Raw genomic sequence first — 71732 nt, 5'->3', positions numbered from 1 at the left:
TTCTCACCGAGATCCAGAGTTGCTCGTCATTTCAGTATAAATTTGGTCAAGGGTCCCAGTTTAAGGCTCTTTCAAGTCCAAATGCTATGGCTTGAGAAGGAGAAAGAAAAGCCCCTTGATACCCCTGGATGCCATGCTGTCACCATCCTGAGTAATTAGCTCCCTTGAGCCTTCCAAGTTGCTTTCCCTGTTGAAAATTCTGACTAAAGATACACAAAACTTTCCCCGCTGCATTGGTCAATGTGGGAACCCTCTTGGGACATGACTGCTTTTTATGGTCCCTGCATGTGGATCGCCATGGATACCCATCCTTTAATTTAACCGTAATGGATTCCACTGGTTAAATACTTACTATGTGTTCTGCATTATTATAAGCACTTTATAGACATTGCATGGCTTCTTGTTTTGTGTTTAGGGCCTCAGATGAACTGAATGGATGGAATCAGGATTCTTGTTTTGAGGCTTCCATGCACAACCTGTTCAGTATTATTTTAATAAGTAAATGCCTGTAAGCCATAATGTAGCCCAAGTGTTGAGCATTATGAATAACTTAAATCCGCGTGCTTATTCGCTAGCCTATCCCATTGTCTGTCCTTGAACTCCAAGGAGTAACTTTATTTTAAAGTCTGTGTCTTTTATTGTTTTGATTTAGGATATTTTAAGATTGAATGCTGTTTCTTGACTTTCATGCCATTTTGATAGTTTTGTAAAAGGCCCCTACTTTTTTTTTTTTTTTCATTTTTAGGTTAGTTATCTTTTTTATTGATCTTAGAAGTCCTTTTTATATAATTTGGATTTTACCAGACACTGAATCCTTTGGTGCCTTCATCTTCGACTTTCCAGCCTTCAGATCTGTAAAATTTCTGTTATTTGTAACTTACCCTGTCTTACAGGGCAGGAAACTGAAGATATAAGCCTGGATGAGGAGAATAGGAGGCATGTGGGAAAAGCACAAACCCTCAAACAGACCCCCCTCTATTATGGAACAAAATAGTAAACAAAACAGGTGTCCAAGCATAGCAAAGCAGAAGCAGAGTCATAGGTCCAGAGAACAAACCCATGGTTGCCAGAGGGGAGAGGTGAGGAGGAGGAGGCAGGTGAGGGAGGTTGAGAACAAGCTTCCACTTCCTTGTTGTCTGTTAACATTTGCTTTATGTATTTAGGTGCTCCTCTGTCAGGTGCATATATGTTTATAATTTCATATCTTCTTGGATTGACCTCTTATCATTGTGTATTTTCCTTTTTTGTCTCTTATTACAGTCTTTAAAACATATTTTGTCTGATATAAACATTGCTATACACATTTTCCTTTGATTTCCATTTTCATAGAATATTTTTTTCCATTCCCTCACTTTCAGCCTGTGTGTCTTTAGATCTGAAGGGAATCTCCTATCAACAGCCTGTATATTCATCTTGCTTTTTCTATTTACTTAGCCATGTTATTATGCCTTTAGATGGAAACATTCAGTCCATTTATATTAAAGTAATTATTGATAGTTATGTACTTATTAACATTTTGTTAATTGTCTTGTGGTTGTTTTTATAGTTATTTTTCATTCCTTTTTCTTTCTTTTGTGCTCTTCTCTTATGATTTGATGACTATAGTGTTATGTTTGAATTATATTCTCTGTTTCAGTGTATGTCTATTGTAGATTTTTGGTTTGTGATTACCATGAGCTTATACATAATGGTATATATATATACCTAGTTGCTTCAGTCGTGTCTGACTCTTTGCAACTCTATGGACTGTAGCCCACCAGGCTCCTCTGTCCATGGGGATTCTCCAGGCAAGAATACTGGAGTGGGTTGCTGTGCCCTCCTCCAGTGGGTCTTCCCAACCCAGGGATTGAACCCAGGTTTCCTGCATTGCAGGTGGATTCTTTACTGTCTGAGCCACCAGGGAAGCCCAAGAATACTGGAGTGGGTAGCCTATCCCTTCTCTGGGGATCTTTCCTACCCAGGAATTGAACCAGGGTCTCCTGCATTGCAGGCAGATTCTTTACCAGCTGAACTACCAGAGAAGCCCCATATACACACTGCTGCTGCTGCTGCTGCTAAGTCGCTTCAGTCGTGTCCGACTCTGTGTGACCCCATAGACGGCAGCCCACCAGGCTCCCCCGTCCCTGGGATTCTCCAGGCAAGAACACTGGAGTGGGTTTCCATTTCCTTCTCCAACGCATGAAAGTGAAAAGTGAAAGTGAAGTCGCTCAGTTGTGTCCGACTCTAGCGACCCCATGGACTGCAGCCTACCAGGCTCCTCCGCCCATGGGATCCTCCAGGCAAGAGTACTGGAGTGGGGTGCCATCGCCTTCTCTGATATACACACTACTTTATATAAAATAGGTAACTGATAAGAACCTTGTTTATAGCACGGGGAACTCTACTCAATATTCCCATAGGCTAGATGAGAAAAGAACTGAAGAAACAAACAACCCTAAAACGAGTGGCTACATGTATATGTGCAACTCATTTACTTTGCTGTTGAAACTAACACAGCAATGTAAATCAACTATATTCCAATAAAAGTTTTAAAAAAAGAAGTGTCAATCTGTACACTTAAAAAAAAATAAAAAGAGAGAAAATTTGCCCTGTCGGACTGCTGTGACTATAAGAGATAAGGGTCACAAAATGTCTGGTATAGTGCCTGGTACCTGGTAGGTACTCAATAAATGGCAATTATTATTATTATTTTGATCATGATCATCATCTTTGCTTGTGTTGTATTTAAGTCTAAGTGACCTTGAAGCACAGGTTGTTAGAGTGAGAAGGGGCATGAAAGAAATCTAGTCCAATTCTGCCGTTTTATGTCTGTAGAACTGCAACCCATAGAGATGAAGGAACTTGCCTAAAGTGATCCAGTTTGTAGTCCCTTCCCCTGGGCTAGTCCTCTTTTCTCCCTGCAGACTCATACTCTCATGGTAGCTCAGAAAGTTGGGGCAAAAACTCTCCTGATGTCGTATTTTTAGTTTTTTTCTCGCAGAGCATAATTAATGGATGTTTGTGAACTTCTTGAAGTTCTCTAAATTAATTGACACACATTTTGAACTTTTTCTTAACTCTGTTTCTTGGAAAAGTTTCACGCTAGAGACAAAAAGCCATGGGGAAATTTGGTCCCTTGATCACAGCATGTGGCTCAATTTGTTTTAAATAGTTCAAGCATCTCCATATTGAAAAACCATCTTTGGTTTTCTAGAGAGCGAGTAGGTTTCCTAAACCAGCAGCAGGACCTAAAGCTTACTGGTTAGCTGTTTTTGGTAGCTATTTTCCTGTTTCTAAATGGTTGATCTAAAGACTGGCTAAGGGACCAATTTCCTAAATCTTTCCCTTTGTGATTTATCCTCATCACCATAGGCTGTTCATTTTCTAAAAGATCACAGGGCCTGTGGGGTTTTGTCATATGATAGCAAAATTGACACTGTTATTGGCAATAACCATCACAAAACCAAAATTTCTAGAGACAATCCCAGTATTTCAGAAACAGTGCCTCAGCAACTTGACCAAAAATTAGCTATCTGACTTTGAGAAGTCAGTTAAACTCTCTGGCCCTCAGTTGCTCCATGGGTAAATTGAGAAGGTTAACAGTCTACAGATTTCCTTTCAGCTCTAAAATTTCTTCAGTCGCACCTGGCGCCTTGGCTGAGATGAAGTGGATTAACTCACTAGGGGCCTTCAGTGCAGAGAAAGAAACCCAGTGGAAGGGTTTTGCTGTGAAGAGAGCCTTCTCTCCTCAGCCCAGGACATCTGTTTGAGTGAAGAGTTCTTGCAACAGAAGGAGAAATACTCCTTGCTCTAATACTGAACATTAACCGTACCAGGTAGGTAATGGCGTGCCTGGAGGTTTTCACAGGTTGACAGAATGCGAGAGGCTCCGAATCCCTGTGCGATCTGGGGTGAGTCACTCTTCTCTCTGGATCTTGGGTTCTCCTTCTATAAAAAGGAGAGGACTGGACAGGATGTTTCCTAAAGGCTTTTATTTTATTTTTTTGGCTTTCACATCATGGGATTCCATGAAATACCACTTGGAGGTCCAAAGTGGGAAGGAGGCTCTCGTGATGTGATTTGAGCTCATAGCAATAAGTCTTCAGCCTATCACTTTATTATCGTGTCCTTATTAGATTTCTCTCATTGGGACTCTATGCTCAGTCTTGTGTGTGTGTTCAGCCGTGTCCGACTCTTTGTGACCCCACAGCTGTGGCCAGCCAGGCTCCTCTGTCCATGGGATTATCCCGGCACGAATACTGCAGTGGGTTATAGGTTCCTTCTAGGGATCTTCCTGACACGGGGATCAAACCCAAGCCTCTGGTGTCTCCTGCATTGGCAGGCAGATTCTTTACCCCTGAGCCACCTGGAAAGCCTCGAAGTTAGAGGAGAAAATTCTAACTAGTTAGGGTCTAGACCATCATTTACCTATCTAGGTTTTTACATGCAACCCATGGATTATTTTGTAATACTTAATTCCACAGTAAGGGTTTTATTTGGAGAAGTGACAGAGGGAAGAAGAGGTAATTAGTCATGGACTGTCTTTCTCTTGGGCCAGGGGGAAAGAGAAACCAGAGAGATCTAAATAAATACCAGGAAGTCTGAGCTAATAATAGCTCCTATTAATTGAGAACTTCCTATTTGCCAGGCAACCCTCTTAAGTGCTTTATATATTTTATCTCATGTCTAATTCATGCAACAAATATGTCACATAGGAATTGTTACCCCATTCTAAGAGAATGAGAAAAGCTGTTCCCAAGGACACGTGATATGTGGTGACAGAGCTGAGAATTGGCTGCCAGCTGCAGTACTTGCTCTTGTGACCACTTCTCTAGATCGATCTGGGAGGAGAGTGTAAGTCCGCTCAACCAGATGTCCTTACTGTATTTTCTTTCCTTCTGTCCAGCGATCCATGAACCTGGAACTATTCCCTCCACCAAAAGATCACAATGGCATAAATCCTAGCTATCAAAATGGAAATATCAAGTCAAACCTTATAACAAGAAGCTGATCACTTTTAGCTCTAGTTTACTGACAGTTTTATCCTATGCCATGACATTACATGTCAGTCAGGACCCTAGAATGAGTCTGGACAGTCCCTACTGTGTCCTACATCCTGTGGTTGCAAAACACTGAGGAAATGGAAGAGTGATGGCGTCAGTGCCCAGGGAAAGAGTGGGAACCACGTAACCGTCTGCGGGAGGGACTCTGTAGCTTTTTTTTCCCTGTGGGAGCCAGGAAAGACTTTGGTAGGGATGTTGTTTTTCCTTTTTTGAGGATGTATGTGTGATACACAATCTGACTGATCTTTCAAGAGGGGTGGAAGCAGCAAGAGCAGTTAGGGGCATATGGTAGTAATCCAGCCATGAGATAGTGGTAGCTTGGACTAGGTTAAACAGACATACAAGGCACCTGGGAATGTGTCACTTTGTACAAAACCTGAGTGTTGCTTTTCTCTCTTAAAAGTTGGCTTTCTTTACTCCTGGGGGCAAGTAAGATGATTGATGTTGCTTATTTTACAATTTTTTGTCCATTGCCCATGAATCAGAGGCTCCAGGAACTCCCCCTGAGGCGTTAATATTGCCTTTCTATCTGTTCCTCCAACTTTGTTGAATACATGCCCCTTTTGACGACCTTGTTCTGTTTCAGAGCTCACTACACCAGACTCTGATGTCTAATCTGGACTCTAAGGTATATAGACATATTTCTTCACCTAAGGATCAGGTACTCCTGTAAGAATATTGTGGCATCAGAGACTGAACCAATAGCTAAGGGTATGCTTTTCTTTGAGCCACAAGAGGGAGGGTACTATAGTACTTTTATCTTCGCTAGAAAAGCGTCGTTCGTGTATTACGCTCTTTCCTTGTTAGCTCTCGTCCCTCAGGTTCATCCGTTGCCCATGGTGAAGGAGGCTCTTCCTCCCTCTTCTAGACTGACCTGGGTTTCAGCCTTGACTTGACCACTCATAAACTGTGTTTCTTTGGGTGAGTAACTTAACCTCTCTGAGTCACAGTTTCCTCACCTTTCCATTCACTACCTCAAAGTGGTAGGAAGATTTACACGAGGAGAGGATTGTAACATGTTTACCACAATCCAGCACACAGCAGAAGCTGAATAAAGGGCAATAGTATCTGATGCTTAGCTTGGCGATGAAAATGGTGAACATCCGGTAGCCACGTGGTTTAGTCTCCTTAAGGAACCAAACTATTTCACAGCCTCTTTGGGTTGTTTTTAACACCTTCCTTCTTTCTGTTTCCCTGAATCAGTAAGGGAGCCCCATCATTTTTTTAAATTTACTTTTTTATTTGGAGGGAAATTGCTTTACAATGTTGTGTTGGTTTCTGCCATATGACAACACGAATCAGCCATAATTATACATATATCCCCTCCCCTCCTCTCCTCCATCCCATCCTTCTACATCATTGCAGAGCCCCAGGCTTGACTAAGGGAACTCCATCTTGCTTCATCTCTCCTGCTCAGCTGTGTTTTCTCGGTGCTCCCCCCACCTTTTTTTTTACCCTTCAATGTCCCATTTCTTCCCCAGTTTTAGCCAAGTAACTTATTGAGGATTCTCTTAGCATATTTTCACTTTGTATATGTCTTCAAATTCTCATCAAGAGAAAAACTGGGGAGAAAGGAGGTGATTAATCTATTTCACTATGGATGCACAAGAGACGGAAGGAAAAAATAAGAGGAATGAGCTATTTCAAAGTAGTTTCAAAAGCAGAGGAATTTTGACGGTTTTCTCTGCCTCATTAATAAATGTGCCATTTAATTGCATGAAGTTGCAAGCTTCCTAAGAGTGAGAGCCATCTTCTTTCATACATCCTGGATCTCTGAGGCACATGGGAGGTCCTTAATAAAATATTTGGTCAAAGAATTGAATTAAAATAAATCCTTACCTCCTGCTGGCAAAAATGTTTCTCAATGGCAGGGAAACTGGAAGACAGAAAATAGCAAACTGGTGAATCTCCATGTGTTATATTTAAACTGTCTTTGATAGTGAGTTATATTCTCAACAGCTCCTAGAGTTTTACCTTGGTCTCCAGTGCCAAAAATTTCAAAAAATGTTGGTAAAAATTCATGAAGCTGTGGGATTGAGTGAAAGCATAGGTCTAAAATAATTCAGAAACTTGTCTAACTTATACAAAGAAAATATTAAAGGGATTCTTTAGAAAGGGAGGATTATCAATGGGATTGGCATTTTTGGGGAACAAAAGGAGAAAACAAGAGAGTAACTGATGAGAGTAACTAATAGCATCTATATATAGATGCTATTAATATATATTAATTAACATATATATTAATGACTAACAATTATCCCATTCTCAAATGTTGGAGATAGTAATTATTTTTTTCAGTGTGGTTTCCTTGAAATAACATGTTAGAATAAAACAATTTGGTTCTTGTTCTGAATCTATTTCTTACTGGAAGGCTTGGTTAATTTTCCACCTCTCTGAGCCTCAGTTTTCTCACTTAGGATATGGAGATTATAGTTTTTGTGAGATATATTGAATCACATCTTGCATAAACTGGGCTACTGGACAAACATTTACTATATTAGTGATCAAATAAATGAACCAGTCAGATATGTGTGAGAGTTCCATCAACAGGCAAGTGCTAAGTAAGCATGAACGACTGGGTGTTATGACTGTTTGTTTTATCACAGGTCTCTTCTCTTAAATCCATCTTCTTCGAGTGGATTCCATGGCGAGTACAAATAATGTGACTGAGTTAATTATCAGCGGTCTTTCCCAGGATCCAGAGGTGCAGAGAGGCCACGGTGGTGGGCAATGGCCTCATTGTTCTGATGGTCAGAGTCAGTAAGAGCCTGCGTTCCCCCATGTACTTCTTCCTTAGCCACCTGTCGCTGGTGGAGATCAGTTACTCCTCTACTGTTGTCCCTAAATTCATCACAGACTTACTTTCCAAGATTAAGACCATCTCCCTGGAGGGTTGTCTGGCTCAGATATTCCTCTTTCACTTCTTGGGGGTCGCTGAGATCCTCTTGCTCGTGGTGATGGCTTATGACCGCTATGTCGCCATCTGCAAACCTCTTCATTATATGAGCATTATGAACCGTCAGCTGTGTCACATACTAGTAGCTGGTTCCTGGTTTGGGGGCTTTCTTCACTCCATAATTCAGATTCTCATCACCATCCAATTGCCCTTCTGCGGTCCCAATGTGATTGATCACTACTTCTGTGACCTCCATCCCTTGTTCAAGCTTGCCTGCACTGACACCTCTGTGGAGGGGGTCGTTGTGTTGGCCAACAGTGGCTTAATTGCTCTGTGCTCCTTCCTCCTCTTGGTGTCCTCCTATATTGTCATCCTGGTCAACTTGAGGAACCATTCAGCAGAGGGGAGACGCAAAGCCCTCTCCACCTGTGCCTCTCACGTCACGGTGGTCATCTTGTTCTTTGGACCCGCCATCTTCCTCTACATGCGGCCCTCCTCCACCTTCACTGAGGACAAGCTGGTGGCAGTGTTCTACACGGTGGTCACCCCCATGCTGAACCCCATCATCTACACACTCAGAAATGCAGAGGTGAAACTTGCCATGAGGAGGTTGTGGGGCAAAAAGAAGAACTCAGGGCTGGAGTGAAAATGGGAAATTGATTTATAAAAGTGTGCCTCATTATTATCTTTTCTTGATATGGATTTTGATTTTATTTTATTTTTAACCATTTATCATTATTATTTTTTTTTACTTTACAATATTGTATTGGTTTTGCCATACATCAACATGAATCCGCCACAGGTGTACACGTGTTCCCCATCCTGAACCCCCCTCCCACCTCCCTTCCCATATCATCCCTCTGGGTCATCCCAGTGCACCAGCCCCAAGCATTCTGTATCCTGCATTGAACCTGGACTGGCGATTCATTTCTTATATGATATTATACATGTTTCAATGCCATTCTCCCAAATCATCCCACCCTCTCCCTCTCCCACAGAGTCCAAAAGACTGTTCTATACATCTGTGTCTCTTTTGCTCTCTCGCATACAGGATTTTGATTTTAGTGACGTACACAAATGGCAGAAACAAATGTAAGGACTTAATGTTACTGTGACTATGATTCTCCCTAAGTTAGCAAGAGCTTCCCTGATGGCTCAGCTGGTAAAGAATCCCCCTGCAATGTGGGAGACATGAGTTCAATCCCTGGGTTGGGAAGATCCCCTGGAGAAGGGAACAGCTACCCACTCCAGTAGTCTGGCCTGGAGAATTCCATGGGCTGTATAGTCCATGGGGTTGCAAGTAAGCAAAGATTCCCCACTAATCCAGTGTAATGATCAAAGGGCAGAGGTCAGATTGGCTTCATGATATCCAACAACATCACAAGATTAGAAAATATTAAGACTCAAACTAAGTGCAAATGCAAAGGAGAATAGTTTAACAAGTGTTTTAGGGGATAAATCACTTATTTTATGATCACCTTCCTTCTTTCTCTTCTTGCCTCCCTTCTTTCTTTCCTTCATTTTTTCCCACCCCTTCCTTCTTCATTGTCCCTTCTTGGTTCAACCTCCCTAGTGATGACAACCAACACTTAGTTAAATATGGACACCAAGTAGAAGAATTATCATGGGATATTTGGGGAGGAGAGTAAAAAATCTGATCTACTCTTCTGACATGGATGTCTGCTAAGTTACTCAATCGTGTCCAACTCCTTGTGACCCCATGGATTGTAGCCTGCCAGGCTCTTCTGTCCATGGGATTTTCCAGGCAAGCATGTTGGAGTGGGTTGCCATTTCCTCCTCCACGGGACCTTCCCAACCCAGGGACTGAACCCTTGACTCCTGCATCTTCTGCATTGGCAGGTGGATTCTTTACCTGCTGAGCCACCTGGGAAGCCCAACATGGATAAGCGTGTCTTTGAAAATTGCATGCAGGGATTTTTCTGTTCTTCTGGTTGTTTTAGCATCTTGAACCATAGATCATTACCAGACCACCTGACCTGCCTCTTGAATAACCTATATGCAGGTCAGGAAGCAACAGTTAGAACTGGACTTGGAACAACAGACTGGTTCCAAATAGGAAAAGGAGTACGTCAAGGCTGTATATTGTCACCCTGCTTATTGAACTTATATGCAGAGTACATCATGAGAAGCGCTGGGCTGGAAGAAGCACAAGCTGGAATCAAGATTGCTGGGAGAAATATCAATAACCTCAGATATGCGGATGACACCACCCTTATGGCAGAAAGTGAAGAGGAACTAAAAAGCCTCTTGATGAAAGTGAAAGAGGAGAGTAAAAAAGTTGGCTTAAAGCTCAACATTCAGAAAACTAAGATCATGGCATCTGGTCCCATCACTTCATGGGAAATAGATGGGGAAACAGTGGAAACAGTGTCAGACTTTATTTTTTGGGCTTCAAAGTCACTGCAGATGGTGATTGCAGCCGTGAAATTAAAAGACGCTTACTCCTTGGAAGGAAAGTTATGACCAACCTAGATAGCATATTGAAAAGCAGAGACATTACTTTGCCAACAAAGGTTCATATAGTCAAGGCTATGGTTTTTCCAGTGGTCATGTATGGGTGTGAGAGTTAGACTGTGAAGAAAGCTGAGCACTGAAGAATTGATACTTTTGAACTGTGGTGTTGAGAAGACTCTTGAGAGTCCCTTGGACTGCAAGGAGATCCAACCAGTCCATCCTAAAGGAGATCAGTCCTGGGTGTTCATTGGAAGGACTGACGCTGAAGCTGAAACTCCAATATTTTGGCCACCTCATGTGAAGAGTTGACTCATTGGAAAAGACCCTGATGCTGGGAGGGATTGGGAGCAGGAGGAGTAGGGGACGACAGAGGATGAGATGGCTGGATGGCGTCACCGACTTGATGGACGTGAGTTTGAGTGAACTCCGGGAGTTGGTGATGGACAGGGAGGCCTGGCATGCTGCGATTCATGGGGTCACAAAGAGTCGGACATGACTGAGAGACTGAACTGAACTGAACTGAACCATAGATCATTTGAGCAGAAGTATCAGAAAAGCCCCTGGAGAAATTTCAGTTCCTGTGACATGTTGACACAAAAGATAGCCCTTTAATCTCCTCTCACAATGTTTACCATCAATAAATTGAAAAAAATCAAAATGTCATAAATTCTAGCTATCAATAGGGACAGGTCAACTCAAACATTTAAACAAAGCTTTGTCCACAGTAAATAAATATAGAATGTAGAAATTTCTTATTAGTTCTAACTTGAAGAATAAATGAGAGGCAAGTAATGTCCACGTATGTTTCTACTCCATACTCTGTCCTTTATTCTGATTCTTGTGTTGCAGCTTCTTTGGGGTAAGCATCCTCTGTTGCCTAATTGCTTTAGGTGCCTAGCACAGTAACTGCACGTGGCAGACACTCAATAAATATTTGTTAGGTGGATGTTGACTGTCACGCGGCTTCCCCATTCATCTTTTATGTGAGTGCACTTCATTTAATGTGTATCTGAAAGCATCTGATCCAGAGCGAAAGTTAGTGCAACCCCCTTTCCCTTGATGCTTGGTTAGGAATGTAGGGTGCAGGCTGTGAGAGGAGCTTCTCACTCACGTGCAGCTTTAGTGTCCTCACTGGGAGCTACAGAAAATACCATCAGTGAATACCGCATGGGCAGATGGTATCTACTCCAAACGTGTTGCCATGATTCTCAGAGACTACCTCACCTATTGAGGGTTGAGACTTGGTGGGTCTGTTGAGAATTAATTACTCACTTTATTCTTGTCTCACTGGAAAAGCACAAGAAGCAAAGGAGAGCATTGTTTTCATTGTTTGAAGAGACAGAGAGCGTTGTGAAGTTTTACAGATGCCTACTCAATTCACAGAAGCAACAGTCTAATTGTACCATTTAGTGTCACTGATCATATAATTAGTCCTCAATTCTTGATGCTGTCTCAGCATTAAAAAATACTTTAAAGACAATAAATAAAAAAAATTTACTAAAGAAAATTTGCTTGGGGCTGGTGCACTGGGACGACCCAGAGGGATGGTACAGGGAGGCAGGAGGGAGGAGGGTTCAGGATGGGGAACACGTGTATACCTGTGGCGGATTCATGTTGATATATGGCAAAACCAATACAATATTGTAAAGTTAAAAAATAAAAAAATTAAAAAAAGAAAATTTGATAGCATGCTGCAAACCACTTTGCAAGTACTACATTTCCCCCATTTATTATTTGTGTTGTTTTTGGTATAGGTTTGACTACATATAATAGAAAGTAAGGGCAACTTATGAGATAGAACTACAGAAGTACAGAGGGAGAAAATCCAGCTTGATTGTGGCGGTCCAACAATATTATCAGAAATTGAGACTGAGTATTTATTCTGAATGTATTCAGCAGGTAGCTTCAGCCTGTGACCTCAGGGGACTGCTGAGATCCATATGTGTGCTGTTCAGTAGAACTCATGCTGTGCTGATGATGCCTTCTGTTCGTCCTGTCTAATATGATAGTAATTTCTTGCTTTTAAAAGGTATTTTTATTTACTTATTCGGCTGCACCAGGTCTTCACTGTGGCATGCAGGATCTAGTCCCTAGCTACAGACTGACCCTGGCAGTGACGGATTTTATTTTCTTGGGCTCCAGAGTCACTGTGGATGGTGACTGCAGCCACAAAATTAAAAGATCGTTTTCTCTTTTGGGAGACTTCCCAAAGTCCACACAGAAATTTTGCTTTCATCTTATTCCACTGACGTTAATCACATGGTGACCCTTAATTGCCAGGGAGCCTGGAAACTATAATCTTTTATTCTGTGTGGAACTGCTTTAGCTAAAATTAGCATTCTTTTCTAGTCTCAAAGAGGAAGAAGAGAATGGATACAAGGTTTAGCCCATATTCTCAGGCACTCAGTTACACATCAATTTCCCAAGCAATTAAAATTTTTTCATAAAAGTTATTTCTGATGGGTTGGTAATATCACAAAGTCTAATTGTAGCACAATTTACTTAATAGCCACTTCTTTCAGGGCTTTAGATTCATTTAAGAATTTATTCAACAAGACTTAAAGACCATGTACTACATGCCAGACATTGGTCTAAGTGCTGGAGGTGTATAACGAAACACAGGAGGGAGAAGGTCTTGCCTGCATGGAGCTTATGTCCTTGGAAAATATTTTGTTTTTTTTCTGAAGCAGCTGTGGTCTAGATCCATGTTCTATGAGAAGGCTCAGTGATGATGGAAATGTTCTAAACCTGTGCTCATGCATGGTAGCGCCTAGCCATGTGGTTAATCAGCATCTTAAATATGACTTTAATGATGGGAGAATTGAATTTTAAATTTTATTTAATTGTAGTGAACTAGAATTTAAATAGCTACATGTGGCTGGTGACTACCATGTTGCATACACAAGTCTACACACTTCAGAGCTTACTTTGCTACAAACTTGTACCTATTTTTCTGAATCAGGGCAAAATTGCTCCTTGGCCCACTACCCTGATAGGTGTGTGGTGACGCCTGGGAGCTTGCACCTTTTGACCCCCTCCATCCATTTGTGCCTCCTCCTCACCCTCAGCCTCAGGCAACTGCCAATCTGTTCTCTATATCTGTGAGCTCGGTTTTGTTTGTTTTGTTTGAGATTCCACATACATGTGAAAGCATGTGGTATTTATCATTTTCTGTCTGACTTATTTCACTCTGCTTGCTCTAGTCTAAACCCTTAGAGGTATCTGAGATTGCTCTACTTCTTTGCTTTTCTAAATCAAAACATTGGCATATCTTATGAGTTGTACCTTTGAAATATGTGCAGAATCCAAAAACTTCCTAAAACCTTTACTGCTACTGTCCTGGCCCGAAACACAAGCATCTTTGGCCAGGTTACTGTGATGTTCTCCTAACAGGTTTCCTTGGTTTTCCCACTCCTATATTCCCCACGCTTCTTCTCAAGATAGCAGACAGAGATCTTGGCAAGAGATAACCTTTCCTTACTACCTATAGTAATATAATAATAACCACTAGGTTTCCTATCATCAACCTGTTTTATTTTTCTTGATAGGACTTTGTTATTGCTGTTCAGTCACTCAGTCGTGTCTGACTCTTTGCGACCCCATGGACTGCAACGCTCCAGGCTTCCCTGTCCATCACCAACTCCTGGAGTGTGCTCAAACTCATGTCCATTGAGCCGGTGATACCATCCAACCATCTCACCCTCTGTCGTCCCCTTCTCCTCCTGCCTTCAATCTTCCCAGCATCAGGGTCTTTTCCAATGGGTTGGTTCTTCGCATCATGTAGTCAAAGTATTGGAGCTTCAGTTTCAGCATCAGTCTTTCCAATGAATATTCAGGATTGATTTCCTTTAGGATTGACTGGTTGGGTCTCTGCTGTCCAAGGGACTATCAGAAGTCTTTTCCAATACCACAGTTCAAAAGCATCAAATCTTTGGTGCTCAGCCTTCTTTATGGTTCAACTCTTACATCCATACATAACTACTGGAAAAATATTAGCTTTAACTAAATGGATCTTTGTTGGCAAAATAATGTCTCTGATTTTTAATATGCTATTTAGGTTTGTTATAGCTTTTCTGCCTATAAAAAGGAACACATGTCTTTTAATTTCATGGCTGCAATCCCAGACCACAGTGATTTTGGAGCCCCCTCAAATAAAGTCTGTCACTGTTTCCATTGTTTCCCCATCTATTTGCCATGAAGTGATGGGACCAGATGCCATGATCTTGGTTTTTTGAATGCTGAATTTTAACCCAGCTTTTCCAGTCTCCTCTTTCACCTTCATGAAGAGGCTCTTTAGTTCCTCTTTACTTTCTCCCATAAAAGTGGTGTCATCCGCATATCTGAGGTTATTGATATTTCTCCCAGCAGTCTTGCTTCTAGCTTGTACTTCATCCAGGCTGGCATTTAGCATGATGTGCTCTACATATAAGTTAAATAAGCAGGGTGAAAATATACAGCCTTGACGTACTCCTTTCCCAATTTGGAACCAGCCTGTTGTTCAATGTCCGGTCCTAACTGTTGTTTTGCCACCTGCATACAGGTTTCTCAAAAGGCAGGTGAGATGACCTGGTATCCCATCTCCTTTAGAATTTTCCACAGTTTGTTGTGATCCACACAGTCAAAGGCTTTAGTGTAGTCAATGAAGCAGAAGTAGATGTTTTTCTGGAATTCCCTTGCTTTTTCTATGTTCCAATGGATGTTGGCACTTTGATATCTGGTTCCTCTGCCTTTTCTAAATCCAACTCAAATATCTGTAAGTCCTCAGTTCATGTACTACTGAAGCCTAGCTTGGAGAATTTTGAGCATTACTTTGCTAGCATATGAAATGAGTGCAACTGTGTGGTAGTTTGAACATTCTTTGGCATTGCCTTTCTTTGGGATTGGAATGAAAACTGACCTTTTCCAGTTCTGTGGCCACTGCTGAGTTTTCCAAATTTGTTGGCATATTGAGTGCAGCACTTTCACAGCATCATCTTTTAGGACTTGAAATAGCTCAGCTAGAATTCTATCTCCTCCACTAGCTTTGTTCATAGTGATGCTTCCTAAGGCTCACTTGACTTTGCACTTCAGGATATCTGGCTCTAGGTGAGTAATCATGCCATCGTGGTTATCTGAGTCATTAACATTTTTTTTTTTTTGTATAGTTATTCTGTGTATTCTTGCTACCTCTTCTTAATAGCTTCTGCTTCTGTTAGGTCCATAACATTCTGCCCTTTATTGTACCGATCTTTGCATGAAATGTTCCCTTGGTATCTCTAATTTTCTTGAAGAGATCTTTAGTCTTTCCCATTCTGTTGTTTTCCTCTATTTCTTTGCATTGATCAATGAAGAAGGCTTTCTTATCTCTCCTTGCTATCCCTTGGAACTCTGCATTCAGATAGGTATCTTTTTTTTTCCTCCTTTGCCTTTCACTTCTCTTCTTTTCTCAGCTATTTGTAGGGCCTCCTCAGACAACCATTCTGTCTTTTTGCATTTCCTTTTCTTGGGGATAGTTTTGATAGGACTGCTGCTATCTAATTTTCATATCAAGTTTTATTTATTTATCATCTGTCTCTGTTTTCATTATGCCCTGATATGTATATGAAAGATATAACCTCAATGAAGGGGGCTTTCCTGGTGTCTCAGTGGTAAAGAATCTGCCTGCCAATGCAAGAGACAAAGATACAGTCCTTGGATCAGGAAGATCCACTGGAGTAGGAAATGGCAACCGACTCCAGTATTCTTGACTGGAAAATTCAATGGACAGAGGAGCCTGGTGTACAATCCATGGGATCTCAGAATTGGACACCACTTAGTGACTGAATAACAAAACCTCAATGAACCGAGAGACTTTGCTTTGTTACTAGCAAATTTCCAGCACCTAGAAGAGTGTTTAGCACATAATAAGACTAGATACTATTTGTTAAATAAATGGATGAATGAATGATGCATTTTTTCCTGAGGAAATTCTCACTATATTACATTATTATTAGTGCTATTTAATTGATGGGGAGGCTTAGCACAAGGAAACTAAGAAACTTAGACCTGAATCCATGAATGTTAGAATTAGGAGGTACAGTGGAGCTTGTCTAGCTCAATTTTGTCAATTTATATAGAAGTAGAAACAGGGGGGAGAAGGCAATGGCACCCCACTCCAGTACTTTTGCCTGGTAAATCCCGTGGACGGAGGAGCCTGGTGGGCTGCAGTTCATGGGGTCGCTAGAGTCGGACACGACTGAGCGACTTCACTTTCACTTTTCACTTTCATGCATTGGAGAAGGAAATGGCACCCCACTCCAGTGTTCTTGCCTGGAGAATCCCAGGGTCGGGAAGCCTGCTTGGCTGCCGTCTATGGGGTCGCACAGAGTCGGACACGACTGAAGCGACGCAGCAGCAGCAGCAGCAGAAACAGGGGAGAGTGAGAAGTGGAGGGGTGAGATGACATGGCTTAATTTAGGTAGTTAATTCCGGAACTGGAGCTAGTGCCCAGGTGTCTTGGCTCCGTGTCCAGTCCTCTTTCTTCTCTATTTATTCTCTTTTTCATTCTCAGCAGTCCAGTCTGGAAAAACATTGTTTTTATGATTTACTATCAAGCTCCCTTTAAAAAAAATTTTTATTGGCTTTACAATAAAAAGTTTTATTGGCTTTGAAAAAGCTTTGCAATGGTGTGCTGGTTTATACTGAACAATGAAGTGAATCAGCAATTCGTATACAAGTTTCTTCTCTTAATACCTTATTCTTGGGTACAAAAGTTTTCTAGAAACATCACCAAACTAACTGAAACAGATTCCAAACCCTTCCTCAGTCATAGTTTAATTGACAAAGTTTCACCCAAGAGAAAGGAAATTCCACTGGGAAGGTTTCCCCTTGATTATTGTGTATGGCTTAAATTATTTAAAATAGTCCAAAGATCTAACCATTTATTCAGAACTCTTGGACTTTCAGTGGTTGGGTAGTTTTTCTTTACAAAAAGAAGGATCTTAAAAATCTCTGAATCTGATGCTTTCTGTGGCATTTGTTCATTTCCTATATATTATAATACAATTATCAACCTGGATTCAGAGCCCCTGAATTTTCCTCTCTTTTTGATGATTCGTCTTAGACATCATTGAATTTGCTTTCTAAAAGCTCACAGGTATATTGGTGATTTGTTGTTGGAGAAGAGCCTAATCTTTAATTTGCAGAGAGAAGGCGGAAATGGACGGGAGAGGGTAGCAAAGAGAGGAATAATTACAGAAAAGGCATAGACTACAGAATAGGAAATGGTGGTTTTCCACAAAGAAACTATCAGGTATTCCTTCTCTGAGCAATAAAGACTGGAAATATTGGACTCTAAACAGTTCTGAGTGATCTCTCAGATTGGTCCTAGAATATTTAAATTTAACTTTTTAATGTATGTGTTATGTACCCAGAAATTGTAAAGGGTATTGGTTAGAGCATAGAATCTGTGCTCAGGTTTTGTTGGTGGTGGTGCTTTAGTTGCTCAGTCTTGTCTGACTCTTTGCAGTTCTACTGACTGTAGCCCGCCAGGCTCCTCTGAACATGGGATTTTTCAGGCAAGAATACTGGAGTGGGTTGCCATTTCCTTCTCCAGTGGTCAGACTAGTTGGGTTGAAATCCTGGCTTCACTGCTGTGTAGTCTTAGACTGGTTAATTCACTTACCTGTATTCGTTTTTCCTCATATGTAAAAAAGGAATGATAATCACGATACCTATATCACAGTTATGTTCTGAGAATTGATTGAAATAATGTGTAAGGATACCTATAAAGTGTTTGGTACGTGGTACTGTTGAAATGCTTACTATTATTATCAACCAGAATGTAATTAATAAGAATAAAGCTTTAAGAAAATTTTAAACAGATAATTTTGAATACAAAGAGTGTATTTCTAAGTAGAAGATATAGACATAGAGGCTACAGTTACAAAATATATTTTAATTGCTATAAAAGAAGTATGTAAAGTAAAATATATCATAAAGAAGAGAATTTATTATTGCGTTTCTCTCTCCTATAGAAACAAGGTTCTCCCGAAACCTAGGAAGAAGGATTAGTAAACGCAGAGAAGAGAGAAAGGACACTCTGGGTTAGCAAACAGCTGTATGAGGTTCATTCAGGGGATGAAAATAAGGTTGTGAAAATATGTAGTAGCCAATTCAAGAAGGACCTGGAATCCATGCTAAGAATGTTACAGTTTATGCCATGGGCAATGGGGCATGCGTGTATGATCAGTCATGTCTAACTCTTTGCGATCCCATGGATTGTAGCCCTCCAGGCTCCTCTATCCATGGAATTTCCCAGGCAAGAATATTGGAGTGGATTGTCATTTCCTTCTCTGGGCAGTGAAGAGGTGATGCTAGATTCTAGGTAGAGAAGGAACATGGTCAGATTTACATCTAAGGATAATCGCCAAAGGATTTGCAGTGCTCAGAGGAGATACATATAAGTTGGAGTGTTAATTGCAAGATTCATTGAACACACAGGACAGGAATTGGGGCTGGAAGGTTGGTAAGTTTGGGACGGACACGGAGAGGGTATTTCCGGTGAAGGGTGTCTCTGTGGTGGGAGTGAGCAGAGTGGGCTTGTGGGAGAGAGAGATGACCTTGAGTTAGCAGAGATGAGTTTAAGTTTAGTGGGTAAAGCGGTGACCTTTGAGATGACTCCATCTGTGAAAATCTTTAAAAGTAAGTCCAGGCACTCAGGCTTTCACTGGTTATTCCCAAGCAGAGGAGGATCCAAGGTAGGAAGGGTCTAGGAAACAATCTTCTGGTGGCAGTGTGCAGGATGGATGGGGTGGGAGGTTGTGGAGACTAAGAGGCTTTGGTGACTTAAGCATCAGTTGACAGTGAGTATGGAGGTGGTGGGAGCAAGGTTGGAGAGAAAGTGCACAGGAGAGATGGTTTAAAGGTAAAATTAACGGGATGTGGTGACTGACTGGGTATGGGAATGAAAGGGAGGCATGGATCACATAGGACACAGCAAAAAGCTAGGGCATCTCTGAGGCTGATGCTGGCATTGAAGTGTCTTTTGGGTCACACTGTTATTCTTAGTGTCCTCAACTTCAACTCTAATCTCTGTTCCAATCCTTTCTTGAGCTCCTGAATGAGAATGTGTTAATAAGAGCTTCTTGAGAAGTTTCACAATCTTATTTTGTAACATTTCAGCTACTTGGTTTTCCAAAATCCTGAGATGATGCCAGATATTCTGAGTACTTTGTTTTCACATCACTGTTATTACTGAAAAAGGACCCCACTATGATGAATTTCTCAATATTGCTTGTGTTTGACATGAGTATCAATGTAATTTCTCTGCCACAACTATCATCCTGGAAACCTTTATTTCTTGGGTAGACAGTTTCTCTTTCCATGGATGGCTGATCCCTTTTTCTTCTGCAAATGGCCATTCCTCTTCTTTTGTCTCATAGCAGTAATTCTTTCCAAGAAATTTGAAAGCTGTAGCTCCTGTTTGGATAGACAGTCAGTTCTACTGTGGCTTTGACAGATATTTAGGTTGTAACAGTTTTTTTTTTTTCCTCTTATAAAGTGATTGTCAGATATCATTTGGAACTTTGACAAAACTTGATCTATCTTTTCCCTCTATGAAGGTTGAACTAATTCAGAAACAAGGCAAAGAAAGAAGAAATTTGGGGAAAATGTTACTGTTGCTATTAGAAAGGTGATGACAGAGACTGAGGTTTAAGATTTGGTACCAAGTGGCCTTTCTCAAACTGAGCTCTAGATTTAGGTAAAAGTCCATATCCAGCCATGGCAGCATTGGATCTACCCTACAGAGTAGCCTGGAATTCCCAGGTGGCTCAAGTGGTAAAGAATCTGTCTGCTAATGCAGGAGATGCAAGAGACACAGGTTTGATCCCTGGGTTGGGAAGATCCCCTTGAGTAGGAAATTACAACTCATTTGAGAATTCTTGGCTGGAGAATCCCATGAACAGAGGAGCCTGGTGGGCAACAGTCCCTGGGGTTGCAAAGAGTAGAACAGGACTGAGTGAGCACACACAGTAACCTGTTTCCACCCCATAGAGACAGAGGCTGCCCCAGGGCAGTATAGGTACTGCGCTCTCTACAGCATTTTGCCGAAAGGGAGAGGAAGGGCCCATCATTGCGTTTCTAGTTTCTCCTTCCCAAATCACTCCACCTCCCCTGTGGGAGGATGGGGCAAGGAGTGGTTATCCTCTGTAGCTTCTTGATTATGACATTGTTAGCATGAGGGGTGTATCATAATCTGTATTTCTTTAGTCTAGCCTGAGACTGTATAGATGTGTAAGAGGTGTTGGTAAATATCTTCTCCAGAGGAGTAACTCATGGAGGAATCTTCACTTTAGTTATCATATACTTTGCTGTTGACTTCCAGCCTGTCCAATTCTTTGAGACCCCATGGACTATAGCCCACCAGGCTCCTCTGTCCATGGGATTCTCCAGGCAAGAATTCTGGAGTGGGTTGCCATTTCCTCCTCGAGGAGATCTTCCCCATCCAGGGATCAACCTTGGGTCTCCTGTATTGCAGGTGGATTCTTTACTGTCCGAGCCGCTAGGAAAGCCCCAGGTGGCACTAGTGGTAAAGAATCTCCTTGCCAATACAGGGAGATGTAAGAAATGTGGATTTGATTCCTGGGTTGGGAAGCTCCCCTGGAGGAAGGCACGGCAACCCACTCCAGTATTCTTGCCTGGAGAATTCCATGGACAGAAGAGCCTGGTGGGCTATAGTCTGTGGGGTTGCAAAGAGACGGACATGACTGAAATGCCTTAGCATGCACCGACCAACCTGGAACCAGGACAAGCAAGGCTGGTCAGCCACAACTCTCAGAGGATAAGCTCTTTGATTTAAGAATCGGTCAGCAGTTTGAGCAGTGGGGCAAGAGGCAGGAAAGTAATAGTAAAATGATGGAGACAAACTAGGGGGTGGAATTCTCTCTAGAGTGTTCAAACATTTGTCATATAAACACAGGTATTGAAGCTGCAAGTCTGGTGAAGGACTCTGACGTGAGTAGGTTGAAGACTGGCAGAGTGAAGAGAACAATACTGAGGACATTTTGGAAGGGAAGGATTATCAGTGGGAAGACGATTCCTTGCCATGGAGATGAAAGAAAGAAGGATTCAGGATAGTAGTCCGTCTTGGGGATTCCCCAATAAGACAGAGTGATGAAAATGCAATGGACATGGTTAAAACGTAGGTGCTGAACTTGACCGGCTGCCAAAAATTCAGACTATCTTAAGGTGAGTTAGAAAGAACCCTGGACTCCTTTCAGAAAGTCTGATCTTGAGTTCCAGAATTTGCTACTTTCTGTGTGCTTAGTCGCTTCATTCATGTCTGACTCCTTGCGACCCCATGGACTGTAGCCCACCAGGCTCCTCTGTCCATGGGATTCTCCAGGCAAGAATCCTGGAGTGGGTTGCCATGCCCTCCTCCAGGGGAATCTTCCCAACCTGAGGATTGAACCCAGGTCTCTCTCATTGCAGATGGATTCTTTACTGTCTGAGTCACCAGGGTAGCTTTCAGGTAAATAACCATTTCTCTGAGCCTAAATTTTGTTTATATAAAGTGTTATTACATTGACCATATTGAAAATTGAATGAATACATATTGACTGAAAGAATGAGTTCATAATAAGTTTGTATTGTAAAGCGGTTTATGCTAACTTGCCATAAATGAGGCAAATTAGTTATAATCAGTGTTTGTTTTATTGCAGGAATGGATTCCATGGCGAGGACTGATAATGTGACTGAGTTAATTGTCACCGGTCTTTTCCAGGACCCAGAGGTGCAGAGAGGGTGCTTTGCGGTGTTTCTGCCCGTGTACTTGGCCACGGTGGTGGGCAATGGCCTCATTGTTCTGACAGTTAGAGTCAGTAAGAGCCTGCGTTCCCCCATGTACTTCTTCCTTAGTCACCTGTCGCTGGTGGAGATCAGTTACTCCTCTACTATTGTCCCTAAATTCATCACAGACTTACTTGTCAAGATTAAGACCATCTCTCTGAAAGGCTGTCTGGCTCAGATATTCTTCTCCCATTTTTTGGGGGTCACTGAGATCTTTTTGCTTGTGGTGATGGCTTATGACTGCTATGTAGCCATCTGCAAACCTCTTCATTATATGAATATTATGAGCCATCGACTGTGTCATGCGCTGGTGGCTAGTTCCTGGCTTGGAGGCTTTTTTCACTCCATAATTCAGATTCTCATCACCATCCAATTGCCCTTCTGTGGTCCCAATGTGATTGACCACTACTTCTGTGACCTCCATCCCTTGTTCAAGCTTGCCTGCACTGACACCTCTGTGGAGGGGGTCGTTGTGTTGGCCAACAGTGGATTAATCTCTGTCTTCTCCTTCCTCCTCTTGGTGTCCTCATACATTGTCATCCTGGTCAACTTGAGGAACCATTCAGCAGAGGGAAGACGCAAAGCCCTCTCCACCTGTGCCTCTCACGTCACGGTGGTCATCTTGTTCTTTGGACCTGCCATCTTCCTCTACATGCGGCCCCCCTCCACCTTCACTGAGGACAAGCTGGTGGCCGTGTTCTACACGGTGGTCACCCCCATGCTGAACCCCATCATCTACACACTCAGAAATGCAGAGGTGAAACTTGCCATGAGGAGGTTGTGGGGCAAAAAGAAGAACTCAGGGATGGAGCGAAAATGGGAAATTGATTTATAAAAGTGTGCCTGATTATTACCTTGAAATGGATTTTAATTTTAGTAGGACATACAGGAATGGCAGAAACAAATGCAAGGACTTAGCATTACTGTACTGTGACTCTCCTTAGCAACCAAAGTCTTTGTAGTACCCTAGTGTCACGTTCCAAGGACTGAGGTCAGCTAGTCTTGTTGATCTTAGAGAACTTAATTGGCTCTGTGATGTTCAGCATTTTCATGGGACTGGTTAACACTGAGACTCAAATTAAGTACGAATGAAAAGGAGCACTCTTGGACAAATATCTGTATGTTAAAGTGATTCTGTCACTCCCTTCCTACACTCCCTTCCACCTTCCTTCTTTCCCCTTTTTCTTCATTTCTTCTTCATGCTTCCCTCTTTATTTGACCTCCCTAATAATAACAACCCATATTTCAATATAAAGGAAACCAAACAGAGAAATTATCATGGGATATTTGGGGAGAAGGGTACCAATCTTATCTACTCTTCCAGCGTGGGCAATTGTGTTTTTGAAAATTGCACCCAGGGATTTTTCTATTCTTCTGCTTGTTTTAGCATCTTGTACCATAGACTTTTTGAGCACAAGTAATAGAAAAGACCCTGGAGCAGTTTCAGTTCTTGTGACATGTTGACACAAAAGATTGTCCTTAAATCTCTTCTCATAATGTCCTGCATCCAAAATTTTAAAGATGATCAAACATGGCAATAGATCCTGGCTGCCAGTAGGGAAAGATCAAGACACACATTTTAACAAAAAAGATTACTTTTAGCTTTATACAGATGTAAATCAATACAGAATATAAAAAACTTCTTGAGCCTAACTTGAAGAATGAAGGAGAGGGAAATAATGTCCAAGTGTGTTTCTGCTCCTCATTCTGTCCTTCATTCTAACTGATCAGCCAAGTCCATTTCTTGTCAATCCTATTAGTGTTTCTTGGTGGAGCAGGATAAGAGAGTTTGTCTTTGAATTATTAGTTCATCTCTCAGAAACTCCTTTAACTCAACTGACTCTTATCATTGTGAATATAGAGACAATTTAATAAAATTTGTTTCTATTGGCTTTGGAATAACATGGATTTTCTTGCATTTGCCCTCCATTCTTCCAGTCCTCATTGTGGATCAGGGGAAGTAATGCAGGCAGCTAGCTTCCTTGCAGAGGGATGGAGCATCCATCATATTATGTTATGGGCCTTAAAAGTTTTTCTTTTTCTCCTCAGAAGCTGGTTAAGTATGCAGATGAACAGTGATTTTAAAGGTACCGGGAAATCTTCCCCACTTGCTTGTCATCCTCACTAATCATTGACATGGGTGACTATTCATAATGCCTGCGGAAATACCACTTCTTTCTGGAATGACTTTACCACACTTTTCCCTGTGACAAACTCCTATATATCCTTTAAGACCTATGTTAAAATCACTTTCCTATGAGTTCTTATCTCACCTTGCTCCTCCTTGAGTTGAACTTTTGTTTTCCATCCATAGTTATTTTTACATAATTTTATCATTGTCCTTATCACTTTGGAGGTATTATTTTGTATGTTTTTCTCTCTGACTAGAATGCAAGTTCTCAGGGGCAGGGCTATTCACTATACTTCTTTGCAACTCTAAATGTCATGTGTTAGCTGGTGCTTTGTCAGTGCTTATTGAAAAAGAAACAAACAAACAAACAAACCATTTAGGCCTATGAACAATCCTTTCTAGATCATATTTTGCAGATTATTTTTTTAAAGTTTTCTTTTACATTTATTTAATAGTTTAAGGAGGGCTTCCCCAGTGGCTCAGTGGTAAAGAATATGCCTGCCAATGCATGAGACCTAAGAGATTCAGGTTTGATCCCTGGGTCAAGAAGATCCCCTGGAGAAGGATGGCAACCCACCCCAGCATTCTTGCCCGGGAAATCCCATGGACAGAAGAGCCTGGCAGGCTACAGTCCTTGAAGTCACAATGAGTCAGACATAACTTAGCAGCTGAACAACAATAGTGTTAAGTAACAGTTGTATACATTTACTATTTACACAATATTTTATTGAGACAAAATTTACAGAACATAAATTTTGCCAGTTTGACCATTTTAAGTTGGACAATTCAGTCATTTTTAGTACATTTTGCAACCATCACCACTAATTGCAGAACATTTTCAACACCTAGAAAACAAACCCCAGATCCATTAAGGAATTTTTAATGGGCATGTCTCATGGTGGGGTGCTAGCTCTTCCTGCTAAAATTAGAAGAACTCAGGCTCTGAAATCCATCAGGCTCTTTCAAGTGCCCCTCTCTCATAACTCATGATCCAAGTACTACTTCACTCACCACCTGTTTTTCATAAATACAAGAAGATTAACAATAATATGAACTTCAGAAGTATTCTGAATAGTTAATATACATTAAATTAAAGTTTTTTATTTTTTTCCCCGATAACCCTGTATACGAGACAGCAAAAGAGACACTGATGTATAGAACAGGCTTATGGACTCTGTGGGAGAGGGAGAGGGTGGGAAGATTTGGGAGAATGGCATTGAAACATGTGAAATGTCATGTATGAAATGAGATGCCAGTCCAGGTTCAATGCACGATGCTGGATGCTTGGGGCTGGTGCACTGGGACGACCCAGAGGGATGGTATGGGGAGGGAGGAGGGAGGAGGGTTCAGGATGGGGAACACATGAGAAATAAAGGAATAAAAAATTTAAAAAAAATTCAAATAAAAAAAAATCTGCAATGTTGTGTTGGTTTCTGCCATGCAACAAAGCAAATCAGCTGTAATTATACATACACCCGCTCTGTCCCTGTTTATTTATTTTTGGCTGTGCTGTGCCTTTGTTGCTGCCCTGGGCTTGCTCTGGTTGTGGTGCTCGGGCTTCCCCTTGTGGTGGCTTCTCTTGCTGCAGACCATGGGCTCTAGAGCATTCAGGCTTCAGTAGCTGCAGCACATGGGCTCGGTAGTGGTGGCTCACAGGCGTAGTTGCTCCCTGGCATGTGCAATCTTCCTCGACCAGGGATCAAACCCATGTCCCCTGCATTGGCAGGTGGATTCTTAACCACTGGACCACCAGGGAAGTCTCCAGTATACATCAAAGTTTTAGAAAAGAACATGGTATAGATTTATACTATAGACTCAGTAAATATTAGCTATCATAATCATTCTTATAATTAGTGCTGGTCATTAATTTTATTTGTTTGATGACTACATGACTATTCACAAATTGGACTTCTTTCCTGGGAATCTACTCAAATAGTCTTTGATTTCATTCTAAAAAAGTGTTAGGTATTTGAGAGCCATTAAGTACTTTTGTTTCGCAGCTTCTTTGGGCTACATGTTCTCTGTTGTTCCATCACTTTTGAGTATATAGCATGGTCCCTTGTATATTGTAGGTGTTCAATAAATATTTGTTAAGTAAATGTTAACTTCACATGGCCTCATTAGCTTTTATGCTGAATGCATTTATATTTTGTTAATGTATATTTTAAAGCATTTGTTTCAGAACCAAAGTCAGTGGGGCTACCTCCCTTTCTCTCTCTTTTTTTAAATTTTTTAAAATATAAATTTATTTATTTTAATTGGAGGCTAATTACTTTACAAAATTGTATTGGTTTTGCCATACATCAACATGAATCTGCCACGGGTATACACGTGTTCCCCATCCTGAACCACGCCCCCCACCTCCCTCCCCGTACCATCCCTCTGGGTTGTCCCAGTGCACCAGACCTGGAGGCCTTGATTGTACCATGGCAGACCGGGACTTCAGGATGTAGGCTGTGAAAGAAGCATCTTACTCATGTATACCTTTGGTTTTCCTCACTGAGAGCTACAGAAAGAACATCATCAGTACACTCTGAGTCATTGGATACTCATGTACAGATAATATCTCCTCTAACCGGATTGTCAGTTTTCTAGGGGACTACCTTACCTACTGAGGGTAAGTCTATTGAGGGCTAGTTATTCCCTTTGTTTTGATTTCACTGGAAAAATCATAGGAGACAAAGGAAAGCATCTTTTCAATTGTGCTAAGAGCCAACTATTGTTGTGACATTTAGAAAATGCTTACTAAATTCACAGAAGTAGTAATAGTCTATAATTATACCACTTAGCATTGGAGACCATGCAGTTAATTCTCAGTTATTGATTCTGCTGCAACATCAACAAAGAAAAAAAAAATCCCCAAATGTATTTTTTTTAGATAATAAATAGAAAATTTTATTCAGGACAAATTGGTAGAGGGCTGCCAACTACTCTGCATATACAATTTTGTATTCTTTTCCTATTTATTATTTATATATATTTTAGGTATGGGTTTGACTGCATATAATAGAAAAATGGCAATCTAATGAGAGAACTACAGAAATACAGAAAAGTCCAACATTGTTGGGAGTTCCAAAAATATTATTAGAAATGCAGAGTCAGCCATCTAGTAGACTCAACCTCATGACCTTAAAGAGCTTCTAATTCTGCATATCAAGGCTGTCCAGCAGAATATATGTTATGCAGCTGATGCTCCATATCTGTGAGGTCCAGTATGGTAGTGGCTGCTGAACTATAGAGATATGGTTAGTGAGACCAAAGAACTGAATTTTAAATGTTATTAATTTTAACAGTTTAATTGAAAAAGCTAAATGTGGCTTGTGGATATGATATTAGACAGTACAGCTCTAGTATTAAATTTGTATTTTAGGAGACCATAAAGGGGAATAGGGGAGGATAAGCTGATACCTTTCTATTTAGGAGCTGTTTCAAAAGCTGTTTGAAACACTTTTGCTTTCATTTTGTTCAACAGAAATATGACACATGGTCACCCTTAATTACAAGGGAGGCTAGAATGTATAACCTTTTTTTTTTCTATGTGAAATTGTGTTCTGTTAAAAAAATCAAGGTTTTATTGTGTTCTTCTCCTAAAGAAGAAAGGGAGAATGGATGTAAGGATTGGCATATTGTCTGAGGCATTCTATTATATGTGTATACAGTTTGTTTTGTAATTTCAAAACCTGTGGGATGCAACAAAAGGAATTCTAAGAGGGACGTTCATAACAATAGATGCCTACATCAAGAAGCAAGAAAGATCTCAAATAGAAAACCCAACCCTATACCTAAAGAAACTAGAAGAAGAAGAACAAATTAAGCCCAGAATTAGTAAAAGGAATGAAATAAGAATGAGCAGAAATAAGTGACTGGAGACTAAGAGGGGAATAGAAAACATTAATGAAACTAAGAGCTGTTTCTTTTCTCAAAAGATAAACAAAACCAAAAATCCTTTAGCTAAACTCACCAAGAAAATAAAGAGGACACAAATAAGTAAAAGAAATCAAAGAGGAGATATTACCTCATTACCACATTCTGTGATATTAACTAATAGGATCATAATAGATGACTATAAGCTATATACTACTATAGTTTATAGTTTATACTATAAACTACTATAATATAAATTATATTTTAACAAACTTCTAGGATAATCTAGAAGAAATGAATAGATTCTAAGAAATATACAGCCTAACAGACTGAATTGGTAAGAATTTAGTCTGGTAAGAAACCTGAACAGACAGATTACCAGTTGGAAGGCGAAGTTTGTGATCAACAACTTCCCCAAACAAACAAAAGTCTGGGACCAGGTGACTTCACTGGTAGATTTTGCCTAACATTTAAGAAACTAGATGTATTCTTTTTAATGGCTGAGTAATACTCCATTGTGTATATGTACCACAGCTTTCTTATCCATTCATCTGCTGATGGGCATCTAGGTTGCTTCCATGTCCTGGCTATTATAAACAGTGCTGCAATGAACATTGGGGTACACGTGTCTCTTTCCCTTCTGGTTTCCTCAGTGTGTATGCCCAGCAGTGGGATTGCTGGATCATAAGGCAGTTCTATTTCCAGTTTTTTAAGGAATCTCCTATACAGAGTGAAGTAAACCAGGAAGAAAAACACCAATACAGTATACTAACGCATATATATGGAATTTAGAAAGATGGTAACAATAACCCTGTGTACGAGACAGCAGAAGAGACACTGATGTATAGATCAGTCTTATGGACTCTGTGGGAGAGGGAGAGGGTGGGGAGATTTGGGAGAATGGCACTGAAACATGTATAATATCATGTATGAAACGAGTCGCCAGTCCAGGTTTGATGCACGATACTGGATGCTTGGGGCTGGTGCACTGGGACGACCCAGAGGGAGGGTATGGGGAGGGATGAGGGAGGAGGGTTCAGGATGGGGAACACAGGTATACCTGTGGCGGATTCATTTCGATATTTGGCAAAACTAATACAATACTGTAAAGTTTAAAAATAAAATAAAAAAAAGAAACTAGATGACTTTTATACACAAAAATAACTCAAAATGGATTTCAAACTAGAAAGCCTATGTGGATCAAAGGAAACCATAAACAAAAAGGCAATCACTGAATGAGAGAAAATGTTTGCAGATCATATATCTGATAAGGTGTTAATTCCAAAATATATCAAGAATTCATATAACTCAGTAGCAAACCCCAAACAATTAGATTAAAAATGGATCAGTTCAGTTCAGTTCACTTCAGTCGCTCAGTTGTGTCCAACTCTTTGCGACCCCATGAATTGCAGCACACCAGGCCTCCCTGTCCATCACCATCTCCTGGAGTTCACCCAAACTCACGTCCATCGAGTCAGCGATGCCATCCAGCCATCTCATCGTCTGTCGTCCCCTTTTCCTCTTGCCCCCAATCCCTCCCACCATCAGAGTATGATCTGATTACACATCGCCCCCCCCCCCCCCGCAAAGAAAACATACAAATGGTCAACAGGTACATGAAGGGATGCTCAACATAACTAATTATCGAGGAAATGCCAATCAAAACTATCATGAGCTATTCCTTACACATTTTATAAAAAAAAATGACAAGAAAAAAAACATCAGTAAGAATGCAAAAACAAGTGAACCTTTGTACACTGTTGGTGGTAAATGGTTACTGCCATTATGGAAAATAGTATAGAGGTTCCTCAGAAAATTAAAAAGAAAGCTACCATATGATCCAGCAATTTCAATTGTGGATATTTATCTGAAGGAAACCAAGCATTAACTCAAAAATATACATACACCTCAATGTTCATTGCAGAATTATTCACAAGAACTAATACACAGAGGTGACTTAAGTGTCTGTTGATGAGTGAGTGGATACAGAAAATGTGGTAGATGTATCAGTTCAATTCAGTCACTCAGTCGTGTCCGACTCTTTGCGACCCCATGAATCGCAGCACGCCAGGCCTCCCTGTCCATCACCAACTCCCAGAGTTCACTGAGACTCACGTCCATCGAGTCAGTGATGCCATCCAGCCATCTCATCCTCTGTCGTCCCCTTCTCCTCCTGACCCCAATCCCTCCCAGCATCAGAGTCTTTTCCAATGAGTCAACTCTTCGCATGAGGTGGCCATGTATACAATGGGATATTATTCAGCTGTAAAAAGGAAGGAAATCTTGCCATTTGTAATAATGTGGATGGACCTAAAGGACATTATGCTAAATGAAATAAATCAGACAGAAGATGACAAATATCATATGATCTCATTTGTATGTGGAATCTAAAAACGAACGAACCAGTGAACCAACCAACCAACCAAAGAACTGAATTCATAGATAGAGAAAACAGATTGGTGGTTGCCAGAGGCATTGGGTAGCGGGTAGGTTTTTCCCACTGAAGGATTTTATTCTAGCTGCAGATTTTTTTCCCCTTTGTCTCTTTTCAGGGGCTTTTTCCTTATTCATCTTCTAGATGCCACTTTGTCTAACCACCATCCTGGACTCATTCTTCTTTACTCTGCCTCGTGAACATGTCCAGATCCACACTCTGAATCTGCTTCCATGCATTTCTTACAGTAACTCCAATCTCAATAATGGTAACTCCATTTTCCTCGCTCAAATCTACCTTTCAGGTATCCTTGAATTGTCTCTCTCCTCTCATCAAAACCTCAGCAAATCTTCTATCTTTAGGATGTCTAGACTCTGACCACTTCCTAAAACCTTCAGTGCTACCATCCTGGTAAAGACAAGCAACTATTGGCTGGATTATTGCAACTGATATTCACTTAATTGGTTTCCTTATATTTCCCACTTCCCCTTGCTGGGAATATGACAGATATAACTGCTTTGAGTTAGGGACGATGTTTCCTCATGGCCAAATCTTTAGCACCCATGCTTGACACATTAAAGGGCACAATGCTATTTCTTGAATAAATGCATGAATGAAGGGATGGATGAATGACATCTCTTGCTGAGGAAATTCTTACTCTATTACATTATTATCACTGTTATTGGAGAGGCTGAAACACAAGAAGTCAAAGTGGCTTATATGTGTGTGTTAGTCGCTCAGTTGTGTCCGATTCTTTGCAACCCCACAGACTGTAGCCCTACAGGCTCCTCTGTCCATGGGATCCTCCAGGCAAGAAAACTGGAGTGGCTTGCCATTCCCTTCTCCAAGTGGCTTATATAGACATGTTAGTATTGGAAGGTACAGTGGGGATAATCTAGCCAATTCTGTCATTTTACTTAGAAGTGGAAACAGGGAGAGTGAGAGGTTGAAGGTGAAATGACCTGGTTAAGATAGAAGTGAGTCAGTTACTGAATGTCAGCCAGTGCCCAGCTGTCCTGGTTCCCTGGCCAGTCCTCACTGTTCCTGTATTCAGTTGTCCTTTTCATTCTCAGCAGTTCAGTCTGGAAAAGTATTCCCCTGATGTCTTACCTTCAGCTTTTTTCTTTTATTACTTTGTTTTTGGGTACAAACTTTACGGACATCTCCTTAAGCTAATTGAAAAGATTTTGAATCTCTCCTAAGTCAAGGTTAGTTGACAAAGTTTCACCTGAGAGAAAGGAAATTCCATGGGGAAGTTGTTCCCTTGACTAGAGTGTGTGGATTAATTTATTTAAAGGATCTTAACTTATGCAAGGAACTAATTACAGCCATTGGGGTTTTGGTGGGTGTGTAAGTTCATGAAAACCAAGGTCTTAAAATCTCTTTTCTGCTTTCTGTGGCATTTGTTTATTTCCTAGCTATTATAAATCAACTCTGATCCAGATCCCCTGAATTTTCCTTTTTTTTTTGGTGATTCATCTTAGACATCATCTGCTTTGTGTTCTAAAAGCTCCCAGGGACACTGGTGCTTTTCTTCAGGGCAAGATTTGATCCTTGAGTAGCAGTAATAACCACCCTCCAGTCCTCAGTGCAGAAAGAATACTGATTTCTGAATTAGGTACCTGAGAAATAACTGGTGTGCAGCTTGGGAATCCAATTACCCTCTCTCTGCCTCATTCATCTCATCTATAAACAGAAGAGATTAGAGTAAAAGGTCTCTAAATGTTTTCAACTCTAGTCAGAGTGACTGAGCTGGGTATGAACTGAACTTTGTTCAGGGAGACTTGAGTGAAAAAGCGACTGAGCTGATGGTATTAGCAAAGGCACCTATCTTGTCAGGATTTAGGATTCCAAGGGGGGATTTCAAGTCTCTATCCTATTCTAGTTTCTCCAAACCAGATCATCTCCTTGAGTAATGATCGATTCTAGCAGAGTGGCCAACTTCATGATGACTTGGATGTGCTCAGCTGCATTTGAGATCCATCTGACTCAATTCTTTGTTCTGAGATAGAACTAACTACACCAGCTATTTTGACTCAAAGGTAGGTGATATGACTGGAAGTGCAGAGTCTCTAAACAGCCATAGGATGTTGGGTGAGTCAGTCTCTCTCTTAGAGCCTCAGTGTTCATTTGCTAAATGAGCTCAGTTCAGCCCAGTCGCTCAGTTGTGTCCGACTCTTTGTGACCCCAGGGACTGCAGCACGCCAGGCCTCCCTGTCCATCACCAACTCCCAGAGCTTACTCAAAATAAGCTGGTTGGATTTAAAGTATTTGCTTTTTTTGGTGGGGGTGGTGAATTCAATTTATTTAATTTACTTTTATTGTGGTAAATTATACAAAACATAAATTTGATGAATTTTAAGTCCTTTACAATTTTGGGATTCTGTGAGGTACCATTTGGGAATTATGAAGTGGAAAACTGTGATTGGGATGGAGCTTCCATTGCCTCACTCTGCGATCAGCCCCATTGGCACATGAAGATTCCTATTATATCTCCTTTGGGCATTGTCTCCATTCTATCATTACGCTCTGGTCCAGAGTACAGCAGTTTACCTGATGTAGAGTCTATGTGTTCAAAGACGGATTTGGGCTTTTATATGCTGATCACTCCTCCCACCCCCCATGCTTCCAGGTGAGGCAACACTGTGTTCAGAGAGGAGGCATGTTTTACCAGCTCAGTGGGGGAGATGGTGGAGGTGGCTGAAGGGTGGGTAGCAGAGACAGGAATAGATACTGAAAGGCAAAGATGACAGAAAAGGAAAACGTAGTTTTCCAAGTTAACAGTTATCCCTTCTACTAAGGATGAAGACTGGAAAAACTGGACTCTCGTTGATTTTTCTCTTATCTCTGAGTGAGCTCTCAGATTGGCCCTAGAATACTGTTCTTAGTTTCTCTAGTGAATCAAAAAACATTGAGTTCATACTCAAACAATAAACATTTGTGTTGGGGAATCAATATACATTGGATTTCTTATAGAAGAAAACATTTAATTTTAACACTTCAGTATGTGTTTATGTGTCTAGAAATTGTATAGGGTAGGGATGAAAGAACGTATGATCTGGAGTTAAATTGCTTGGGTTGAAATCCTGGCTCCACTGCTGTGTAAACTTAGGTCAGTGAATTCACTTACCTGTGCTTCTTTTTTTTCCCCTTATATGTGAAAAATGGGGTGATAAAAATATGCACATCACGGGTTTGTTCTGGAAATTGAGTTAATTAACATATATAGAATAAAAAGCCCAAACACAAACAGACTAGTAGATACGGAGAACAAAATGCTGGTTGCCAGAGGGGAAGGGTGTTGGGGCAAGGATGAAACAGGTGAAAGGGATTAAGAGATACAGACTTCTAGCTACAAAATAAACAAGGCGTAGGCATGTAATGTGTACATAGGGAATATAATAAGTAATATTGTGACAACTTTGTATGGTGACTGATGGTAACTGTTCTTACTGTATATTGAGTCACTATATTGTATACCTAAAACCAATACAATATTGTATGTTAATTGCAACTAAAAAAACCTGTGACATATGATGTCATTGAAATACTAGCTATTATTGTCAACCAAAATGCAATTAATAATAAAAATATGATAAAAACACTAAACAGATAATTTTGAATACTAGGATATGTATTTCTTGGTAGAGATAAAGAAACAGTATTATAAAGAATCTATTAAGTGCTAAAAAAAAGCAGTACGATGAACTACTTACTGTAAGAGTGCAAAGGTAAGACTATATTATTTCTACAGTAATCAGATTCTTCGTGCAATCTAAAAAGAAGGGAATACTAAACACTGTGAAGGAAGAAAGGACATTTTGGATTAGGAAATAGCTGTATAATGTTCATTTTGGGGATGACAGTTGCAGAAATAGGCAATGGCCAGTTCAAGAAGAACCTGGAATCCATGCTAAGAATATTGGAATTTGTGCTGTAGACAATACGGAGGTGTTGATATATTTTAGGTAGAGTAGTAGCCTGATTTGCTATGCATTTAATATAAATCACCAAACTATTCTTTCAGTGCTTAGAGAAGATACATATGAGTTGGAGTGTTAATCATGAGAGGGCTTCCCAGTGGCTCAATGGTAAAGAATCTGCCTGCCAATGCAAGAGATGCAGAGACTTGGCTTCCATCTCTAGGTTAGGAAGATCCCTTGGAGGAGGGCATGGCAACTCAATGCAGTATTCTTGCCTGGAAAATCCCATAGACAGAGGAATCTGGAAGGCTACAGTCCATGAGGTCACAAAGAGTCGGACATGACTGAATGAGCATACACACACACATATTTCACAAGATTCATTGAATGCACAGGACTGGAATTAGGGTTAGAAGGTGGATAGGATTGAAAGGGAAAAGGAGAGGGCATTTTGGATGAAGGCGGCTCCATGGTGGGAATGAACAGTGTGGGCTTGTGGGAGGAGAGGACCCTGAGTTGAATAGAGGTGAGTTGAAGTTTAGTTGGCTAAGAAGGTGATGGTTGAGATGGCTCAGTCTGTGAAAGACTTTGAAAGTGAGCCAGAGGCGTCCAGGGTTTTCCCTGGTTATTTCCAAGCAGTGGACGATCTGAGGAAGGAAGGGTCCAGGAAACAATCTTCTGGCTGTAATCTGCAGGGTGGATGGAGTGGGAGGTTGTAGAGACTAAGAGGCTTTGCTGACTTAGGCATCAGCAACAGCAGGTGTGAAGGTGAGGGTGGCAAGTTTGGAGAGAAAGTGCACAGGAGAGATGATTAAAGATAAAATTAACGGACTGTGGTGACTGACTGGATATGGGAATGAGAGGCACGAATCACATATGACCTCAAAGCTACAAGCCTGGGCATCTTGGAGGCTGCTGGTGTCATCACAGTTGCTGGAAGGTCTCCTGTTATTCCATAGCTCAGTCTGACCAGCTTCAGTCTATCACTGTCCCAATCTTTTCCTTTGTTTCAAGTGAGGATGTGGTAAAAGGAGATTTTTGCGATGTCTCACAATCTTATCTTTTAACCACTCAGCGACTGGATTTTCCAAGGTGTTGTGATGCTGACAGGTATTCCTGATTCTGAGAGCCTCGTGTCCACCACACTGTTACCGATGGAAAGGGCACCGTGCTATGATGAATTTATCAATGTTGCTTGCATTTGGTCATGAGTACCAATGTTGTTTCTATACTGCGTGCATCAATATCTTCCAGGAAACTGTCTCTTGACTAGGAAATTTCTTTTTGTTTCCATAAGTGACTGAGCCCCCCCTCCCTTTTTTAACCTCTGCAGAAGAAGTTTAGAGTAGTCATACAAATGACAAAGAAAAATTTCATTGGATTTTAATTGAGGTTGCCTAAATTTGTATATAAAGTTAGGGATAGTCAAATTTATTATGTTAACTTTTATTATTTAAATATAATATGTAAGAATTTGGGGAGATGGATATGTTTTCCATTTGAAATATATATTTTCTTGTGTTCTTGTGGTAGTTTTATGGTTTTCTCTGCATAATTGTATTACATTTTAAAGTACTTAATATTTTTTCCCTTGGCTATCATAAAAAGAATATTTTTGAGCTGTGTTTTAATTGGTAATTGTATTTTAAAATTTTTTGTTGTGTTAGCGATGTTCAGATTTATGTATGCATTTATTTACTTTTATTTATCAATTTCTTAGGTTTACGTATTAGGAGGTTTTGCTTGCAAGAAACAGAAACCCATTAAACTAGCCTAAGCAGAGAGGAGAATTTACTTGAGGAATAAAGGGCATTCTCAGGTACACAGGACTGAATTAGGAATGGAAAAGTCAAGGATCATGGATGCTTTCTGCCATAATTTTTTTTTTCAGGTTTAGTGACTTTACATAATCCTAAAATTTTTTAAATATTAAAAACTTTAAAAATAGTAAAGAATCCAGTAAATATACAGTAAATATATTTACTGTATATTTAGTGTATATATTTCATATTTATAACTTGGTATTTGATGGTCATATACATAATGAAATGATGACAACTGTTAAGCCAATTAACATATTCATCTCCTCCTGTGGTTACTTTTGGTGTATGTGGGTGTCAGTGCAAAAACTTGTAATCTGCTCTCAGGAAATTTTGAAGTTCAGCGTACATCCTGGTGTGAGGAATTCTGACACTTATGACTTTGTTTCCATCTGTCTATATCGTTGACTTCTGTTTTCTCTGTTGGTTCTGGTCCTTATTGATCAGGTGCAGCTTTACTTTTCCAAAAGTGTATTTCTTGAAAATTTCAGTGTGAAATCAGAGATAAGGGGAAAAGCAATGGGTAAAATTTAAAGCAGAGAATCAAGGTCTTCATACTGTTTCTTCCTTATTTCTCATGGATCCTATGTGGTGAAAATATGCCTAACACGGCACCTTAATCTAGAGAGTATTGTTTTGAATCCGATGTTGGGATCCGTATTTCTCTTGTATTCTCTGAGGGAGTGTGTGTGTGTGTGTGTGTGTGTGTGTGTGTGACTTAGTAGTGTCTACTCTTTGTGACCCAGTGGACTGTAGACTGTCAGGCTCCTCTCTCCATGGAATTTTCCAGGCAAGAATACTGAAGTGGGTTGCCATTTCCTACTTCAGGGGATCTTTGAGACCCAGGAATCAAACCCATGTCTCTGGCATCTCTTACATTGGCAGGTGGGTTCTTTACTACTGTAGCACCCTGGAAGCCCATCTGAGGGTGTATAGATGTATAAAAGGTGCTCGGGTAAGTGTCTGCTCAGGGAAATAACTCGCAGAGAAATCTTCATCTTGTTATCATATACTTTGCTGCTGGCTACCAACTGGGAACCGGGACAGGTGGTCTGGTCAGGCACAACAGTGCTCTCAGAGGACCAGCTCTGCGAGTTCAGGATCTGTGAGCCTTTTGAGCAGTGTGCCAAGAGTTGTGAGAGTGCAATGATGGAGACATACTACTGAGCGGAACTCTCTACAGTGTTTGAGCACTTGTTCTATAAGCTCAGTTATTAAAGCTGCAAGACTGGCGAAAGACTCTGACCTGAGTGAGCTGAGGATTAGACTGGAGTGAAGAAAACGATACAGAGGACCTTTTGGAAAGGGAAGGGTTAACAATGGGAAGATGGTTCCCTGAAGAGAAGATGAGGGACAGAAGGAATTCAGAATTTAGGAGTAGCAGTGTGTCATGGGGATTTCCCAATAAGACAGATCCATCAAAATGCAATGAAGATGGTAAAAATATAAGAGCTGAACTTGAATGACTCCCTAAATTCAGAATATCCTGTGGTGGGTTGGAAGAAGCCCTATGAATTCAACCTGATTCTGAGTCCTACAGTGGGCTATTTTCTGTGTGATCCTGGGTGAATAACCATTTCTCTGAGCCCTCATTTTCTAATATATAAACTATTGTTAGATTGGTCATATTTAATGCTCAATGAGCTCATATTGCCTAAATAAATGAGTTAATGATAAATTTTTGTTGTAAACTGATTTATGCTGTCCAACTTGTGATAAATGAGGTGAATTTGTTATGATCAGTGTTTATTTTATTGCAGACTTCTGATTATCTCCAGTCCAGTGCATATGAATCAACTCCATGGCAAGGACCAATAATGTGACTGAGTTAATTATCAGCGGTCTTTTCCAGGACCCAGAGGTGCAGAGAGCGTGCTTTGCGGTGTTTCTGCCCGTGTACTTGGCCACGGTGGTGGGCAATGGCCTCATTGTTCTGACGGTCAGAGTCGGTAAGAGCCTGCGTTCCCCATGTACTTCTTCCTTAGTCACCTGTCGCTGGTGGAGATCAGTTACTCCTCTACTATTGTCCCTAAATTCATCACAGACTTACTTTCCAGGATTAAGACCATCTCCCTGGAGGGCTGTGTGGCTCAGATATTCTTCTTTCACTTCTTTGGGGTTACTGAGATCTTCCTGCTCACGGTGATGGCCTATGACCGCTATGTGGCCATCTGCAAGCCCCTTCACTACACAACCATCATGAGCCGGTCTCTGTGTCACCAACTGGTGGCTGCTTCCTGGCTGGGGGGGTTTGTTCACTCCATGGTTCAGATTATTATTACTCTCCAGTTATCCTTCTGTGGTCCCAATGTGATTGACCACTACTTCTGTGACCTCCATCCCTTGTTCAAGCTTGCCTGCACTGACACCTCTGTGGAGGGGGTCGTTGTGTTGGCCAACAGTGGATTATTCTCCATCTTCTCCTTCCTCCTCTTGGTGTCCTCATACGTTGTCATCCTGGTTAACTTGAGGAACCATTCAGCAGAGGGGAGACGCAAAGCCCTCTCCACCTGTGCCTCTCACATCACGGTGGTCGTCCTGTTCTTTGGACCCGCCATCTTCCTCTACATGCGGCCCCCCTCCACCTTCACTGAGGACAAGCTGGTGGCCGTGTTCTACACGGTGGTCACCCCCATGCTGAACCCCATCATCTACACACTCAGAAATACAGAGGTGAAAATTGCCATGAGGAGGTTGTGGGGCAGGAAAGTAAACTCAGGATTGCAATAAAAATGAAAATATTAAAAAAATTAGTATGTATCAGTTCAGTTCAGTCGCTCAGTCATGTCCAACTCTTTGCGACCCCATGAATCGTAGCACGCCAGGCCTCCCTGTCCATCACCAACTCCCGGAGTTCACCCAGACTCACGACCATCGAGTCAGTGATGCCATCCAGCCATCTCATCCTCTGTCGTCCCCTTCTCCTTCTTCCCCCAATCCCTCCCAGCATCAGAGTCTTTTCCAATGAGTCAACTCTTCGCATGAGGTGGCCAAAGTACTGGAGTTTCAGCTTCAGCATCATTCCTTCCAAAGAACACCCAGGGCTGATCTCCTTCAGAATGGACTGGTTGGATCTCCTTGCAGTCCAAGGGACTCTCAAGAGTCTTCTCCAGCACCACAGTTCAAAAGCAGCAATTCTTCAGCATTCAGCTTTCTTCACAGTCCAACTCTCACCTCCATACATGACCACAGGAAAAACCATAGCCTTGACTAGATGGACCTTTTTTGGCAAAGTAATGTCTCTGCTTTTGAATATGCTATCTAGGTTGGTCGTAACTTTCCTTCCAAGGAGTAAGCGTTTTTTAATTTCATGGCTGCAGTCACCATCTGCAGTGATTTTGGAGCCCCAAAAAATAAAGTGTTAGGGTTAATATGTATAGGGTGACCAGATACGCATTCTGACTTTAGTGAATATAAGCAAGAGAGGAAAAGTTAACCTGTTCATGTTTTCTTGTTGTATTTTATTTTATTAGTTTTTACAACACTGCCCTATGATGATGAGAATTTAATTTTCCTTTTCCTTTAGACACCACCAGAAAATTCCAAACTTCCCTTGTACTTCAGTGCTGCCATCATTAAATCCAAATTCCCCACAGAATTCACGCTTGTAAATTTGTGTCAGCTTTCTTTTATTCTATCTTCATTGTCATTAAACAATAAAATATATAATTATTTAGGTACTCTAGATATGTGTGGTTCTTTAATTTCTATAAAGCTTATTTTATAAATAAAGATTTGTTGTTGGTGATTTAGTTGCTAAGTGGTGTCTGACTTTTTTGCAACTCCGTAGGCAATAGCCTGCCAGGCTCTTCTGTCCATGGGATTTCCCAGTCAAGAATACTGGAAAGGATTGCCATTTTCTTCTCCAGGGGTCTTCCTGACCCAGGAATTGAAATCAGGTCACCTGCATTGGTAGGTGGATTCTTTACTGCCTACCCACCTGGCAAGCTCAAATGAAGATCTAGGTCCCACTAATAAATTTACCAAATGACTGAAAAAGCTTGTTTCCAAAATAGTATCTGACTTGTTCTGAGAATCCAACCAAGCTTGTCTGTCTATTTTGAGTGATGGCATAAAGGGACCCTTTTATCAGCCTATGTGGCCTCAGACTTCCCTGGCAATTCCAGAAGACCTTGGCTCCTGCTCTGTCTAAACCTATCTAAGCCTTCACTATCTAAGTCTGGTCAGAACCGGGCCTCAAAATTCTTTCAGATACCATTCTTTTCATAAAATCTGTGCCAGTTTCCTTGGGTTGGGAAGACTTAACTTCCTCTGAAAACTAATTGCCCTTTGCTTATATGGACAGCTTTTTGGGTATTTAAGCCTGTGTATTTTATACTATTTCTATTTCTGGATGTGTATACCTTGAAGTCTACTTGAGGGCTGAATATTACTTACCTTTATGCTCTACTTCAGTGTTAGCATAATTTTATGCACATACTATGTCCTCAGCAAAGTTGAATAAATGAATACAAAATTAAATAGATTAATGGATAACAGAATATGTGAATGGCATGTAAACTCTGGTGTCAAGGTTCATACACAGTGATGTGAAGAATAAAGAATGTCCTATGGCCTCAGCATCCAATTCTAAGCTTCAATTTCTAGAGTATACTTTTAAAATTATTTTCTTTGCATAGAAATGGTGAAATTTTCACTTGGCATTATAGAATCACTCCAATTAACAAACAATCCACATTTACCGTCTTAATGTTAACAGGTGTGCTATCATTCACTTTAGTTCAGTTCAGTCATTCAGTTGCATCCAGCTCTGTGACGCTGTGGACTGCAGCACGCCAGGCTTCCCTGTCCATCACCAACTCCCAGAGCTTACTCAAATTCATGTCCATTGAGCCGGTGATGCCATCCAACCATCTCATCCTCTGTCGTCCACTTCTCCTCCCGCCTTCAATCTTTCCCAGCATCAGGGTCTTTTCAAATGAGTCAGTTCTTCCCATCAGTCGGCATCAGTCCTTCCAATGGATATTCAGGACTGATTTCCTTTAGGATGGACTGGTTGGGTCTCCTAGATGTCCAAGGGACTCTCAAGAGTAGCACTGATGCTATCATTAGAGAGTAAAACTTGTTAATACGGTTGAATAATGATGACAGAAGAAATATTGCTTCAAGTCATGATTTGGGTGAGATTAAGATAGAATCGCCACTTTGTTAACTTTCTGTATGAAGCATCTGAGATTGTGTTTTCACCCAAAATATTTTTGATTTCTCATACACCATCTTTTCCCATCAAGACCTGAGTAGTTCATGTCATGTTGTGTTTTAGATAAGCTCCTTGTACTGCTTGGTATCAATCATAGCTCTTTCTGAGCTGTCCTTATTTAAATGCCTTCTCTTCTTTGGAGATCCATTAGGCAGAGTGCACAGATTTTAGGGAGGAACACCTGGACTTAAATTCCCAGCCTGTCATCTTCTACCTGTACAACATTGGCTTCATTCACTTTTTCTCTTGGTGTCAGCACCCTGGGATTTGTGGAAAGATTGTGGCATGTGGAGAGAGATTATAATTACATTTATTTATGGCTGTGCTGGGTCTTTATTGCTGGGCAGATTTTCTCTAGCTGTGGTGAGCAAAGCACCACTCTCTGCTTGCAGTGTTCGGGCTTCTCATTGCGGAAGCTTCTCTTGTTTCGGAGCATGGGCTCGAGTGCACGGGCTTCAGTGGTTGCATCGCGTGGGCTCCTCAGCTGCGGCTCCTGGGCTCTAGAGCACAGGCTAGTTGTGGTGCATGGGCTCAGTTTCTCTGTGCATGTGGGATCTTTCTGGATCAGGGATTGAATCTGGAAAGAGAAGATTATATTTTTGTATTATCCCTCCCTTTCAATGTGATAACATAGGAGTGCCCAGAAGGCTTTTCTAACTTCCTTGGTGCCCTCATCCCCTTAATATCATTCTAATATCTGAAATTCCCCAGTAGGAGCTTTGTTTCAGGGCAGTAGGGCTTTGCTAGAAGGGAAACTATTGTTAATCACTAATATGTTAATTTGGATAATTTTACAAGATGGTTTTCTTTTCTTTGTGGATGGTTGTGTCTGGCCACTGAAATACGGTTCAATCCAAATCCAGTCCATTGTCTGTTTTTGCTGGGAGCTAAGAATTGTTTTTACATATTAAATGTTTGAAAAAAAATCAAAGTAGGGTAATACGTTGTGATACATGAAACTTACACATAATTCAAATGTTAGTGACCACAAATAAGGTTTCACTGGACTATGGTTGTACCCAGTGTTTCACTTCTTATTTATGGCAGTCTTTGTGTTAGATTGCCGTGAGTGGCTGTGACACAGTGTGGTCCACATAGCCTAAAATACTTACCATGTAACCCTTTAGAGAAATTTGCCTGTCCCTGGACTTACCATGTAACCCTTTAGAGAAATTTGCCCGTCCCTGGCGTAAGCCATAATGATGTTTCTTACTTACTCAACAAGAAGTCGGGAGGTCAGCGGTCCCGGGGTTGTTTTGCTATTCCTATGATGCCCAAGCATCTGGCTGGTGCCCCTTTGATTCTGTAGTCTGTTCCGTCACGGCTGCTAGATGTGTATAGCAGCTCTTGGTGTTATCTGCTCCCATGCAGGGAGGGAGAGGTTCTCATTTTATTGTGGGAAATATTTCCCAGAAATTCCCCGGAGGAACTCTGGCTCCTATTGACTAGAACTAGGTCATATGTCTATGCCGAGATGCAGAGGAGGCTGGAATAGTAAGTAGTGAAAATAGGAATGGGATTATAATATTAGACCAAATATTGTGTTTCCTCTGAACTGGTCACACTGGTGTTCAATAATGCCAGAGTTCTTTCATTAAATAAGGGAAGTCTCCACAGGGAGTTTTGGTAGAGGGAACCCTGGGGGATAGTGATGTGGGCACAGTGAGGTTGTTAAAGGATTTGAGTCTGGTGCCAGAGTCTTCAACTGAAATTGAGTTTACCCTCTTAGAGACTGTGCAACCCCAAGTAAGTGACTAAAACCGTAATTCAGTTTCCTTAATTAGCATGAAAGTTTGGGCCAAGTGCAAGAAGCATTTTATTTTTTTGGCCATGCTACACAGCGTGTGGGATCTTAGTTCTCTAACCAGAGATTGAACCTGTGCCCCCTGCATTGGAAGCATGAAGTCTTACCCACTGGATCACCAGAGAAGTCCCAAGAACCATTTTCCTAGCAACACTGTTTTGCTGACAGCACACCCTGATTTTTTTCCCTGACGAATGATAAACGATTGAGGCCCTGGGATGTGAGTTCTTTTGTGAAATTTAAAACATCTCTTGTTACAAGAAATTTAGACCATATGCAGTTGTTATCATGGCATGGTTCCTAGACTCGCCTGTAGCAGATACCTAGTTTCAATAACGATCAATTTAGGAGAAATCTTGCTATGTCTCTATCAGGGTATCTCAATGGCAGCATTATTGAGATTTGGGTTCAGATACGTTTGGGAGGCTGTCCTGTTCATGTGGGATGTGTCCTGGAATCCCAGGCTTTGACCTATTAGATGCCAGTAGGAACATTTTCCACCCAAATTGTGACAAGGACAAGTGTCTTCAGATATTGCCAGATGTCCTCTTGGAGGAAAATTGCCCCCAGTTAAGAACCACTGATTTGTACCAGTTTCTCCTTCTATCTAAAATCAAGAGTGTTCCTGAAACGTCCCTGGTGGCCCAGTGGTTAAGAATCCACTTTCCTACGCTGCTGATGCGATTCCATCCCTGGTTGGGAACTAAGATCCTTCATGCCTGAGGGTGACTAAGCCCGGGGCCAAAACTGGAGAGAAGCCCAGGCACTGGAGATGGCCCACGTGCTGCAGGGGAAGATCTCGTGTGCCGCAGCTAAGGCCTGGCACAGCCAAGGAAGTAAATAAAAACAGGAAACACCCCAAATTCCCAAAACAAAACAAACAAAAAAAAACTAGTGTTCCTGTATGATCCTCGGGAAACCGAAATGAGGTAAAGTGAAGGGGCAGTCACCTTGGGATGCGTCTTGCTAACAGACACACAAAACAATTCAAGGTGAACCACCGGTGCTCACGGACACAGCTGGGAGGTATGGCAGCTGGATGCTGAAGTGCTTGGCAATGCCCGTTGCTCGGGGTGTGTGCTGCCTCTATAACACTCACTTGTTAAGACAAACGCTGCTATTTCCCCCTTTTATCATTTTCTGTAAAAGGAAAAATCCTCTTCAGGAGGCAGGTATCAGTGGAAAATAGTGGTGGTGTAAAGTGAACCTTTGACAAGTGGGGATGCCTGTAACCTCATCCAAACCAAAGGCCAGGAGAAGTGCCATCTGTTTTCTGACATACCACCCATATTCCTTGGACCCATCCTTTGAATGGTGTCTTGTCATGCGAAGTCACATGACTGAGTTCATGATAAGCAAAAGCTGGATCTAACTGACCTCTGCTTGGTATAGGGACCCACAGCCTAAGTGCCCTGTGAACACTGGGTGAAATTACTTTAATATATTCCCTACTGATTTCTGAAGTTATGTTACCTACAAGGAAGTTTGGGATGTTAGTACCCAGGTCCTGCTTCCCATGGGGCAGGTGCCTGATGAGAAAGGGGAAAGCACAGCTCTCTGGGGACCAATCTTCTCTCACTTGATCACCATGCCTTCCCCCTTGTATCCTTTAGCAGGGTGAATTCAAGGTTGAGCTGCCAGAATTATTCTTCTCTGTGGAACATGGAGAGACAAGAGTTCTGTGTTCTTCTTTTTAATCAGGTGGAGTAGACTTAGGCTTAGTAGAATCAGGCTTAGTCTTAACATCCTCAAGCCTAACGCTGGAAGGGGAACCAATTTCCCATCTGGCAACTCCTGAGCTGTATGAGCTCTGGTTGTGAGCTTGGCCTGACTGCTTTGAAATTGTACAACTCTGAAACCTGCAATAGGTGAGGGATATTCTTGGGGTGTTATTTGCCTGTCTGTGATCAGAGTAGAAAAAAGATCTGGGGTAAGACATCAAAGGCACAGAAACTCTGGGGTGAGTTTTGTTTTGTGAGCATGTGGTGATTACAATTCCACTTTGAAAGTAAAGGGAATGCTACCAGGAAGGCCATGGTATTTTACAAAGCGCTCTCACATTGGTCTGGTCTTTGCCTGAGGCAAGCACTGCACTAGATGTGGGATTCAGGGATGGAGCAGATGTGGCCTTGGTCCTTGGCGACCTTTGTTCTTTCAGTATTTGCTGAACATCTGTGATGTACCAAATGCTGCGCTAGGAAGGCCAGGATGATCTGTATGCACTGTTCCTCCATCCTATGTCCATTCAGTGAGTGTGATTTTGTGCAGGTGCTTCAGTTAGCACTGGAGATGGAGTGTAGTAAGAAATAATACCTGCTCTACAAAGTTCAGTTTGGTGGGGCAGATGGTCACGTAAAACAATTACAGTAAATTCAATGTGTGTGTGCAAGCTAAGTCGCTTTAGTTGTGTCTTACTCTCTGTGACCCCATGGACTGTAGCCCACCAGGCTCCTCTGTCCATGGTATTCTCCAGGCAGGAACATGCTAGTGTGTTGCCATGCCCTCCTCCAGGGGATCTTCCCAACCCAGGGATCAAACCCACATCTCTTGCATCTCCCGCATTGGCAGGGTGATTCTTTACTACTAGTGCCATCCGGGAAGCCCTACAGTTCAATGTGCAAAGTGCTGTATTTCCAAAATGTTCTAAGAGAGGAGGGTCACTAAGCCTAGGGTTCTGTGGATTGCAGAGATGGATTTCCTATTTCTGAGAAGGTTCCAAGGTTGCAGAGTTTGAATGGTAGCATTTCAGGTATGCAAGGGCCTATGATATAATTCACTCCTTAAGGAAGGAGTCTTGTTTTGTATCATTTAAGATCACACACCCAAATTCCTGCCTCCTGGTGGCTACATCATGGCTAACACACACAATGTGACAGAATTCATTTTCCTGGGACTTTCTTCCAATCCAGAGGTGCAGAAAGTCTGCTTTGTGATGTTTCTGCTCCTGTACACAGCCATTGTGCTGGGGAATTTCCTCATCGTCCTCACTGTCATAAGCAGCAGAAGCCTTGGCTCCCCCATGTACTTCTTCCTGAGCTACCTGTCCTTTGCAGAGATCTGTTACGCCTCGACGACAGCCCCCAGACTCATCTCAGATCTGCTGGCTGAGAGGAAAGCCATACCTCTGTGGGGCTGCATGTCACAAGTTTTCTTTATCCACTTGTTTGGTGGCACTGAGATTTTCCTGCTCACTGTGATGGCCTATGACCGCTACGTGGCCATCTGCAAGCCCCTCAGCTACACCACCATCATTAGCCGGCAGGCATGTGCCCTCCTGGTGGGAGCAGCATGGGTGGGGGGCTTTGTACATTCCTTGGCCCAAATCCTTCTCATCTTCCGCTTGCCCTTCTGTGGCCCCAATGTGATCGACCACTATTTCTGTGACGTGCTTCCCCTGCTCAAACTTGCCTGCTCTGACACCGTCCTCATTGGTCTTCTGATCGTTGCCAACGGGGGATCCTGTCTGTGATCAGCTTCGTGGTCCTCTTAGCCTCCTATGTGGTCATCTTGCTCCATCTGAGGACTCGGAGCTCCGCGGGGCGGCGCAAGGCCCTGTCCACCTGTGGGGCCCACATCACTGTGGTCACCTTGTTCTTTGGGCCCTGCATCTTCATCTATCTGAGACCTTCTACCACGCTGTCTGCGGACAAGACGGTGGCCGTGTTCTACACGGTGATCACCCCACTGCTGAACCCTGTCATCTACTCCCTGAGAAATGCTGAAGTGAAGAAGGCCGTGAGGAGGCTGTGGGTCAGAGCAATGAAGCTAGAAGAGAGGTAGAGGCTGAGCCTTGGTCTTGATCCTCGGGCTTAGAACGATGCTAAGACCAGCATTTAAAAATCCTATTATAGAGGAAAATAAAAACAGAGAAATGCTAACAATAAACATTTTAATAAAAATATGTATATTGTTGCATTCATTAAAAATGTAAAAGATTATGTCTAAGTAGATGTAAAGACTGGAAGGAAATCTCCTCCATCTTTTCAGTAGTCAAAAAAAAAAAAAAAAAATGATGCCTAGTCCAAACTGAAGGAGCAGAATGGGAAGAAGTTCAGTTCACAGGACTTGTTAGTTCTAGAGTATTCTAACTGGTTTCCATGCTAACACCTGTTGGGGTCCTTTAATGGACCGGGACCTGGTGGTCTGGAGGCGATGATAAGAAAGTGAAAGAAAGAAAGAGGCTAATATTCCCTGGTTTATGCAGAGAACCAATAAAGCCCTTGACACAGGACTTGCGTCTCTTATGAAGGCACCGGGCGCCCTCTTGATGGGGGTGAAGGCACAGGGCACCTTCTCGAGAGAGTCTGAGAAGCCCGGGCAGGAGAGTGAGCAATACAGGTCTCTGTGCTCCAGAGAATCAGCCAAGGAGGGAGAGAGAGAGAGAGAGAGAGAGAGAGAGAGAGAGAGAAAGACCCAAGCTCTAATGGAGTAAAGGTGCTTTATTAGCAGAAATGCAGGCTTATATATCTTTAGTAAGATGATTACTCAGCTATTACACAGGATGAAATTTTATCAATAGCCACAATATGGATAGTCTAACACATACAAGGTCACTGATGCTGAAAAGAGTCACTGCATGTCTCATCCCATGATCTCAGTCCTGAGAACTGCATGCAGCTTTACTCATTCTTGGAATAGGAACTGATAAGGAACAGAGAATCCTTGAGAAATAGAAAAAAGCAGGCAGGAATCCTCCTGTTAAATGTTCCCTGACAAACAACTTCATTATAATTATTGTAAAATATTTCCTCTTATGGATATACTGTTACTTAAGCCATTGCTTTGGTTAGAAGTTTAGACCATTTCTAATTTTTTAGTCATATAAGTAACACTGAGGGAAAAAATAATGCTGAGGTCAGTATCTGTGAATAGAAATATTTTACTATATTTTTTAAAGAAGCTCCTTTGCTAGTCTGGTCGGGAGAATTCCATGGACCATATAGTCCATGGGGTCACAAAGAGTGGGACAAGATTGAGTGGCTTTCACTTTCACTTGCTATAAATAACTTACTGTTTTAAAAGTTATTGAAACCTTTAAGGCATAATGTTAAATTGAGGTTTAGAAATGCTGTAGTAACCTTCCTTGTGAAAGTAGTCGTGACAGAATTGAACGTGACCACTTAACATTCTCTTGGTGAGAAGTAAGATTTCATGTAGTCTCAAAGTATCTCCCCACAACATATTTATTAGTTGCAAAAGTTAGTTGCAAAAGTCTACCGTGGAGAAACCTGGAAGACACCCCATTAAACAATTCCTCATAGTTAGCACCATCAGTATTGAAACTGGGGAGGCACACAGTATCATTACTGTGGTATTCCTACCACAATATGTAACCTGAGTCTAATCATGACAAAAAATCATGGAAACCCCAACTAAGGAATATCCTGCAAAATTATTAGCCTATGTTCTTGTAAAATACAGGACAAAAGAATTGAAGAATTTTTCTAGATTACAGAGAGATGATAACCAAATGTAACCTGTGATCCCTGTGACTGGATCCTGTACTAGATGAAGGTCATTAGTGGATGAAAGTGCTGTAGGTGAGGTATTTTTAATAATAAATTATCTCACAGTTAATTTCCTGATGTTGACAACTGTAATGTCTTTATGTCTTAGAAGGTCCTTGGATTAGGAATTGCTCACTAAGATATATAAAAGGAAATGAACAATAGCATCAACTTCCTGACATTTCAGAAAAAATTCTGCTTATCTATTTATCAATTGAGAGATTGAATTATAAAATGTGATAAAATATTAATATTTGGGATATTTGGATCAAGCATATACAGGAATCCTTTGTATTATTATTGCAACTTTTTTGTAAGTCAGAAATTATTTTAAAGTTAAAATATTTTGAAAATTAAATAGCTTATACAACTTGCACTTTTAGTTTTTTTGGTAAGTGAGTAGGATAGTTTAAATTATTATTTAGCTTCAAGTCTTATTTACAAATTTTTTAATGTTTAAAGCTTTACATTTCCACATAGTCATATTAATCAATTTTTTCTTTTGATTTTTTGCATTGTGTCTGTTTAGATTATCTTACAAGATCAACTAAACTTACATATTTAAAGAAATCAGTTAAAATTTTAATTTAATTTTGTGGAATGATAATATATTCTTAACATTAAAAACATCAACAAAATAAAAAGACAGCCAAGTGGAAAGTTTCATTCCATTCTTTTCCTCATTCCCACATCCCCACTAGATAAACAATTTTCTTAGTTTTCTTTTGTCATTTCTTTAAGCAAATACTAGAGTATATATATATAATATATATTATATATTTGTATTATATTATTATATAATATTATATATAATATTTAATTATATACAATTATATGATATAATTATTGTATTATATATAAATATAATAATATAGTATATACAATTTTGATATATATTTTATATATTGTATATGTATGTATATATAGTATTATTATATACATATATTATTATATTACATATTATTACATATAATATATAATATATACATATATTATTATATATACATATATTATTATATATTTATATTACAATATATTATGTAAAATTAATTATATATTAACATATATAATTAACATATATAATTATATTTTATATATTTATATATACAATATATTTATATATATAAAATTAAATGTATATATATACATTATATATATTATATATAATTATATATGAATTATATTTCTGAATATATCTTATATATTATATTATATATGTAGTCTAGTATTTCTTAAATAAGCCATATATATAAATATATAAAATATACATATATTATAATATATAATATATATTTATATATAAAATATATTATATTTTATATTATATTTTAATTATTTTTATATTATAATTATTATATGTTATACATTATATTATATTTTATATATATTATATATTATATAGTACATAATATAACATATATATAAATATATATGAAACTATATAAATATATCATTATATAATATATATAATATAACATTATAATATATACTATATAATATAACATATTATAATATATACTATATAATATAATATATAATAATGTATTATTATATAATTATTAATATATATGATCATTATAATTATTAATACAAATAAAACATAATTAATAATATATTTTATATCATATTATAATTATATATTATATTATATATATATATTTTAGTATTTGCTTAAATAAACCCCAAAAGAAAAAAAAAAAAAATAAGAAAATTGTTTATCTAGTGGGTATATATATATATCTTTTATCTCTGTGTTTTACACAGACATACTATGTAAATCATCTGAAATTTGCTTTATTTACTTAAAATATATCTTGGGAATTTTTGTATATTAGTACAAGGAAAGCTTCCCCTTTCTTGTAGTTTTCCATGTTCATTGAGCGGGTATACTGTCATTACTTGTCCAGTCTTCCACTGATAAATATTTGGATTGTTTTGAAGTGTTGCAGAGAGTAACTTCGATTTAAACATGTGCAACTAAACTACAGTGTCATTCTAGAAATAAAACTGCTTTAGATATTGCCAAACTGTCCTTCACCTATTTCTACTCTCACCAACAGCTTTGTCTTTCTTGTAAAATGTTTTGCTGAATTTGGGGATTTTGCTAATGCAATAACTGAAAAAATGGGAAGTCAAATAATTTTAATTTTCATATCTCTTATTTGGAACGAGGTTGAACATCTTTTGGGGAACTCCCTGGCAATCCTGTGGTTAGGACTCCAGGCTTTCACACACACACACTTTCACATGCACCTGTGTGTGTGTGTGTGTGCACGCACATGTGCATGGATACGCATGGGTCTCTGACTAAAAGGGGTGAGGTCAGGCAGAAAGGAAACTCTCTCTTCCCACATCTTTGGCCACAGAAATGCACACCGTGGTCCATTGTTTATATCACTTCATTTCATTCCATCAGCCTATGTTATTCCTAGAAGTCCTTTCCAGGTTCTGGATGTAAAAAGGCTGTTAAACATACAGTGGTTTTACAACATTTGTTTCTTTTCCAGAGTTATAATGGTGAGAAGTGAAGAAATCCTGAGTCTATTACAGTAGCCAATGCTATTTGGTTAAAAAAAAGTTATGGAGATAGGCATTGAAGGAGACAGGTTCCTTTAAGTAGTGAGAAATCCTGGGGCTTTAAAAACAGAGTTTCTGTTCTTGAAGTATTTAAGATGAGTTACAGGAAGAGGCCACACTCATACACCACTGTTTCATAATTTATTTGGCCAAACATACAAAGCTCCGAAGAAGTAGCGTGGCTGCAGACTGGGGGCATAGCTTTATTTCCTTCTGGCCTCTTTGCTTCATAGTGAGGCAGCAGCTGCTGGTGACACATCCCGTGTGGATGGGAGATGCTACACCGAGTCATTTGACACAACGGGGAAATGTATTATTTATATAGGTCTGAACCGTTCTCGTCATCCTTCTGAACCCCAGCGACCTCATCTGTCAGGTGGGAATGCTAGTTCCTATAGTAGAGTGTTACTGTGACTGTGTGTGAGATGTTGGAGAAGTTGAAAGACAAAAATGTACTGTGCTGTTACTTAAGAGACTATGCCCAGAAGTTAGGGAACTGTAGTCTTTCTGAAGCCCTTGCACATGAGAACCATGTGCTCACAGCAGTAAAATGCTTAGAACTTTAAGAATGAGTCGTTGTAGGACCTCTGTACTAGGAGTTAGGATAAGAGTTTAACCATGCTATCAATGCACAGGGTGGCTTGGCACAGTGATTGTCCCTCTTTGACTGTTTAGGCATCTTTAAAATGAATGAGTTGGGCAAAATGATCCTGAAGGCCCTTCAGTGACTAGCATTCTGTGATTCAGCTGTCACATGTGGACTATGTGCGTGAAGTGGTCCTGGTCCTCTTGGTTACAGTCTCCCTGGAACTCACTGACTTCACTGAGCTAGTGAGGGCTGAGGTCAGAATCGGCCGGCAAAAGCCTCTTGTGGATGTCTGGGGTGGGACAGAAGGATGATGTGATACTGGATTCTCCTCCATCATTTGCTTGAAATGCAGATGGAAACCTCTAGGGGCCAGGACAAGAGGTTGTTAATTATACAGGGGCAAGTAGAAGTCCCAACATTGTAATTGGATTAATTAGAGATAAGTTCCTTAACCTCTGAAAGGAAACAGTTGGAAAGTTGACTTTTGCTCTTCTCAGAAATTCCCCAGACAGGGGATGCCAGAAAAGTTCAGGGAATTCAATTCTCTTGTCTCAGTTTTCCATCTCATTCACTTAAATACGTAGTTTCACCTCCCAGCAAATATTTTTCTAAATCTTCATTTTACTGGGTTTTAGGATAGATTGATCTTGTTCTATTTCCCTATAAATTTCTTCATGAGAAAGTCATTAAGTGCTGGAATTGGCACAGGCAAATATTGGCATGGGTGGTGCCTTGTGAGTCCATTGAAGGAGGTAAGCATTAACTGGTGCTTTTTTTGGGTAGAACAGATTCTGACTCAGGCAGGGCCTTCACACACTTTGCACCATTCATTTTTGTTACTCTAGCTTCCATATATTTCAACCATGGGCAGTCTTTCTTAGATCTGTCCACTCTTTCAGCAGATGGGTCACACTTTAGATATCATCCTATGAAAGTCTCTCCTGCCAACTTCAATGACAGGAGGGGAAAATGACTCTGTAATTTGACTTAGAGCAGATATTTGTCACCCTCATCAGAACCACTTGTAAAATGGTCACTTTGGGGGTGTTAAAGCTAGTTTTCATCTCTGCTGAGTCATGTAAGAATATCCTTTTGAAAAATTCAAGGGGGCTGGCTAAAACATTTTCATGCCTGAAAGTCTCTGGTGAAAATGAAGGTATTAGCTTCTTTCAAACCTGGGGATAGGACCACACAGAAACCTAAATATTGCTGAGGACCAATCTTGGCTCAAGATTTCCAGTTTTAGATCAGTGCAAACTAACATACTGTTTATATTTCCTTGTGTATGTGAAACAAAAATCTCTGCCTGGAGTGACTTGTGCTAGTGAATCAGTTTTCTGACTATGGAAGTTTCAGAAGATAAAGTTAAGAATCAAGGCAATAAGCAATATTCAAAGTAAGCTTATACACTTAATCTCTATAGGGGCATACTTTGGAATTATTTTCAAAAAGCGTACTTTCTATACTACATACCTTCATTATACATACATACATACATATATATATATATTTTTTATAGGATACTTGCAATGATACCTTAGTTTTGAAATAGGTGTAGCAGCACATGCAGAGTGCAGGGGTCAAAAGTCCAATATTTGTTAACTCCGCTGAGTTCCCTACCCTATGTGAAGTGTACCAGTAGAAACGTGTAAAGATGGAAAACTGAAGTAGGAGCCCATTATTGTTCACATCGTTACTGTTGTTTTTTTTTAGAGCTTACTCTTTAGCTTTGCTTTGCCTTTTGTTATCAACACAACTCTCTTCTCTCTCCATGCTCTCTATTCAGTGTAGAAGCCTGCTGTCTGTGGGTACCAGTGGGAGGAGTCAGTGGATAAGATGTGTAGGGGAGAAAGTACTGGACAGGAAGCTGTGGAGAGCGTTCGTAGTCCAGGCTCTGCCCCAGCCCGCTGTGTGAGTCTGGGTCTTCTGTAAGAAGAGGAATCCACGAGCTTCCTTCCAAATCTAACAGTTTATTTTACTCAGTAAAGGACACTAGCGAGGAGAGGCTGGGCATCTGATTCCTCTGGTGATAGAATATCTTTGGAGAAAAAGTAGGAGAAAATGAGTACTGGAAAAGTCAGTCGGACCAATTTTTAAAAAAATTATATTTATATTTTATTGGACTTATTGTGGACTTAAGCCTGGAATACAGCTTCTCAGATAGCTCTGTGGGACTGTTCAGACCAATCTTATTTTCCAGAAGTCCCAGGACCTAGAGTTCTATGATAGGAAAATTATGATAAGAAATCATAGATGAAGATGAGAATGAAGAAGTTTCGCAGAAGTTGTTTATGGGGTCTAATCTGTCTTAAGCTTTTGTGTTCATCCTTGTTTCAGTTTTCTTAACCATAAACCCTGGAAATGTGCAGACTTCCTGACTGATAAGAGTACATTATCTTATCTTTCAGACTCTCTTCTTTGGTCCTGCCAGTTAAAATGTCAGAATTAAAATTAAAATTACTCCACAGGTGAAATGTCACTGCAACTATCAATAATATACAGTCTGATGACCTCTTTATGCAACTCTTTCTCAAATGTTTTCCATTTCTATTCAGAAGTTCAATAAATGTCAACTTATTTTTCTTTCTTCTGATCTAAATACTTTAAAATTTAACTTTTTAGAGAACACTTGATTGCACCAAATATACATGTTATTCTGTTAACCTTCAATGATGTTAGACAGAAAAGCACAACTAATTTTTTTTTTAATTTGAAAACTAAAGTGGTCCTTAAAAATCTTCTGAGAGAATCTCTCCCACTGGCACCCCCAAACAATGGCAATTATAGAAACAGGTAGCATTTACATTCAAAGCTAAATTTCACAGAAATAATTTGTGAAATTAATTATTTGTGAAAAAATGATCCATTTCTAACACAGCCATTTTTGCCATGAGGGTGAAGCATGCCCACCTGTGATTCCTGGTCTTCACAGAAACACCCTGAGGATGAAATACTGGCACACAGCAAGAGAGTCAGCTAGATACCCAGAGGAGCCTGATGGGGAGGTAAGGGAAGGGCATGCAAACGAGTACAGTTTATTATGCCTATTTTATACATAAGGAAACTGAGACTCAGAGAGGTCCAGTCTCTTGCTCTAGGCCACAAAGCTCAGTGTGAACAGAGATCTATATTTTCCAAAATGTAGATGCTTCCACTATCTCTCTCACTCTTGAAGAGTGCCTAATATTGAATGCACAGCAAGAGTGTCGTATTGTGGACTTCCTACAGCTAGTGCTGGTTTTTCAATTACTCTGCAACTTTTGAAATGAACCAGGTGCCCTAGTACATATAAGAGAGAAAAGGGAAAGGCAGTGGAAAGGACAAAGTTGCCAAGCTTCAACCTCTATTCTTGGAGGTTGGTATGGGTGAGGGGAAATGTGAGTCTCTTGGGTTTATCTATCTCTGTTTCTTTCTCATCTCTGCCTGTCTGTCTGTCTATCTATCTGTGGTAGATCACAAATAACATAAAATTTACCACTTTAACCGTTTTTATGTGCACAAGTGAAGTTGCTCAGTCACGTTAAGCTCTTTGCAACCCCATGGACTGTAGCCTACCAGGCTCCTCTGTCAATGGAATTTTCCAGGCAAGAGTACTGGAGTGGGTTGCCATTTCCTTCTCCAGGATATCTTCCCAACCCAGAGATCGAACCCGAGTCTCCCGCATTGCAGGCAGACATTTTACCATCTGAGCCACCAGGGAAGCCTTGACATGCACAGCTCAGTGTATTAAAGAGCATACACACTGTTGTGCAACCATCACCATCATCCATCTCAAGAACGTCTTTCATTGTCACAAATACTCTGTGCATGCACGCACCAAGCACTAACTCCATGTACCCCCACCCCAGCCTCTGGAAACCACCATTCTACTTTCTGTCTCTCTGAATTTTCCTACCCTACAGACATCATGCAAGTGCTCCCACACAGTGTTTTTCTTTCTGGAACTGACTTAGCATGTCACTTAGCATATTCAGTCCTGTGTTATTCCATAGCCCACTATTCCATAAGCTAATTCTAAGATACTTAAGTCAGATCCCGAGGCTGCTGCAAGTCTATGCACACAAAGATGGGTGTCAGACCTGCCTTCTGAAGTGGGGAACATTGAGTCCCCATCAGACTCTGCACTAATAGAGTGATAAGGCAGAGTAAAAGCATAAATCAATTATACTCTGATACACATTTCTCTAATAGTGATATGGAGCATCTTTTCATGCGACTCTTGGCCATCTGTATGTTTTCTTTAAAGAAATATCTATTCAGGTCCTTTGCCAGTTTTTTTTTTTTTTTTTGAGCTGCATGAATCGTTTGTATATTTTGGAGATTAATCCTTCTTCTGTTGCTTCATTTGCAAATATTTTCTCCCATTCTAAGGATTGTTTTTGTTTTGTTTATGGTTCCCTTTGCTGTAGAAAAGCTTGGATTCCCCAGTGGCACAGATGGTAAAGAATCTGCCTGCAATGCAGGAGACCCAGGAAGATCCCCTGGAGAAGGAAATGGCAACCCACTCCAGTATTCTTGCCTTGGAAATCCCATTGACAGAGGAGCCTGGCAGGCTATAGTCCATAGGGTTGCAAAGAGTCAGACAGGATTGACAGATTAACACTTTCACTTTGCTGTACAAAAGCTTTTAAGTTTAATTAGGTTCTATTTTTTTATTTTTGCTTTCATAGAAACTAACACAACAATGTAAAGCAATTAAACTCCAATAAAAATTATATCTGATATTATACATGTTTCAATTGCATTCTCCCAACACCCCCCCGCCCCCCCACCGCAACAGAGTTCAAAAGACTGTTCTATACATCTGTGTCTCTTTTGCTGTTCCGCATACAGGGCTATCATTACCATCTTTCTAAATTCCATATATATGCATTAGTATACTGTATTGGTATTTTTCTTTCTGGCTTACTTCACTCTGTATAATAGGCTCCAGTTTCATCCACCTCATTAGAACTGATTCAAATATATTCTTTTTAATGGCTGAGTAATACTCCATTGTGTATATGTACCACAGCTTTCTTATTCATTCATCTGCTGATGGACATCTAGGTTGCTTCCATGTCCTGGCTATTATAAACAGTGCTGTGATGAACATTGGGGTACACCTGTCTCTTTCAATTCTGGTTTCCTTGGTGTGTATGCCCAGCAGTGGGATTGCTGAGTCATAAGGCAGTTCTATTTCCAGTTTTTTAAGGAATCTCCACACTGTTCTCCATAGTGGCTGTACTAGTTTGCATTCCCACCAACAGTGTAAGAGGGTTCCCTTTTCTCCACACCCTCTCCAGCATTTATTGTTTGTAGACTTTTGGATACCAGCCATTCTGACTGGCGTGAGATATTACCTCATTGTGGTTTTGATTTGCATTTCTCTGACAATGAGTGATGTTGAGCATCTTTTCATGTGTTTGTTAGCCATCTGTATGTCTTCTTTGGAGAAATGTCTATTTAGTTCTTTGGACCATTTTTTGATTGGGTCGAATTGCCAGTTCAGGTTTGATGCAGGATACAGGATGCTTGGGGCTGGTGCACTGGGATGACCCAGAGGGATGGTATGCGGAGGGAGGTGGGAGGGGGGTTCAGGATTAGGAATGCATGTATACCCATGGTGGATTCATGTTGATGTATGGCAAAACCAATACATTCAGATCAGATCAGATCAGTCGCTCAGTCATGTCTGACTCTTTGCGACCACATGAATAGCAGCACGCCAGGCCTCCCTGTCCATCACCAACTCCCGGAGTTCACTGAGACTCATGTCCATCGAGTCAGTATTGTAATTAGCCTCTAATTAAAATAAATAAATTAAAAAAAAAGAAAAAATTATATCTGATATTCTTATCAATTATTCTCTTATACAATTACTATTTGTTTTAAAACTTGTGAGCTCATTCAATCCTGAAAAACAGCACCATGGAAAAGGTACTTTTACTTCTGTTTTTCAGATGAAATTTATAGACATGAAAGAAAATCATAGACTTTTTTAACATCATAGAGCTACTAAATAGCTGTGCTGGAATTAAAAACTCATCTCCTGACCCAAACCCTGTGTTTCTGTCACTGGGTCAACACACAGACGCTGACCTGAACTGTGGGCTGGTTGTGAAGTGTGTGAATATGGTCTTAGGATGCCTTTAGGTTTGCTGGTCGAGCTTGTTTACCTTGAGGGAACGACGGCTTCAGAAATGTGATTATGGATTTTCTGTGTCTGATCACCCTTTGTCAGTTTGCAGAGCTCTCTAATAGGTTCGATGCACGATACTGGATGCTTGGGGCTAGTGCACTGGGACGACCCAGAGGGATGGTATGGGGAGGGAGGAGGGAGGAGGGTTCAGGATGGGGAACACATGTATACCTGTGGCAGATTCATTTTGATATTTGGCAAAACTAATACAATTATGTAAAGTTAAAAAAAAAAAAAAAAGACTTACTCACGTTTCCTCTGCTCCATAGACACCTCCAAGGACAGCAGATGAGGCAGGGTGACTGTCTCTTCCCTTTCAGCCTCTCTCCTATGCGTTTTAGGGAGGCAGCCTGCAATTCAATAACTGCAGGGTAATTGAGGTTGAGAACATCTAGTAGCCACTGCAAAAGTTGCTTCCATGTTATCATGTATGGCAAGATTGACTGAAACGCTTATTATGGATCCAAATATAGGGTGCACACTTCAGGAGCAGAATATGTAGTAGCAGCAGCTACATTTTGAGAGATGCAGACATCAGTTTAAAGACGAGCTGTGTGTCATTGAATTAAGGACTGAATTTCTCTGAGCTTCATTTGTTTTGTGTGAAATATTCTCTTATTTCCTCGTGGAGATTCATTAGTTAATGAAGTGACTGAATCAGAGAAAACACTTCAAAGAAGATTATTACAAGCTCAGCTCCTGCTTTGGGAATAATATCAAGATTTTATGACCATTGTCTTGTCCATTTGTCTCAAGGAGAGCATGTTTTGGAGAAGCTCAAGACAGAGGGGATCAAGAAGGATCATAAGGACAGTTTTCCTCAAGGTCTGAAAAGGATGCTTCTAACTATTGAAGAGACATCTTTGCTTTCTGTGATTTCAGGTGTCAGCTCCTGAGCTTTAGAACATGGCTGCTACAAGCAATGTGACTGAAATCATTTTCTTGGGATTCTCCCAGAACCAGGGTGCCCAGAAGGTCATTTCTGTGCTGTTTCTCCTCTTGTACGTGGCCATCCTGCTGGGTAATGGCCTCATTGTGGTGACCATCATGGCCGGCAAAGGGCTCACCTCCCCCATGTATCTATTCCTCAGCTACTTGTCCTTTGCGGAGATCTGCTACTGTTCTGTCACAGCCCCCAAACTCATCCTGGACTCTTTTATGGAGAGGAAAGTCATTTCCCTCAAGGGCTGCATCACACAGATATTTTTCCTCCATTTCTTTGGTGGCACCGAGATCTTTCTCCTGACGCTGATGGCCTACGACCGCTACGTGGCCATCTGCAAGCCCCTGCACTACACGGTCGTCATGAACCGAAGGGCGTGTGGCCTCCTGGTGGGGGCAGCGTGGGGTGGGGCTTACTGCATTCTGTTGGGCAAACCGTCCTCATCTTCCAGCTGCCCTTATGTGGCCCCAAGTTCCTTGACCACTACTTCTGTGATGTCCACCCGGTGCTGAAGCTGGCCTGCTCAGACACCTTCCTCATCAGCGTGCTGATCATCACCAATGGTGGCTCCATCTCAGTGGTCAGCTTCACGGGGCTGCTTGCTTCCTACGTGGTCATCCTGTGCTCCCTGAGGACCCAGACCTCAGAAGGCCGGCGCAAGGCCCTCTCCACCTGCGCCTCCCATCTTGCAGTCGTGGCCCTGTTCTTCGTCCCCTGTTCCTTTGTCTACATGAGGCCCTGTGTCACCCTCCCTGCAGACAAAATAGTCGCTGTGTTTTACACGGTGGTCACACCTCTCTTAAACCCCGTCATTTACTCCTTCAGGAATGCTGAAGTGCAAAATGCCCTAAGGAGACTGATGGGGAGGAAAGGGAGTTGGGAAGAGAAATAAATGATTCCATCAGGGAAAAATGGGGAGCAAGGCATAGGAAATTGGGGTACCGAGATTTCACTGTCTACATTTAACTGACCTGGAGGTCTTGGCCCAGCCACCATCTTTTTTTTTTTTTTTTAACATATAATTTCTTCCTTTCTTGTTCCTTCCTTCCTTCCTTTCCTATTCTTCAAATTCTTCTCCTATTTAGGTTATTACAGAATATGGAACTAAATTCCTGTGCTGTACAGTAGGTCCTTGTTGGTTATCTATTTTAAATATAGCAGTGTTTATATGTCCATCCCAAACTCCCAGTCTATCCCTTCCCAACCCACTCTTCCCCACTGGTAACCATAAATTCATTCTCTAAGTCTGTGAGTCTGTCTTTTAATCAAGTTTATTTGTATCATTAAAAAAAAATATTCTGCATGTAAATGATATCATTCAGAGAAGGCACTGGCAACCCACTCCAGTACTCTTGCCTGGGAAATCCTATGGACGGAGGAACCTGGTAGGCTGCAGTCCATGGGGTCACGAAGAGTTGGACGTGACTGAGCGAGTTCACTTTCACTTTTCACTTTCAGGCACTGGAGAAGGAAATGGCAACCCACTTCAGTATTCTTGCCTGGAGAATCCCAGGGACGGGAGCCTGGTGGGCTGCCATCTATGGGGTCGCACAGAATCGGACACGACTGATGTGACTTAGCAGTAGCAGCAAGTGATATCATATGATATTTGTGTTTTTCTGTCTGACTTACTTCACTTATTATGATACTCCCCGGGTCCATCCATGCTGTGGCAGATGGCATTATTTCACTCTTTTTAACGACAGAGTAATATTCCATGTGTATATGTACCACATTTTCTGACCCATTCACCTGTTAATAGACATTTAGCTTACTTTCATGTCTTATCTATTGTAAACAGTGATGCTCTGAACATTCGGGTGCATGAATAGTTTTGAGCCAAATTTTTCTCTGGATATATGCCCACCTTTCAGTTTCTTCATCTTAATGGGACTGGACAGGATTGAAGGGGTCACTAGGACGAAGTCTAGGAGGGGTCTTCTGGTGCTGCACTTCCACACTCGACAGTGCTCTTGAGGCAGATTGGCTGATATGGGGAGAATGAACTCTCTAGAAAACCAGGGGCGCTCTGGGAATAATGAAGAGGTAGGTGGAAAAGCAGAAGGAGCTGCTTCAGGGAGGTGAAAGTTTAGGAGAGAAATAGTGGCCCTTCCAGTGCTTAGAAACTTTATTGTTCTGACAAACCAAAGATTTGCCCAGTGGGTTCTAGGCAGGCCAAGTTGAGCCTGGAGGTTTTAGTCCTCAGAATAGAAGGTGGTTTAGCTTTCGACAGAGATTCATATAAGCTCATGCTACTAAATGGAACCACAAGGAGATTTTAAGAGGTCTGAAAGCACTAGGTGATGATATCTACTTAGGCACAGATATTTCCCATGTACCATTACCATGCTGATGTCTAAAATTCTCTTCTGTTCACCTCTGTCTGTCCTTTTCTCTCCCTCCTTATGCCTTCATTGTTTGACCCATTAGTTTTCTCTCTCTTCAGCCTCTTGGCTTCTCATGTTTCTCAGCCCTTTGAAAAAAGCACCCCAACAACCTGCTCTCTTGTGCAACCCTGTCGCTCTCCATCCATGAGCACCCCTGCTGCCTCACTCTGGAGCTGCCTGTTGACTACGGTATGAAGTCAACTGCCCCTGGGGCCTCACTGCTTGTCAATCATATTTTTTTGAGTCCTAATATCTATAACTACCTCCCCACATTAGAAGAACATACCCCTCAAACTCTAACCCCGGCACTGACCCTCACTCACAGCAGATGATTTCTTTTCAGAAATCACCTGGAAGCACTTCTCTGATTTCAGCGTTTCTCTCAAGACTCTTCCATGACTCCCCATTGCCTCTGAATCAACCACAAACTCCTACTTGACATGTAATACCCTTAAGGTATGGCCTACTCTTAATGTTCTTTTTTTTTTTAAGCTGCATTCTGGTAAAGCTCACTGGCTTCTGAAGATCCCTAGTGCCTTTCCTTTAAAATATTTTCCCATCTCTACCTTTCAGCACCTTACCTACTTTACAATGCCCCTCAGAAATGCTGCCACCTTTAGGGAGCTTCCAAAATTATCCAAATTGAATATGCCTTTTTCCTTCTTTGAACTCCCATAATGCTCAGCTGGAATCTTTTAAGAACTTTAATAACTATTTTTCAGTGTTCATTTCCCCTGTTAGAATATAGCTCCTTTGAGAATATGGCCTGAATCCTATTTATTTGTATCTTGCTCTAAGTGACATAGTGTAAAACTCAGTAAATATTTTGTTGATTAAGTTTCTAGAATTCCATAGTGCTTCAGGTTGTAAGTGAACAATGGTTGTTATATCTCTATTATTTTGGTTCATCTCAATTATCTAAATAATACACCATCATCACACAACTTAAGACAAATAGTTACACCTTGTATTATTTCTGAAGATAATGTTATATACAAAGAATAAATATGTATATGTGTGTGTATTTTACAATTATCCAAGTGATTTCATATATTTTATCTCATTTTATCCTATTATTAATAAGAAAACACTTTGGTGAGATGAATATGTATCCTTTTGTTTTACAGGTGAAGACACTGAACCTTTGGGAGATCAGTGTCTTGATTAAGGTCACAGAGTTAGTAACCTACAAAGCTGGGTTCAAACTCAGGTTTGCCTGATTTCTAAGCCCTTGTTCTCTCTGTACATGCCTCTGCTTCTCTTTAAGGATCACCAAAACATAAATACATCTAAGTTTCTGAATTCTGATCTGAGAGACCTGATAATTTCTTTACTGTCAGGTATTTCTTTCCAGACACTTCAGGGTAAAAATAAATGTTTTTAAAAAATTGCTGCATGACTCCCTGCATGTTTCTGGGGGTCCACAGAAAACCTGAGCTGCAGATCTGGAAGTATAGGGCATGAAAACAGAAAGATAAGATATTTCTGTCAGCTCAGGCTCCTCTTCTTATGGAGGCAAAACCTAGGCATTGAGCCGTGAGAGTTACCTAACACATGGAAACAAAACTCAATATGTTGGCCAAGAAGAGAGTTTTATTCTAGTGACATAATACTGAAAATGGCACAAATCTTGAGAATATCACACAGATCAGACAATAGAAAGTACGAATCAAATGACCACTATGAACTGAGCATCCACCAATAAATTTCTTAAATTAGATCTCAGGGGACAAAGCTCACTTTGCATTTGAGGAAACTTCAGGTCAAAGACTTTTCCAAAACCCTTGATGTTTTTTCTCTACCAGTTGTGTGTGGACTATGATTTAGAATCCAGAGTTCTTCAGGTATGTCCGGGGCTGGTTGGGGAGCAGAGCAGGAGAGGATAGGATGCAATCTAACAGGCATGTGAGGACTTTCAATCAGAGCAGTGAATTATCTCTTAAAATCATTTTATGTAAGATTTATGTTGATAAAAGTCAAATATTTTTATAAACATATATCTTGTTGATTTATGTTGATAAAAATATTCAAATCCTTAAAAAAGTTTAAAGTCACCATAATATAATATGTTCACACTTCTTTCTTGATTGGTTATGGCCAGGTTCTGTGGCTTGGTTATGGAGTGGCAGGCTTTAGGAAATTTCCTACATGCTGAGCAGGGAAAGCATCTAAAGTTCAAGTCTAGAGAGTCAGGGCAAGACCTTCCTCAATGAAAGTGAAGGCATGCCTTGGAACATGTAGCACGTCCAATCAGGGTGAACGCTTCTGAACATGCAGTTGTTGACTCAGCCTGCTCAGCCCTCTTGGGATGATATCACTATTGTCTCTTTCTATTATAATTGCAGACTGTATCCTGAGACTCATAGCATTCAGAGTCTTTTTCAAAATTTAAAAAAATGTGAGACTTGTATGGAACTAGAAGTATTGTACTTTATGTGTGTGGTTAATGTCAAGGGAATTGGGTGAAACATTGTTGTTGTTCAGTTGCTAAGTTGCATTCTGACTCTTGGTGATCCCATGGACTACAGCATGCCAGGCTTCCCTGTTCTTCATTATCTCCAGGAGTTTGCCAAAATTCATGCCCATCGAGTCAGTGATGCTGTCTAACCATCTCAACCTCTGTTGCTCCCTTCTCCTTTTGCCTTCACTCTTTCCCAGCATCAGGGTCTTTTCCAATGAGTTCGCTCTTCACATCAAGTGGCCAAAGGATTGGAGCTTCTGCTTCAGCAGCAGTCCTTCCAATGAATGGGTTGATTTCCTTAAAGATTGACTGGTTTGACCTCCTTGCAGTCCAAGGAACTCTCAAGAGGCTTCTCCAGCACTACAGTTCGATATCAATTCTTCAGTGCTCAGACTTCTTTGTGATCCAACTTTTGCATCCATACATGACTACTGGAAAAACCATAACTTTGACTACATGGACCTTTGTCAGCAAAGTGATGTCTTTGCTTTTTAATACACTGTCTAGGTTTATCATCGGAGAAGGCAATGGCACCCCACTCCAGTACTTTTGCCTGGAAAATCCCATGGATGGAGGAGCCTGGTAGGCTGCAATCCATGGGGTCGCTAAGAGTCGGACACGACTGAGCGACTTTGTCTTCACTTTTCACTTTCATGCATTGGAGAAGGAGATGGCAATCCACTCCAGTGTTCTTGCCTGGAGAATCCCAGGGACGGGGGAGCCTGGTGGCTGCCATCTATGGGGTCGCACAGAGTCGGACACGACTGAAGTGACTTAGCATAGGTTTATCATATTCTTTGTAAATCACATTGAGAGTTCTAGGTGTTTGGGCTTTTATCAGTTGATAAACCATCTTCAGAGACATCTCCCTGGTTCTCTCACTTCTTAGCCTTGGTTGACATCCACATTTAGTCACATTTCTGGGAAGCAGAGACATAAAACTGAGATGTGGCTTCTTTAGGAAAAGTCTGAAAAGCCAGATGTTGCAACAGAGTTAACCACATTGTATATCTTCTGAAAATGGTGATTTTCTTGTATGTGAAAACCTACCCTGGGGAATCATAAACAGTGTTAGAGCTGACAGAGTCATAGTCACGTATGACGTAGCTGTGGTCATATGCAGGACATCACATAATGTAGGCATTGGGGGAGGTGTTATTATCCCCAATGTACATGGATCTGGCTAATACTCAGATAATTTTGGTTAAAACTGCAGAGTAGATAGGTAGGGATTGGGTTTCACACCTATTTAATTTGGGAAAGCTCTTTGACATAAAGCCTGGGTGCTTTTTCGAAAGGCTGCTTCTGTGCTGGACTCAGGTGGATGAGTTTGCCCACAAGCCTTTAAAGAGCCATTTCTTAGTTTGCTATAGCCCTTTGAATCTTGTGGACATGAGCCCTGTTGGTTTTAAAAGCCGGATGTGTTGGGGGCTTATTTCTTGGGTATAGGTCTTAAAAGTTGGGATGCTTGAAGTGGGATACAAAGCCTTCACTCCTCAAGGAGAAGTTCTGGCTTGTGAGTTCCCTCCTGATTGGGGGTGTGTTCTGGGGTTGGGGTTCATGTAGAGGTTGTGTCTGAGCCTTGGAGGTATTAATATCTCCTACTATCATTGTGAATTTTATATTGATTTCTTTAAATCTGAGATAGAAAAAAAAATTCAGATGGGAAAATGGCATTCAGGAGATGTTAAGTCACTTGTTAAAAATTATGTATCTACCAGGTGGCAAAGTTAACCTTTAAACAAGGCAAATTGACCCTTTAGCCCTTGCTTTTAGGCAACATAGTATACTGTCTGTTGTCTGTCTTACCCTATTCACAGGGTGGAAATACTTTTCAACATGTTTTGTTAACATAAGGTGGTAGTCAAGTTGCTAGGTTAGTTCCAACTTGTCCCTGCTGCTTAAGAAAAACAAGACAAAACCAGACAAGTTCATACTTAATACTAGCTTTTCCCCTAAATTGATAACACAATACTGCACTCTATATGTAGTAGGTGTTGTTGTCCAGTTGCTCAGTAGTGTCTGATTCTTTGAGACACCATAGACTGCAGCACGCCAGGCTTCCCTGTTCTTTACTATCTCCTGGAGCTTGCTCAGACTCATGTCCATTGAGTTGGTGATGCCATCCAACCATCTTGTCCTCTGTCATCCCCTTCTAGTCTTGCCTTCAATCTTTCCCAGCATCAGATTCTTTTCTAATGAGTCAGCTCTTCACATCAGGTGGCCAAAGTTTTGGAGCGTCAGCTTTAGCATCAGTCCTTCCAATGAATATTCAGGATTGATTTTCTTTAGGATTGACTTGTTTGATCTCCTTGCTGTCCAAGGGACTCTAAAGAGTCTTCTCCAATACCACAGTTCAAAAGCATCAATTCTTTGGCGTTCAGCCTTCTTTATGTCCCAACTCTTGTATCCATACATGACTACTGGAAAAACCATAACTTTAACTATATGGACCTTTGTTGGCAAAGTAATGTCTCTGGGCCTGTACTTGACCCCACATGTTTTTAACATTTGTTTCATGGTGTTATTTTCAGGCAAAAAAGTCCCCATTATCTAAAACCCTACACATCAGATTTTCTGTTATTTCTCAAGAATTTTGGCACATCTGAATGTTTTCATCTACTCTGCACAGGACAGAATCCCACAATGCAGAAAACACTGTAGATTTTGGAAGCACTTCCAGTGAAGCCACAGTGGGTGGTAAAATATTTTCTTACATGGACTTTTCCCCCAATTAAATAATATCTGTAGAAAATGAAGAGAGAAGGGAAACCCAGCAGCAAACCTGAGGATAGTTCCGGAGCCTTCCTGTTATGCAGACAGCAGGGGCCCAGGTGCAAAAGGAGCGGGAAAGTCAGGGATTTTGCAAGAGCCAAAGTGCAGCTCTTAGTGTTTGCAGCTCTGGTCACTACATATGTAACCTGAGTAGCCCCTGCCCCGTCTGGCTAAGGCAGAGGGATGATGGCAGTGCGAGGAGGCGCTGCACTTTGTAAGTAGAAGGTGCAACAGAAAGTGTTCTCTCAATGCTAATTTTAGGCCGACTGCTTCCTTAACACAGGCAGAATCACCTGGGCGGCCTTTTGAGGAAAGGGTCGAGGGTTTGTATGCTCAGACCACCCTAGATGACTGTCCTCCCGTACGTCCCCTGCTGGACCAGTGCCTGCTTCATCTGCACCCTACTCACAGAACTGACCTTCCTACAAACTCGCCCCAGGCCCAGCTGATGATTGTTTCCAATAGCTCATCAAAAGGGCGGTAAGGGGCGTGCCCCTCTGCTGGTTTCCCGGGTAACTGATGAGCCGACCTTGCGTCATTTCCTCCTGTAACTGATTACCTAGCCTCCAGAGCGAAGCCTGCCGCCATGTCCTGTTGTGTCTGCTGCACATAGTAATGAGTTGCTCCAGGACCTTGCTTCAGACATGTAAGTTTTCCTTACCTGTTAAACCACTGTTTCTGTTGCTGACTCTGGACTTTTTCTTCAGTCTTTATGCTGGTCAAGTAAAGGCCTGGCAGGCCTGCAGGATAGAGGTCTTGTAGACCTCTGGGGTAGAGGCCTGGTGGGCCTGTGGGGTAGAGACCTTGTGGGCCTGTGCCGTAGAGGCGTGGTGGGCTCTTGGGGTAGAGACCTTGTGGGCCTGTGGGGTAGAGGCCTGGTGGGCCTGTGGGGCAAAACCTCTTAGGCCTGTGGTGTGCAGCCCAACAGGGCCAGAGACACAGTGCTGTGAAATATGCTCCTCCCTTTATGTCAATTACAAGAAACTGCAGTTATGCCATTTGCCTGTTGCCGTGCCCTGATTCAGTTGACCAGTCCTTGGGCTTCTTAGAGTTAAGGCCTTAGACTGATCTGTTAGCCTGGTTCAATACCTTAATAATGATATGGCCCCTGCAGGTCCACGTTAATGCTCCTTAATCCTTGTGGTTTGCACTGTGTACGTGCATGCTAAGTCACTTTAGTGGTGTCCGACTCTTTGCAACCCTATAGACTGTAGCCCACCAGGCTCCTCTGTCCATGGGATTCTCCAGGTGAGAGTACTGGAGTGGGTTGCTATGTTCTACTCCTGGGGATATTCCCAACCCAGCTAAGTTTACATTAGGAGCCAATATTTTTCCATGATCTAAGACAACCTCATGTCAGCTGCAAGAATGAAAACCAGGAAAGGTCCTAAAACATAGCCTCCAGGTGGAGAGCACTCACTGACTTCTGGTCACTAATAGGAATTATTACAGTGGCTTTCGCCATATAGAAATATTGCTCTGAACTCAAGGTCATTTGGCAAGTCCACAAGAACCACAGAATGTAAGAGCCATGCTCAGGCCCTTTATGACAGACGAGGAAGACCACAGAGGGGCAGTGACTTGCCCAAGGTCACAAAACATAAATGGTGGCAAAGCTGCTCCAAGAGCCCTTACGTTGCACAGCTGATGTTGAGCTGCAGACCTTGACTGTGTGATTCTAGAACTTGTGTTTCTAACTAGTGTGCTTTGGTCCCTACAATGTATTAAAGAGCAAGGTCTCTGCAAGATCATATTTTCTAGACAACTTAGGTTCAATTTTTTAAACACCAAAGCATCTAATTGTAGCCTAACATCTATTATGTACTTCATATCCAATATAAAGGTCACCAATCAGAACCCTCTGGGCTATTGAAGTATTGCAGGGACAAAGTTCCCCTTCACTGGATAACTTCAGACTTCCTTGATTTTTGAATGTAACAATTTTATTATTGCTATCATTGTTACCTTTTAAAATTGCAAAGTAATACATGCTCATTGCATTAAGTTTAAAAAGATACAGAAAATAATGTATTCAAATGAAGTCCTCATGGTCATATGAGAGGGATTGTTGATGAAGGAATTCTGATAGGCTGTTCTGGATGACCTCTAGGGTTTATTCTAGTTCAGTGTTTCCATGTTGATTCAGTTCCCCGAAACACCTAGCATCTCATCATCAGAGCTGTCTGGTCTTGGCTGTTTCCTCCATCCAGTTACATTATTACTTTCCCTATAAGATACAATGGACTACCTACAAGCTTTCTCTACAAGCTTCAAGTCCTCCATGACCTGATTGTCTAACTAAATTTCCCAGTGTTGTCTTATTTAGGTCTCAGACACAGTTGTTTTAGGAAAGCATCTTTTGTTCTGAACCATATAGACAATGTTTACTTGGTCTTTTTTACTCAGTGTTATCTGGAGACCACTGGCATCAGATTAATCTGAGATCTGAGATGCACTTGTTAAAAATGGAGATTAAAGGAATTTCACACAAGAGCTATTAAATAAGAAAGTCTAAGACTGAAATCAGAAATCAACATTTTTCTCCAACCAAAACATGCTTTGTTTTGTGTTAGCAAATTGTCAAACATATTCAAAAGTAGAGATAATACTATAATAAGCCATATGTAGTCATTACTCAGTTTCAACAATTATTAACCCATGGTCAATCTTGTTTCATCTGTAAGTTGAAGTAAATTCCAGACACGATATCATTTGAATGTTTGCAGATCTGTCTATACAACATAACCATAATACAATTATCATATCTAAAAGTTAAATAATAATCATTAATGTCATTACATTTCTAGGGCAGATTTTCCTTGTCTTAAATATTTCTTAATTATGTAGTGTCTCACTGCAGATGGTAATTGCAGCCATGAAATTAAAAGGCGCTTACTCCTTGGAAGGAAAGTTATGACCAACCTAGATAGCATATTCAAAAGTAGAGACATTACTTTGCCAACAAAGATCTGTCTAGTCAAGGCTATGGTTTTTCCAGTGGTCATGTATGGATGTGAGAGTTGGACTATAAAGAAAGCTGAGCACCGAAGAATTGATTCTTTTGAACTATGGTGTTGGAGAAGACTCTTGAGAGTCCCTTGCACTGCAAGGAGATCCAATTAGTCCATTCTAAAGGAGATCGGTCCTGGGTGTTCGTTGGAAGGACTGATGCTGAAGTTGAAACTCCAATACTTTGGCCACCTGATGCGAAGAGTTGACTTATTGGAAAAGACTCTGATGCTGGGAGGGATTGGGGGCAGGAGGAGAAGGGGACGACAGAGGATGAGATGGTTGGATGGCATCACCAACTCGATGGACGTGAGTCTGAGTGAACTCCAGGAGTTGGTGATGGACAGGGAGACCTGGCGTGCTGCAATTCATGGGGTCACAAAGAGTTGAACACGACTGAGCGCCTGAACTGAACTAGATGCTGAATCATATCATTGTTTATATTTCTTTCTTTTCTGTGATATATGGGATGTTGGGAGCAAATTCAGTAGCCACTTCTGGCAACTTTACAAAACCTCATCTATGCATTTTGTCTATGTACTCCCCCCTGACTTCATCTTCATTTTACAGGCTTCTCTGTCCTTCACCATCTCCCAGAGTTTGCTCAAACTCATGTCCATTGAGTTGGTGATGTCATCCAACCATCTCATCCTCAATTGTCCCCTTCTCGTCCTGCCTTCAAACTTTCCCAGCATCAGGGTCTTTTCTAGTGAGTCAGCTCTTTCCATCAGGTGGAGTTTCAGTTTCAGCATCATTGCTTCCAATGAATATTCAAGACTGATTTCTTTAGGATTGACTGCTTTGGTCTCCTTGCATTCCAAGGGACTCTCAATAGTCTTCTCCAGAAACACAGGTCAAAATCATCAATTCTTTGGCACTCAGCCTCCTTTGTAGTCCAACTCTCGCATCCGTACATGACTACTAGAAAAAACATAACTTTGACTAGGTGGACCTTTATTGGCAAAGTAGTGTCTCTGCTTTTTAAATACACTGTCTAGGTTTGTCATAGCTTTTCTTTCAAGGAGCAAACATCTTTTAATTTCATGGCTGCAGTCACCATCTGCAGTGATTTTGGAGCCCCCCAAAATAAAGTCTGTCACTATTTCCATTGTTTCCCCATCTATTTGCTATGAAGTGATGGGACTGGATGCCATGATTTCAGTTTTTTGAATGTTGAATTTTAAGCCAACTTTTTCACTGTCCTTTCACCTTCCTCAGGAGGCTCTTTAGTTCCTCTTCACTTTCTGCCATAAGGGTGGTGTCATCTGCATATCTGAGGTTATTGATATTTCTCCTGGCAATCTTGATTCCAGCTCATGCTTTATCCAGCCCTGCATTTCACATGATATACTCTGCATATAAGTTAAATAAGCTAGGTGACAATATACAGCCTTGATGTACTCCTTTTCCAACTTGGAACCAGTTCATCCATGTCTGGTTCTAACTGTTGCATACATACAAGTTTCTCAGGAGGCAGGTAATGGTCTGATATTCCCATCTCTCACAGTTTTCCACAGTTCATTGTGATCCACACAGTCAAAGGCTTTAGAGCATAGTCAGTGAAGCAGAAATAGATGTTTTTCTGAAGTTCTGTTGGTTTTTTTCTATGAACCAACGGATGTTGGCAATTTGATGTTTGGTTCCTTTGCATTTTCTAAATCCAACTTGGACATCATGAAGTTCTCGGTTCATGTACTGTTGAAGCCTAGCTTGGGGAATTTTGAGCATTACTTTGCTAGTATGTGAAATGAATGCAGTTGTGTTTTAGTGAGGGAATCACACCATCATGGCTATCTGGGTCTTTAATATCTTTTTTATATAGTTCTTCTGTGTATTCTTGCCACTTCTTAAAATCTTCTGCTTCAGTTAGATCCCTACCATTTCT

The 71732-nt window shown here is 40.9% G+C and overlaps 3 protein-coding genes and 2 pseudogenes across 3 annotated transcripts; all 5 read left to right on the top strand.

Annotated features, from left to right (window-relative positions):
• The first annotated feature begins 7686 nt into the window (after window positions 1-7686).
• Window positions 7687-8584, top strand: LOC102277221 (olfactory receptor 4B1-like; annotated as a pseudogene).
• Window positions 8585-21508: 12924 nt separating this feature from the next.
• Window positions 21509-24038, top strand: LOC102278911 (olfactory receptor 4B1). The gene has a single exon (XM_005902036.2). It carries the CDS (start codon window positions 22097-22099, stop codon window positions 23054-23056), a length of 960 nt encoding a protein of 319 aa, XP_005902098.2. The 5' UTR covers window positions 21509-22096; the 3' UTR covers window positions 23057-24038.
• Window positions 24039-38194: 14156 nt separating this feature from the next.
• On the top strand, window positions 38195-39123 carry LOC102277506 (olfactory receptor 4B1-like; annotated as a pseudogene).
• Window positions 39124-46269: 7146 nt separating this feature from the next.
• LOC102277793 (olfactory receptor 4X2) lies at window positions 46270-47198 on the top strand. Its single transcript, XM_005902033.2, is given in 2 exon segments — window positions 46270-46873; window positions 46876-47198. Coding segments are annotated over 2 exon segments (927 nt in total).
• An 11980-nt stretch (window positions 47199-59178) lies between these two features.
• On the top strand, window positions 59179-60107 carry OR4X1 (olfactory receptor family 4 subfamily X member 1). Its single transcript, XM_005902034.2, is given in 2 exon segments — window positions 59179-59620; window positions 59623-60107. Coding segments are annotated over 2 exon segments (927 nt in total).
• Window positions 60108-71732: the final 11625 nt, after the last annotated feature.

This window comes from Bos mutus, chromosome 15 (genome assembly GCF_027580195.1).
Source record: "Bos mutus isolate GX-2022 chromosome 15, NWIPB_WYAK_1.1, whole genome shotgun sequence".
In the NCBI taxonomy this organism is placed as follows: domain Eukaryota; kingdom Metazoa; phylum Chordata; class Mammalia; order Artiodactyla; family Bovidae; genus Bos; species Bos mutus.
This window is presented reverse-complemented; position numbering and strand designations above follow the sequence as displayed.

Bases quoted from the DNA above. Each gene is read 5' to 3' on its own strand.
- LOC102278911 (XM_005902036.2), top strand. From the start codon at position 22,097: ATGGATTCCATGGCGAGGACTGATAATGTGACTGAGTTAATTGTCACC.